Source organism: Tauraco erythrolophus, chromosome 27, assembly GCF_009769465.1.
Source record: "Tauraco erythrolophus isolate bTauEry1 chromosome 27, bTauEry1.pri, whole genome shotgun sequence".
Taxonomy (NCBI): Eukaryota; Metazoa; Chordata; class Aves; order Musophagiformes; family Musophagidae; genus Tauraco; species Tauraco erythrolophus.
Genome location: NC_141491.1, coordinates 6,193,435 through 6,265,523, shown reverse-complemented (window position 1 = coordinate 6,265,523; position 72,089 = coordinate 6,193,435). Strand labels below are relative to the sequence as shown.

The 72,089-nt window shown below is 47.2% G+C and overlaps 1 protein-coding gene across 1 annotated transcript; it reads right to left on the bottom strand.

The window, feature by feature from the left end:
* Positions 1-11,919: 11,919 nt before the first annotated feature.
* IGFN1 (immunoglobulin like and fibronectin type III domain containing 1) lies at positions 11,920-40,169 on the bottom strand. The gene is made up of 30 exons (XM_086627390.1): positions 40,151-40,169; positions 39,508-39,630; positions 35,382-35,521; positions 35,027-35,126; positions 34,121-34,168; positions 33,523-33,568; positions 32,561-32,735; positions 31,839-31,952; positions 31,262-31,433; positions 30,534-30,806; positions 28,140-29,162; positions 27,977-27,986; positions 27,231-27,463; positions 26,793-26,855; positions 26,115-26,420; positions 25,266-25,886; positions 24,918-25,187; positions 24,354-24,557; positions 23,328-24,113; positions 21,910-22,034; positions 20,967-21,108; positions 20,148-20,444; positions 19,220-19,519; positions 18,130-18,303; positions 17,108-17,236; positions 16,326-16,628; positions 14,778-14,866; positions 13,620-13,815; positions 12,769-13,068; positions 11,920-12,260 (listed from the first exon to the last, which is right to left on the bottom strand). Exons 1-30 carry the CDS (start codon positions 40,167-40,169, stop codon positions 11,920-11,922), a joined length of 7,122 nt encoding a protein of 2,373 aa, XP_086483516.1.
* Positions 40,170-72,089: the final 31,920 nt, after the last annotated feature.

The following is a 72,089-nucleotide window of genomic DNA, read 5'->3' as shown; positions in this document are numbered from 1 at the left end:
ACTCCCATCCACCCTATCAATGTCCCGAGGGCCTTCCCTGCGTGGTGATAGTGACGGTGTCATCACAGCTAATGCAAGAGGGACAGAGACTAGTCCCTGGTCCTGAGATGGGTGGCATGGATGGGCTCCCGGCCACCCTGCTCTGGGACATCCCTCTTCAGAGCAGGCTGCATCTACAGGCTATGCTCTTCGGACCCACGTAGTGGGTCGATGTAATTATTATTCTGAGGGGTATTTTTTTGGTCTGGCTCAAGTGTCAGAAATAATTGGAGGGCAGTGGTGGGGTGGGTTTTTATAGCGTGAAGCTGAGGGGTGTGCGAGGTGCTTTAGGGCATGGCACAAGGACGCAGAGCCTGTTGGGATAGTTTGGGAGGGCTGTGCAGGGTAGAGGCAGTCATGCTTGGAGCAGCCTTGTCCATCCTGCCTGTTAGGAGTGCTCCTGGAGTGGAATGCCCCCAGAAAGGCACCTGGGCTTTGTCCTGGAGACAGCTGAGTGGAACAACTCAAAATGAAGCTGAGGAGTGAGCTAAGGATGGAGGAGCCTGGCTCAGCACTGGAGCTGCTCCTTAGACTCCGCTCTTTGGGAGCACACGTATACCCAGACAGGCAGGTATGCCTACTTCATTCCTATGAAGTCCTATATAGGTATTCCTATGGCAGGACTTCAGCACACAGCAGACACAAGCAGATGATCCACATGTGGGTCCAGTTTTCTCTAAAGCCCCCGACAGCTATCCCAGCAACCCAAAAACCTCAATAGCCCCAACACAGTTGCTGGAACAACCTCTGCAGCATCACAGCATCTTCCCACAGTGCCTGGTCTTTCCCACAGAGGAAACACGAGTGTCCTAAAGGCTCAGTATCATCCCAGGTTTTCACAGCTGATTTCACACCAGGGGACAGGAGGCTGCACCCAAACTCTGACTTATTCTGGCTACTAGGAATGGTTGATGGAGAGGATGGTTCCTGGACTCTTCCTACCAGTAGACTGAAAAAGGGGTCTTGAGGGGAAAAAAAGAAGCTGCTGGTGATTTGGGGCAAGTGCTTTGTACCTCAGAAACATATGGAGCCTTTAGCATTGGAAGTCTTTAAGAAGAACCCCTTTTGAGCGAGGGTTTGTTGCACTGGGGCCTGCACTGGAGCAGGGGAAGGACCAGGAGACATTTTGAGCTTTCTCCTCACCCTGCAATGTTACAATCCTGCCATTCCTCGAGCACCACAACTACCTTCTCAGCAGAGGATCAGTGGCCAGGACAATGGCATCTCACGGCAGAGACAGCAGGGACCAGCAGGGACAGGGACACTCCAGGCACTTGCCATACGACTAGCGTGGAAGAGGCAAGCCGAGCTCCCGGGGTGTGTGTCCACATGGGCACATGCTCCTCGCACGCTGCCCGGGGCTCTGCCCTGGACCCACAGCAGTACAGGGCTTGCTCAGCAGAAGACAGCTGCTGCAGTGGCTGGTCGTTGCCATCTGCCCGATCGAGCCAAGGCTGCCACGCTCCTGACTCACGGCCGGGCTTTCCTGGTGTCTGGAGGTAACTGTGCAGTCAGCACGCATCCCTGCGGGGTGTGCCGGCACCGAATTCCTGCTGCCCAGAGATTTCAGGGTCATCAGCGCGAAGCTTGCTCACATATTTGATTGTATTAAAGGCAAGGAGTTCCTTCCCGGGCCAGTTTTCTAGGAGGGTGGGAAGGAGAGGTGGTGCAGCGCTGTGTAGGCATGTGCATGGGCACTCTCCTGCAGCCTTGGTCCAAAGGGCAGCCTTGCCGGACGAGTTTTCCAAAGCCGGCGATCAGCTCCTTGCTCCCAAACACGTGTCCCTGTAATAGAGGCCGTTTATCCTCTGCTGGAATTGAGCAACTCAGCCCTCCTCTTGCATTGCCGAGCCTTTCAAGCATCATTTGATAAGCAGTATGAGCGCAGCTCCTCGGGCGTTGCTACATCTTTTGGCGTGCTTTGCTCTGCCAAAACTGTGTTTCAAGCTAGCTATAAATTACGCTTCACGGTCGGCTTTCATCTGCTCGCCATGCAACGGGGGAGAACAAAGGCCACTACGTGCCACGCCAAGGCAGGAGAGCCAAGAGCCGGGTGTAGGCACCGGCGGGGCAGGCGGCCGCAGGAAGCAAAACAACCTCAGCCCGCTGCCGGCGGGGCAGCAGGGACGCGGAAAGCCGGGGTGGCTGCTGCTGCTGGCGAAGGGGCTGCGGTAGGGTGGGTGAGGGAGAGGAGGGGAAGGAGGGCAGAGAAGTCTGAGTCTGCCCGCACGGCACCGAACCGTTACGGCAGCAGAAGCAGCAGCGAGCGGTGGTGGAGACAGCCACGGTCCCAGCAAAGGGACCACGCAGAATGCAGGCGGCCGTGCAGGGACAAGGCAGGGGAGGAAGGCAGAGCTGTAGGCAGAGGAAAGGAAGAGCTGCACAAGCCAACACCTCTAGAAACTCCAGCTACTCCGAGGTCACACTGGGAGGAATGGGATTGCCCAGATGAGAGGTTCAGGACAGGTCAGAGAGCAGCTTTGCTTGCACAGGAGAGTGCAAATAAGAGGAAATGTGATTTGCAGGGTAACAGACCTTCATAGGTCAGCGCCTCTGGGTCTGTCACACAAACCTGCATCTCCTGGAGAAGTCTGCGCCAGCCGAGGGCGAGGAGGAGCCAGCGTCACCGGCGAGGCTGAGGGAAACACATCAGCCGGTACACGCACATTTCGGTTTGCTACTCTGGGCGATTTCACTCAAGTTTCATTTTGGCATGATCCTTTTTGGTCGAGCTCTCAGATAGCTCTGATCCCTTGTAGGACCACAGCCCACGGGGCAGACGCTCGGTCCTTCTGGTGGTGCCAGGGCTGGGCAGAGAGAAAGGAGAGAAGCTGGAGGCCTCGGAAGTCCCTTTTAAGAGCACGAGCCGCACAGATGTTCCAATGATTTCCTTATCTTTGTGCAAACGCCCCAGCGCGTTGTGGCTTACCGGGATCTTCTCCATGAATCAAGGTGCCTCCTGAGGCTGCTGTGAGAGTAACTGAGCGCACACAGCATCACGTTTCACTGAACTGATGCTGCCTGCTGCATCCTGGCTTAAAATAAAGCACCTTGAATAACAGTGAGCTCCATCGGATACAGCAGCGCTCAGCTGAATCTCACGCCTGTGGCCCATGGACCGCGTTCGGTGGTAACACTGGTGGAGATCCAGTCCATGCTGTATTCACCTGGCCTGGTTTTAGAAGTGAATAGCTCACAACCACCCTGCTGCGGTGTTTTTGGTTTGTTTTTCATGGTACCAGGCCCAGAAGTCAGATTAGGCAGGAAATTATGGTCTGGTCGACACCTCCACCCAGCTTTCCACTGCCAGCATCACTAACAGGTGCGTTTGGGTTGAGAAGCTCGTGCATCTCGATGTGCTGCCCCACAGGAAAGCTGCCTATGGACAGAAGCTGCCTTGGATGGTCCTGTTGTGAATCCAGCACACGGTAAGTGTGGCTGGGAAGTGCGGCGTGAGCCGCAGCTCTGCACCAACTGCCTAAATCCCACGAGAGGTTCAGCTGAGGTGGGCAGCTGCCGGACTCTCGTCAGATGCTGATTCACTGCTGAGACATGCTGCCGAGGGTTTAGAAATACTCCAGAATTGTCCAGTTGCACTTCTTCACCTTGCCAATCGCAGCGGAGCTCCAGCCAGGCGTCCCAGAGCATCCAAGGGTGACTAACCCAGACAGTGTCAGCTTTCAGTGCCTGCACCCCTAACTCACCAACAGGGCGCCTGTGCTAATGCAGCATCTTGGTTTCAGCTGGGACAGAATTAGTTCTTTTTAGCAGCCAGAAGAGCTCTGTGTTTGGTTTTAGTCTGAGACTTGCTCTGAGAAGAACACTGACAGCGCTCTGATGTTTATAGTTGGCACGGAGACATCAAGGACTTTTCAGCTTGTCACGTTCTTGCCAGTGAGCAGGAGCACAACAGGATAGCGGGGAGCATAGTCAGGACAGAGGGTCCACAACTGACCTTAGGATTTGAACTTAGACTTAGGCTTGAGGGCCAAACTGGCCAATGGAGTATTCCAGATCATGCAGCATCATGCCCAGTATAAAATGAGGATCAGCCGGAAAGAAGGGCCTTTGCTCTTCTAGGGCTCTCACTCTTGGACTCTCAGAGTTCTCTCCCCCTTTTCAGGTCTCTCACTTATCCAGGATTGCAGTGCTGGGACTTAGCTGTTTCGGGGTCACTAGTTCAGGACAGGACAGTCCTTGGTCAAGGGGTGGTGAGCAATTACACTGTGCATCTCTTGTTTGTATATATTATTATCATTATACATATATATATTCATATATTAGCAGTAGTATTAAATTGTTGTTATCTCGACCCACAGGTCTCTTTCCCTTTTCTCCTTTAATTCCCTTCCCCATCCTCTGGGGGTGGGGGAGGGTGAGCAAGTGGCTGTGTGGAGTTTAGTTGCCGGAAGAAAAGAGGTGACAACTTAACAGGTACTGACAGGGCACTCAAGGGAACTCCAGGGCCAGGGAGACATGATGAAGGCACCCATGCACCCATGGCATCCCACACCTGCAAGGACAAAGGGTAAGAACTGGGCACCTGGCAGAAGTGGAGCTTCCCCCCTTGGGAGCATCATGCCTGCACATAGAGTGTCCCAATTCTCCAGGGAGGGAAGCTGCAACTAGTGCAGATCCAGGACCAACGGAGTCAGAAAGTGAGTCCGTCTTGTCCTCCATCTAACCCCTTGTCTGTCCTTCCCCAGACAGGCACGATGGAGGAAGAGATCCAGTTCCTTTTACTTCTCTTGAACAAATCAATCAAAGCTGATCCCTGCAGAGTAGGTCCTCCATACCCCTGCCTCCAGCAAGCCATGGAGCAATCCAACATCCATGCCCATTCGCCTTCCCAGGAGGGCCACTACCCAAACCAGCATCCTCCAGCACAAAGCATCCTTCCCTGGCCAGTCTGTCCTGGTGTAGGTGTTACAGGACGCTCAGGAGTTGGGACTACCTCCTTCAAAAATGGGCAATGCTATGGTCAACGTCAAATTCATCCCTCCCACGTGGGCTAGCTGCTCCCCCAAGAATTCCAGTGCAATTGCACAGATTTGGATAGGCTGGGGATGGCTAATGTCAGTCCTTTCACACTTCACTTGCCGATTTGTAGCCCACTTGCTGCCTGGCTGACCAGCTCCCACAGGGAATGGGAGCCAGTAGAGAAGAAAAAAAGTCTTACCTGAGATTGAGAAAAGGAAGGGAGCCATGGGAGACTGAAAGCAGACCGGAGCAGTTTGCCCTTTGGTTCTCCCACCTAAAGCAGGAAACTGAGCTGGACCTAAGCGAAGCCACGGTCCCCATCCTGCCCCACCGCTCAGCGCTGCTCCAGGCTGCTGACTGCGGGGCCCGGTTCATGCAAACCAGAGCAGCTTGTGTGCAGGTGAGCTCTGCTCCCAGATCTCTCCGTCCTCCGGCCGTGCTGCCAGAGCTGAGCGCCTGGCACAGAGGGAACGCAGCAGGACACGCCACAGGGTGCCATGGCTGTGCCCTCCCGCACAGGCTGAAATCCTGCCTGGGTGCAGCCTGCAAACCCCTCTGCCTGGAGGGTATGTGCCTTTCTCACCTCGCTCTGGGAGCTCCAGCAGCAGCCGCTTCCTGGTCTGCATCTCCAGACGGAGGAGATGATGTCTGGATCTAAGCTACAGGAGCCTACAAAGAGCATCATCCTCAAAGATGTGGGAGTGACACTGCCAGGGCACCCTTAAGTGTACAGCTACTCCTATCCTAATGTCAGCACCCAGGAATTGCTCAGCTCTCTAGCTAAGAGGTAGGACACGCCAATGGCAGCTCTTAAAGCCTCATGGAGGATGTCAAGGCTCTGAAATCTCTCCAGCATCTGAAGGAGCCGGAATTGCAGAGCTTCCAACACTGTAAAACCCTCTCTGCATCTCCAGGGAGACCTGGAGGGCTCTGCAGTCCTGTAGCACCACCCCCTGGAGATGAAGGGATGGGACCGGCTGTGCAGCCAGGGACGAGCACAGACAGAGCCTCTTCCAAAGGCTGCCTCTCCCTGCTGAGCCCTGCCTCTGCCATCTCCAGAGGCAACCAGGTGCCTTTCTGCAGCAGCCAGGTCCAGGAGATGGGTGCAAAAGTCAGCAGCTCTTGCTCCAAACACTGCCTGGGGTCAGTCCATGATCATCTTGCCCTGTCAGATGGGCTGTGAACCCCTGTAGCTAGAAAGCCATTATCTTTCCCAAAGGGGAAATGACCTTGAGTCCCACTCACAGATTCACATCAACACAGCCAGACCCTTCCACGTGGAACGATACTGCACCGCTGGATGCATCAATGGTCTTCATGTTGAAAGGCCTCCCAAGGACACCAGCATAAGGCCCCACTCCACTTCCTTCATCCCAGCCAAAGCAGATCATCATCTAAACAGCCTCTAACTTCTTGGGTGAACACAGAGGCAGGACTGCAGCAGCATTTTCTTCTAGAGGACTTTAGGCAGAAGGCTGAGGCCTGTAGCTCCTGACCTGGAGAGAAGGGAGCTGGGACATACAGCTGTACTGGACAGACACATGGACATGGACATCCACAGCACACAGCAGGCTGGCAACCTGCAGAGGAAGAAGCGGGGGCCTTTTGCCACTTGGTCACTGACCATGATGGATGGAGAAAAGCCTTTGCTAAGCAGGGTCTAAGAAGGGAAAAATCAACAAGGAAGGAAAGGAAGTCCAGAGGGTTCCTAGTGCTGACATGAGCTCCCAGAAAACAGCATGGAAAAGCACTGCTGATTTATGAGCAAACCTGATCATGTTCTCCAAGCCAGCAAAGATTACAGAAAGTGGAGTCCTAACAAGGGAAACTTTATTTGCTGCAAATCAGCCGAACACACCAAGCACACCCAGTGCCAAGGAAGGCTCCTGTGCGAGGATGGGATCCATCATCACGTACTCAGGGGCTAAGAGGGGATTTTGCTCTTACGCTGTTGAAACCTGCTCTCCAGCTTGTTCATCCTAAGCTGACACAGCTGCTCACCCTCAGCAGTGATACAGTCATCAAAATTAGCCAGGCCCAGCCCTACCTGTGAAGAGAGGGGGAAAAAAAATCCAAGTGCTGGCAGAGGCATGGCTTAGCATATTCACCAACACGCCCTGCGTCCTCCTCCTGGGGTGGGAATTAGCAGGAGAGCTCACCTGACCCTCCCAGCTCAGGAGCATTGCTCTCCTCGGAGCTCATAACCTGATTTTAGAGACAAACTCCACTATTCTGGTATTGCTGCTCCCTCATCGGATGAGAATTTGGGGAGTGGCTCCGAGGGACTGCAGGCAAGTGCCAGCAGAGGCTGGGTGCTGCAGAGACGGGCTGCAGCACAGCAGTGCCACGCACCAGCGGCCCTTGGTGGCATGAATCCACAGGCTGGGTACCTGTACACCATCCTCTGATTGTTTTAAGCAGCTCCTGGAAGGAACAGCAGTCAGACTTACCCCAGCTCTCCCGTTACCACCTTCCAAAGTCAAACAGGAACTGCAGGGAGTCATAGCAAACCGTGAAAACACGATGCAGAACAGGTTACAGGCAATAATTCTCTAAATGTCACCAAGCTGGAGCATGAGTTCAGCCACCCCTGGGGTGCTGGGAGCGGTTGGCTCATGCCAGCCCACAGGGAGCATGGCACGAGGTCCTTTTGCTGAGCCAGTGGCAAGTGAGCAGCACCAGGGATGCGAGAGGGGTTTATCAGCGCTGCCCGAGCGGCACGATCCCTCCCTCTCGGCTGTGCCAGAACCGGGTGACCGCTGCTGGTGCCAGCATCCAGAGAGCTGGTTTGGGACCACCTAGACGAGAAGACTTTTGCTGCAAGAAAGGAGGGAAATAGAGCCCAGGACACCTCTGAAGATCCAGAGGCTTTTGTAGCCATGTTTGTGACTCCAGGAGGCCGCTCAATTTCACACCAGGGAAGTGTGGCCGGCAGCAATGTCGGGCCCCTGCTGCAGCTCCCCCGGGCCGTGCGCTCTCCCTTCGGCCTCTCCACCCAGCAACACCCGCTCTGCCACTCCAGAGGGTGATTCCCGATTCCCGGGGGGCGATGGCCGCTTTGCTGTAATCCAAGCACACAGGATAAACAAGCGGCGCCGCTGACTCCGACACGCTCACTCAGCTTCTCACGCTGACCGGCCGTTGCTGGTGCACTGGTCCTACCTGGTCCTTGCGGAATGACCGACACCACCAGTCAGGCTCTCGGTCTTTCAGTCCTGCTGACACGTCCGGCTCAGCACCGCTCCCTGGATGTTCAGCACCAGCACTTTAAGCACGTCGGGCTGGAATATTAAATATTCAAGAGAACAGCAGCAGAGGACTAGCTGGGATTGACACCGACATCTGTGCACAGGGATAAATCTGCAACTCCCAGCAAGACTTCCAGGAACCCCCCCGCTCCTGGTGTGCCAGGTCCTTCCAGAGATCGCTCAGGCTTCAATCTCAAATGTTCAGGTTCTTCCAAGAAGTTTGGCTCTTATGCTTATCAGTCAAGAAGAGAACAGCAAATGTAACCGTCCTGCTGCATGTTCACTGCACAGGAACTACCACAGACTCCGACAGCATCCCACAGTGTAAGTCAACCTGAACCTAGTGAAAACTTGGTGCTTGTCACCAAGAGCATCTCTCTCCTCTTAGCATGTTCAGAGTACGAACAGCAGCAAGTGCATCTCCAGGGATGAACTTCATTCAAGCCTGCTGGGATCCATAAACATGCAGATTACAGGGAAGACAGTCAGGTCATTGTCAACAGGGAAGCAAAAACGGAGATGGTCCTTGTCCAAGGGAAGGGAGCAGCGTGTCCTGCTCCTTGAAGGAATTAATTTTGCCTCTTTACATGGAGCAACAGGCCACCTCAAAAGAAACGTCTAAATCCCAATGGACCCTCCTCCAGGTGCAGCACTGCAGTTCCCAGCTGAGCACGGAGGAGTCCTTCAGCAGTAGCAAGAGGCACTCGCTTTCTTAACCATGGTGCCACGCTTCTGGTTCAGCACATACACCCATTTCACCCACTGAACGACAGCAGATGGCTCAGTGGACACTTACTCTCTACACCCAGCCTCCATGGTCTTTCAAAGGATGGACAAGTAGCAGGACATCAGTGACCCGACTGACCTGCCTACCAAAACTGCTCGAGATGTCAGCACATCAGGGACAAGTGGCCTCAGCATGGCAAAGAGCACAGGCCAGGCACTGGCACTGCCCTACCCATTTTTTTTAGGATAGCACATGCTGTGAGGGTGGAGCTGGCAGTCCTAGGAAGCCTCATTCTCCTGGGAGACAGTTTCTGTAACAAGCTTTGGGAGGTCTGGCAGCCCATAGACTGGGAGCACAAACCAGAGGTGCCCACATGTGTGGGAAAGGGCAGAACAGACAGCTGTGCCCTGATGGAAGATGACACTTAGAAGAGAGTAGCCCTGTGTTTCTCTCGCATGTAACAGGGGGAACGTACATAGGCTTCACCTGGTGGATCAAGGAGGGCTGAGACAGGAGTCACAATGCAGGAGTGAGGGTTATCATGGTACAGATAAAACAATCCTTGCTTGAGATGCAACGTAACTGTTCCCAGTAGCATCTGGTATCGATAGCTTCGAGGAAGGAGGTGTGAGATCACTTGCCACAGGTACACCCCATCAGTAAGTGGCTGGCTTATGCTGCCAGGCACATTATTATATTTTTTTGACCCTAATTTGCACGATTAGAGGCTGCACTACTTTGCCACTCCATCAGCATGCTCAGGTACTAGCAAGAATTAAACTTACAAGAGCCTTATAGCTGTTGTTTTTCTGTTCTTTCAAGATTAAACAGGAACCTACGTATGCAATACACAGTGAGGGGTGAACTTCTACAGCCATTACAAGTGAAAACTGCAACAGACAGGGATTGGCATTCAGGAACTGGCTGGGCTTCCATCTCCAAAATAAACACTTACTCACGGTAGATTTTACTGAATTCTGGTTTAATTTCATAATCTGTTGCTATGTCTGTACAACATCATACAAAATATAATCAAGAAGAACATTTCAGCCCCACATAAATGTTTGACTGGCTGTCTGAGGATCCAGTGGCTTTGAGCTTTTGATCTATACTCTCCTGTCTTCTAGATGCTGTCATCAAAGTACCTTTGGTGGTAAGGCTACAACGCTACACGTTTGTACAGTCATCATAACGTTTTTGCTTTCCAGTTTCCTTCTCTGCTCAGTGCTGGAATCCCCCAGCCACGGCAGAGGATCTCTGGTGGTACCTCATCTTTCTGGTCAAACATGAAAGACTTTTAACCTCTTTTTGCATTAGGCAAAAACATTCTAGCAATGTCATGAGGCAGGGGCTGTTATGTTTCAAAGGTGATACTAATGTGTTGGTTTAGGACTGATGCATCCTTTTTTACAGCACTTGCTATAGCAGGTTTTTGAAGTACAGCATTGATCTGCTCACACTATTACAACTGGTTCTAGATTTCCATTCATTCCCATCAACGCGTTTGCACTGTGAGTAGCACTACCACATGTTAGCCTAGTCTGAGAATTTATCTCTTGCCCAGATAAAACTAGCAGGCAGACACTCTTTTCAACTTAGAGGCTAAGGAAAATAACGTACTTAGCTGTTACTGGTAGTGGAATACATGCAGAAGTGTTTCTACCAGAATTAGGAAACCTGCTGAGAATTACGTGGAATTTAAAATGATTGCTTCGGAATAGAAAACCGCCGGCTAAAAGGCAAAACCTTCACAGATCTCCGGCGTCGAGAAAACATTCTGTTGCAGCCTGACAGCAGGTGAGTGGTGTGGCTGAATGATCTCTCACGCCTATGTTCTCCATGGAAAGTTTCATTTTGGCCATTTATTTTTCCTCTCATCTGTTCCTGAAGCTTCTCCTCTGTGTTTTAAAGGTCTAGTGGAAAGCCATGATCATTACAAAAAGATACAATTCTCTTAAAGCTTTTTTCCCCATTTTGACTACAATGCAGCATCATGTTCAAAATGCAACTACTGGATCTGAAAAACAAACCACTCAGACTATAATGCACATCTGACAATAAACACACAGCCTTCCTATAGAGCTAGTTCTCAGTGAAAACCTTCTCAGCCGCATGGTAGTGCAGAGATGTTCTCAGGAAGGTCATGCTACAGGGTGGAGTCTGAAAATAAGAGAAAGAGAGAAGTAGCTCAATATCGTAATGAGCGAGATACAATAGGTACACTGGAAGGGGGACCTGAAATGGTGCAGGGCCAAAAAGACCAATGTCTGCAAAAGGATTACAGGGATTTAACCGACTCATTTCTCCACTCATACAATCCCAACAAGGCATTCTGAATTGCATTGGAAGGAAAGTATTTGACTCAAAGGATATTTCATAATGAACTGAGTAAAATTGCCAACGACATTTATCCATAAGTACATCCACCATGTGTCTATCCTCAGCCAACTACACTGATTCTCTATTCACATCAGGATCCCCGTTGACCTTGCTTAACTCACACCACGTTCCTCTCTTTCCTCCCTTCTCATTGCCTTTGGCCACCTAACACCAGCTTTTTCCTCACTGCTTCACCTAACCTTGCAGATCTTGCAGGATCTTCTATTCTGCAGCTTCTGCACTGTGGAAAAATCTAACCTAGATATTATCTTATTAAATGAAGATGGGCTATTTCTTTCTAAAAGATTTCCTCAAGGTCAGCCAAAACCACTGGCTCATGTAGAAATCTAGTGTTTTTCTCATGTCTGCCTTTTCATTCCTATTTGTTTCATACCTGATCGCTAGTAGGTTAATTTAGAATTCAGTAAGGCAGTCTAAAGATAGGAGATTGCTCTCGTCAGTAAACAGACCTGTATGGCTACCATTTATAAGGCATCTTGACAGCAACGACATACCTCGACATCACACGACGAAGGACAAGGAGCATTAAAGATTGTTACCTTTAATAGTGAGGAAGGCTTTGCTGAATGCACGGCCCGATTCATTGGTGGCTTCTACCCTATATTCTCCTTCATCCTGTTTTGTGACACCTAGGACGACCAGGGAGCAGACACCAAAGTCATTTGTGCAAAAATAGGCAGGATCGTTGGAGAGGTCTCTACTGTCCTTGTACCAGGTGATCTTTGGAGGTGGACAGCCTCCAACCGCACAGCTCATACGGCACTCGCTCCCAGTAGTCACCACGTGAGGCTTCAACGGGACGAGGAATCTCGGGGGCTGGTTTTGATTAACTCCCCTGTATTTCTGTGGTCTGACTTGAAATTCAGCTGTAAAACAAACAAAAAAAACCCATCACAAAACAGCAACATACAAACACACACTCAGATACCGCTTCACAGCAATAGGAGGCAGGGTGCAAAGGACTGGTTTTCAACCATGACAACTGGTTGTGCAGAAGGTCTGGCATTCTGTGCTGCAAACTGCCAGCGATCTCATACACCTACGGATTGTAATCCGTGTTTCTTCTAATTCGCCAGAATTTAACTTGGAAGTCAGAAACTTTGGCTTCTGCAAAACTTAAGCCTTAGATTTTGCTGGGAATTAATTCTGTGGTGAATTACATGACATAATGGCTGGAAGTAAAGGATCTATCTGCACAACATCCATGCAGAAAGGACAAGCCTTCCCTGCCAAACTAGAATTTCTTAAGGCATCTCTACGCATTCTTGCTCTGGGCAACTAAATGTTCACAAGAGGAGAGCCCCATTCCAGGACGGTGTGTTAGAAACAAAGCATGACAACACACAGATAATTCTTTGTAAAAGCTGTTTTTACCCTTTGGTTTTTGAATTCTCCAAGGCTTCACAGTTTCAGACGGACCACTGGCTCCCAAGTTATTTTTTGCCACAACCCTAAAGTAGTAGTCCCGGCCTGGGATCAGTTTGGTGAATGTGAACTTGTTGGTGTAGATCAGGTCACCCACCACTTGCCACAAGCCCTTCTGTAATTCGCGTTTCAAGACTGTGTAGTAGAGGTTGTTTTCCCATTTCTCAGATGCCGATGGCTCCCAGGTTACTGTCACTGTATTTGGCACATTCTCTTCCAATCGAATCGGTCCAGGTGATTGTGGGACATCTGTCAGACGAAGGCAAATAATATCAAAGATATTATCAAAGTGGCACAATACAGAACTCTCAAAGCTTTCTATGTCTGGTCATTGGAAGGGACAAAATTCTTTCAATTACATTCTGCATTGCTGGGCCTCCTTCCCTTCTTGTCGGAAGGAAATGAGGGCTGGAACTGCTAAACTTTTTCACCTCTTGCAGAGACAGTATAGAGAGTTGTTGTAGCTATGACAAAATGCCCTACAGCCTGCTGCTGACTAACCTCAGACTGTTACAAAGAGCATGAACTCTCCTGCGGTTTGCACTATCCAGCCATGTGACCTTCCCTTTTTAAGCAGAGTCACTCTGGAAGACAGGTGGAATTTTGATCAGTTGACTGCTCTGTCCTGCAGACACAGCCCAGTGCCACCACAAAGTGACCAGGCTGAATCTCATGGAAATTTGTGCTCGAGTTCTCCCTGTGCCTGCACGGCGTAACTGCACCAGAGCTCACCGTGCCCAACTCGGTTCATCGCCTACTCGCAGTAAATCCGGGTGTATGTACGGCAGCGAGTGAGTTACCTGTAACTTGAACTTGGAAGCTGAATTTTTCTTTTTTCCCTAACCCGTTCTGGAGCTCAACAGTGTAGGTGCCGCTGTCAGTGAACTCGGCCGCTCCAATCAGCAGCTGAGTGGTACCATCTTTGGTGTTTATTGTAGCCCTGTTTGGAAGAGGAAGCCCATCTTTCAACCAGGTCACCACCGGATCTGGAGACGCCTGTAAAGAACAACACGAGTTACAGCCCACTTGTTTTGCCACCAGATTGCATCTTTACATCTTTAGCTTCATTGTCTTGTCCCAAATGTACACCTACATGACACAGTAAAGTAGGATTTAGAAACATGGATCCAAGATGGACCTAAGTGCCCTGGATGAAGGGCTGCTCTAAAGTGTCTCTGTAACTTTTCTCTTTCTCTGTGTCTTTCAAGAACGTTATTGTACTAAGGTGTTCGGGTATCACTATGTCAAACAAGGTGTGCTAGATCAAGAACAACAGATGACATCAGTAGTTATTATTTTCTACTTTTAAAAAGATCTGATGGTTTTGGAAAGAAAAAACATCCTCAAAGTCTTTATTTCCATTGTGCCATCTTTGGTCTCTATTCTCCAAGAAAGCAGGAGAAAGGCCAGCAAATACACACGCTTTGTCTTCATCAACCCCTTCTTGATAACTCAAACTCTACCTGTGTTGTTCCAAGCTTACATCCAAGCACACAGGATTTCTGTCAGTGCTTGCCTATTTCTCAAGTCATACAGCTTAGGTCCTGCTGCTTAGTAAGACAAACAGTCAAGAGGATGCTGCTAGAAACACTACCCCAAGGCCTCCTGAGGGAGTCAGAGGGAAATCAGGGACTGATTTTTAAACTTCAAGTATGAGAGATTAGTACGAGATGATGATAATATTGATATAGTTGGATGGACAGCATTGTGCCTTGTTTCCAGAGGTTAATGAATCACCACAATCTCATAAAACACTAATGCCAAGAGTGACAGCTGAATTCTTGTTCATGTTTTCTTCATGCAGAAAGTATACACAGCACAGGCAGGTTAAAAGATTTGCCCAGTGTCTAGTAAAGAAAATTCCATGCCAAGAAAAGAGTAGCTCAGTTTTCATGTCTGCTATTGGCTACAACATAAAAACAGATGGGGAATTCTTACAAACATATTTGAATACTTACTTCAAAGGGAATATTCACTCGGATGGTATTTCCTGCTTTTATAATCAGGAAGCTTTTCACTGTGTCATCTATTAGTAACCTGGGAGAAACTGGAAAAGACGGTGATTACAATAAAAAGTTGTACATTATTGCAGAGTCACTGGCTGACAAAGTCAGTCATACGCATGTGTTCAATACCCCTAATGGCCTTCCAACAGCTACACTGCAGGCTGCTGAGAAACTCACAGTGGTACTGGGGAAAAACAGCACCTTTCAAATTTTATTACTATTTATTTATCACGATGACCGAACAAGAGAGGATGATGCAAGAATATGTTCACAACAATGTCTGTATACATGTGACATCTCAGTCACGGAGAAATTGGCTCTTGACACCCTTTATCCCATCACATGGATGATCTTTTGTGTAAAAGGACACCTGGGGAAAAGGAAATTGCAACAGACGCTTGTGTAATATACGTTCATAAGGGCAATTGGACTAAAAGCATTTTTCGACGCTCTCAAAAATTCTTTGTGCATTTGAGAATTTCCCATGACCCAGGCTATGAGTACAGAGCACCCTCAGCAAATAGGCCTGAGTTTATTAAAAAGAATCTTCTTTAGTGTTTCCTTCTGTTTTCTTTTCATAAACATAATATACTATTGTATTTAACGTTTTTCTAAAAACACCAAATACAATAGCACTACATTGTATATGGCGTTTGCAGTTCAGAACTCAAAAAACTGCTTCCTGGGTGGACTTATATTCATCTGTTCACTGTCTGATAAGGAGTCTCCAGGCATAGGCCAAAAGTGGACATTTTCACTTAGGACACAAGTAAAGGCAGATGAATCCTTCACAGAATTATTTTTTACTTCTGTAGTTCTGCAACGCTCCCAAACATCAGGAAAAAAAGTTAGAGCTATAGATTGCAAATAAAGATGAAAAAGTGAAAAAAGAGTATTCAAACTAGAAAATCAAAAAGGAAAAGAAAGTTTACAAAAGCCAACATAACAATTGCCATTGAAGAGAACGAAACAAAATTTTTCATTCCAAAAGACTGTATAAAAATTGACTGAAAACTCTATTTTTCCATCAAAAAAGCATGGTAGGCGTAAGGTATGTGCGGTTTCTCTCTGCTGGTCATGGCTGTGGTATAGCACTCACAGGGGCAAAATGAAAATCTGAGGAGAAAACACAGTTTGTTTTTTTTTTTTAATAATAACATTTGATATAATGAAGTTTTCTATAATAAAAATATATTGGTAATAAATAAATAAATCTTATTTTATAATGCATCTTTACAATAAATAATATTGTAAAGACTCATAATGAGTCTTTAATATGAGCTCAACACCGTGCGTTGTATATTTATTATCAGTTAAATCTTCAAAATTTCCTGGTGAGGCGCCCAAGTAAGAGCATACTCCAGAGGAGCAATGCAGTACTTGTCCTTCTGCTACAGTGTGGGACTTTAAAGCAGCTCATCACAGTCACCTATAGATCTTGCCTGCATCCTGTTACCTACAGCATGATCTCAATCATTCTGAAAACCCACTTTGACTTACCTACAGGAGGAGCAGCTTCGATGCAAGCTTCAAGCTCTGCAGCTTCTCCTGGGCCACTGTCACTGAGGGCTCTCACGCGTAGGAAGTATGTCTCCTTGGCTTGGAGGCCTTTCACTGTGTAAGTGGTCATCTCTACAGGAAGAGCATTGCATTTAGTCCAGTTGAGGTTTTTAGAAGACCGCATCTCTACCTCATAGCCTTTCACATCACTCCCGTCTTTTTCTTCAGGTCTCTTCCATGTCAAGGTGACACTAGTGTGGTCACTGCTGCTCACTTTAAGGTCCTGCACTTGACCTGGAGATTCTGAAAAGAGAAATTTTATTTAAACTATTTTTCTAGGATTTCTGTCCTCAATTTCCAGTCACTTCCTGAGATCCTCAACATTCTTGCAGTGCACTGGATATCCATCCTGCTGTCTTGCCTCCACCTTGTCCCAGTTCTTCAAAGCTGGATCCAGGTGCCTGCTCCTGTCACCCATGCAGTACAACCTGCAACACTGTGGAAACAGTCTGCAATCCATCCTGAGTACTTCTCCACGTTGCACATAACTCTCACACAGGTTGTCTGTCATATCTTGACATAGACATCGCACAGGAAATCCTTCCATTCCTTCCTCATGCTGATAGAAGACTCTCAGCCATGAAACATTGCCCCATTATTTGATCTTTGTCTTCACATACTTTTAGAAAGCATTTAAAACCATTGCCTCTCCACTAACATCCCCAGTCTACCTCCAGCTTTACGTATCCCCAGGCCAGAAGGCCGGGGGGCAGTGCACTTACTCGTGGAATCCCGCGCAAAGACAGGCTGTGATGGTTCACTGGCATCTCCTGTGCCAGCAGCATTGACAGCTGCCACACGAAATTCATACTGCAGACCCTTCTTCAGATTGGTTATTTTCAGCTTCTTGTCTGCAGAAAGAAAAGGAGCGTCTTGGTTCAGGAGAGCTGTTCCCCAAGCAGGAAAGGGTGAGACAACAGTGTTGTCTCTTACTCCATGCAGAATTGTGGACTGAGTAATTCTCAGGAGCCACGTACAAATGCTGTCACTGATTCTCCTGTCATTCCCTATCCAAGTGCATGTGTACTTCTGGGACATGATCATTGTATTCCCTTTCAAATCAAACAGCACCTGAGAGCTATTAAGGCAGAGAAAGGGTAAATACTGCTTTCCTCATGGGATAATCCTCAACTTTTCTATACCAGATAAGAAGTCCTAGCTTGCACCTGATAGATGATGCTAGCTATAGTCAAAACACATTGTGGAGCTCATACACATCACTTGGGTTTCTTTATATTCCTGGCATTTATAAATTCCTGTCTGCCAAGTTCCTAGTGCGAGGAGTAAGGACAGTAGTTCCACACATGAAGTGAAGACTTTACTGCCAGAAATTGAAGACAACAGTTTCTCTATAGAGGAGCTACCTCCCAGGATGCAGCAGTGAGCTTCCCTGCACTCTTCTCCAGCCATATGCTTGCACACAATCCAGAAAAAAAGTCATAATCCTCCTCCCAGGCACTCAGCTGTATCAAACCAAGGCCTGGCTTTGCTATTGTGCAGCCATGTAACCCTCGTTGGGAGAAAACCGCAGTTGTGAGGACACACATACACTGGAGCTGTGAAAAACAACGTAAAACTTCAGACAGGGGTGAGATGGCTGCGATGGGGACAGTTGGAAGCTCCAGAATCCAAGAGGAGAAACACTGATGTGAAAAGGTATAAGAGCCTGAGCAGCTCCTGAACGCAGCTGACCTTTTTGCCTTTCTCAAGTCTTCCAATCTCTTCCAGGATTTAAGCGACCTACCTGCTATAGGCACATTGTTGACTGGCAGCCAGGTCATGGTACCCTTCTTGCGTTTTTGAACGATGTATCCCACAATTCGGGAACTGCCAGTTTTACGAGGTGCTTTCCAGGATATTGTGATGGTGTCTTTGCTGGCACTGACAATCTCAGGGGGATCTGGGGCACCAGGTGAAGCTGGAAAGAGATTAGTGCTTCATTATTAGCAGGTGTATTTTTATTGCAAGATAAGAGAGAGTTCTGTGTAATTTCTTCTTCCAGTTTCCCCAAAGTACTTACATGGATGTGTTTGGAAAACCTGACTGAGACCTGCAGCTGTGTATCCTATTCCCCACACAAACAGGATCCAGCATGGACCTCTGTTCCTGAATTTTGTTTTCATGAATGACCTGCTGTCATCATGACTGACAATTCCACCCTCAGCCTACAGAGTGAGTCACGGACATTCTTACATGGTAGGAAAAGTCAATATTATTCTCGCATTTAATGACAGAAACCAGAAAAAGAATGGATTTTCTTATCCCTCTGCACTCAAAATACAGGGCTTCTCATAATCATGAAAATGATTATGAGACAATGTAGAAAGAAGAAAATTAGAAATAGAACAGAGCATTGCTTTTTCTCTAGTACTACATTCGTGCTCATGGCAAAACTGTTCTAGTATTTAAGCTCATCAAAGGACAAAGAATAGAATTAGTTGTTTGGGAATGGGGGGAATTAAGTGGTCACACTGAAAAATGCTGCACATACGGAGATGCTCCTTTGCCTACGGAGTTAAGAAAAGGCCCCACATGTTCCCTTTGTAGCCACTCTGGGAAAAATTTTCTCTGATCTTTATGCATATTGCATTTCCCCATGAAACTTGCTTTCCAATTCAGAATGGAGCATAACTGAGAACACACCACCATCTCACTCAGAACCACCAAAGCCTACAATAAACTTCTAGTTTCACTGTGCAACCTCCACAGATTTGTGTGAAGACTTCACAGCCATGATTCACTTTTAGATCTACAGTGAGTTTTCTTTGATGTCAGCTTTGACGATGAATTTGCCAAACGGTTGTCGAACACGATCATGAAAAGTTTCTCCTTACCTTTACCAACAGCTTTCACTTCATCTGATTCCAGTGGGTCACTAGTTCCCTCGGCATTCACAGCTCTCACCCTGAAGTAGTAGCTCATGTCTTCCTCCACTTTGTTAGTAGTGAATGTAGAACAGCTCCTGGGGGTTTCTCCCAAAGTCGTCCAGTCGTTCTTGCCTACCTGCTGTCTCTCAACAATGTAGCTTTGCACTGGTTTGCCTCCATCATCCTTTGGGGGTTTCCACTGAATGGTGATGTCGTTTGCAGAGCTTTCTACAATTTTGACGGGTCCTTCAGGTGGCTGTGGCTTGTCTGAAAAGATGAACACAGAGAGACTATGAGTTGGCTCCAGACCCGGACGTGCTCCTGGGTTTGGATCAGACGCTGTTATCTTGCTCACCAGCTGGGAGGCTCAGTTTCTGATGGAATACATGCACAGTGGCAGAATGAGGCCTGGGCACTTGAATTGTCTCTTCAAAACTTCAACTTTTCTAACTTTTGATAAGGGGAGGGGAAGCCAGGCCACTGCTCTGTGGGCTAATTATTCCCAGAAGCACTGCACCAATTCAGCTCATTTATGAGGAAGAACACCATTTCTGGTCTTCCAAAAGAGCACAGACATTTCTGGTAGGGCTGAATTTGGCTCTGATGATCTATTTCAGATTTGTCTGTTGCGCGTAGTCCTATCTCCCACAATCACCCAACGTTCAAAACTCAGCTGCTGAGGCTGCGCCAAACCAAACTAGATTTGTGCCATCTTGTACTAAAGGGCAAGAAATATTTCAGCCACCTTTGCTTGTACTCTGATTTAGTGGAAAATTACATAGTCACGTCCATCTTGGAATACTCAGTAGCTCTAAATAAGATTGTCAGCAGTGTTGATGGCTCCCCTGCCTAAGCTTTACAATGAAAGTCACAGAGGATGTTATGGGGCTCTTACCTATTATCACAAGCTTTAAGTTGATCTCCAGGACCCCACTGTCATTCTTCAGCCTGACTTTGTAATCCCCACAGTCTTTTCTCTCACTGCTGGAGATGGACAGCATGGTAAAGGACTCTGCTTTATCAACACGAATCCTGGTGTCATTCACTAGCTCCATTCTGTCCTTTAGCCACATCGCTCTGACGGGCTGCCGGCCCTCGAAAGGGATCTTGATCTTGACGTTCTGCCCTGCCTTGGCCACAGTAGGAACACTTGTTAAGTTTTTGAGGAGAACTTTGTCAACCTGTGGAGGATCTAAGCAGAAGACATAAGGTCATTAAAAACTGCAATTCAAAGAGGATAAGGCTCACCTTGGAGGGAAGGGCTGCCCTCATGATGCTGCCAATAATGCTTAGAAGCTCACAACTTTTGGATGCTCACCTTTAGTTGCACGCTCAGAGCTTCACATGCATACATGTATTTTGCTACGGGATAATGAACACGAAGTATTTGTGGTATTACACTGTCCTTTTCACTGGAGCACATTTCTCACAGGCAATACACTACACATCAGACTCAAGAATCTGGTCTGATAACGTGTTATGTGCACCCCAAAATCTTTGAGTTCATAGAAGCTATTCAGGAAGGCTCCCTAGTTAAATTTGCAAATACAAAATGCACCAATCTGTACAAAACCATCTCTCATTTACATGGTAATTCTTTATGATAAAGTTGTCTCAATAATCAACTATAGGTCTCTGAGAAAATGTGTTACTTTTCAAGCACATCAAGGCTAGCATGCTGCACTAAGAGCTGTGGTACTTTGAACAGACTCACCTTCAACAAAAATTGAAGCTTCAGTTTTTATATCTCCACATTCAAACCTGTATTTCCCAGCATGAATATCTTCCACTTTGTTAAGAATTAGTTTGTGGACTAGACCTTCCTTTTCAAAAGAGATTCCATCCATGGTTGTTAACTACAAGGTAAAGCACAGAGACACATTCTTAGAACAAGAGAAAAAAAAAAAGGCAATCTAAATTTAAACTGGACAGACAAAAACTTGAAATGTAATTGAAAAGACCTATGAATGACACACATGTTTAATTACAATAATGTTCTGGGATTACTCATCTGGTAATGTTGCATGTAAGCATTATCAACATAGTCCCCACAAAGACTTGATTCAAAGTCCATTAAAATAAATTTTAGTAAAATCTCCAAGCTCTCTCTTTCTATTCTTAATGACGAAAACTTTGGCCCATGCTTGAGTATGACACCTCAAATCTCCTACAGTATCATCTGGATCCCACAACTGGAATTACTCTCCAGTGTTGATTTGGAGCGTAGAATATGATGCCTATGTGTGACCTTAAGCACTAATTTGAAAGAGCACTCTTCGTTAGCCCTGCCTGAAGGATCCTTTGAAGATTTTTCCCTTGCTTTTTGCATATTTCTCTCATTCACCAAGGAAAAGAAAAAGGATTGCATTGCAAAGAAGACACCCACACAATCTCCAGTCCACGAAAAGAATGGAAAACACAGTTTCCTGTTGTCAGTAAGAACAGAAATCTCTTGCAGCAGGAAGGGGGAGAAGTCTTGCTGGGTTTCTATCACGAATTCTATTATCAACAGGCTCCTGCAAAATCCTCCCAGGGCCATAGACAGGCTACAGTAAGACTGGCAGAGGGAAGGACACCTTGACACGACACTTGACATGAGGTAGAGCCAGAGAGCAGAGCATGTTAACTGAAGAAAACAGTAGCCAGAGCACACCCACCTTTAATCCATCTTTAAACCAGGTTCCTGTCACTTCATCTTTACTGACGGTGCAAGACAGCTCAGCTGGTTCCCCTTTCAGGACTCTGACATCAAGTAACTGTTTGTTGACACGACAGCGTGGTGCTGAATATTCAGAAAAGAAAATGCTGTTGAGAAGATGCTAACTCTGTGCTACGCTGACAGAGAGACATGTATAGGTGAAAATGCATGTGCATGTGAGGAGAAAAGAGAGCTTTTTACCAAAATATAGACCGTAGTCATGACGGGCGTTTGTACCACAGCACTGTGGGCCAGCTGGCATAAACTCACGGCACCGCAGGGCCATGCCAGCTGGCCTGCATGCAATGCAGTCCTAACATCAACCTAACGGGCAGTGGATTCATCACAAGCCACATTGCCCATCTACGGATTTGCTTATTTTAAGTCTCTGCTAATTGTCTTGGCTCCCTCTACAGCCAGTGGGAAAAAATAGGCTACTCCAGGATCCGGTTATACTACACATCACTCTTTTCCTCTGCATTGACCAGGCACAGGGCTACCCAGCCACTTCCCCTCAAACAGCCCCAAGTCACAATATTCTCCACCCCCTGTATTCCTCTTTCCCTTCCCAAGTTCTTCTCCATTAACATCTTTTCATCCCCTCTCTGATAAACACCCACCTCCTTCCCCATTAACTCCAATCTTGTTGATTTTACTCCCTTATTTATAGCTATGTTTTGGTTGCCTTGATAATTTCTAACTTGTCAGCAATTCCATTAGACGAATATTCCCCTTTGGTTATGTGTGTAGGGTTTCTCATTTCTACAATTTCCACGTTATCATCTTGCTCATGTAGCCACTGCTCTTAGTCAAATGGCTGCATACACATTACTCTCCTTTTGCTACATGCAAGACTTTATTACTTCTCATGTTACAAGAGAAAAGAGCTCTTTACACTAAGCCAAACATGCATATTAATCCAATATAATCAGGGACAGATTTGTTTCCAGAACTTGGAGAAACACAGATCTTTGCACTAGATGTTAGAACAAACAAAGTGGAACAATAAGTTTTAAATTGGAACAATATCAAAGAAACATGGCTGTATTCCTTGGAACGATACAGGAATGAGTATGTCTGTGAACTGAAGTCTGTTCCACGTGGATTTGAATCATTCATTTGAATGAAGAGACGATACGTGCTTTAGATATTTTAAATAGAGATCAGTCAGACACTTAAGGCAGTTTGATCTCAGCGAATCGTGTCAGGTCAAACAACAAATCAGTGGTAGAATCTGGAATGGGTCTCAGTATAATCAAATTTCTACATGGAGCCACATCCATCTAAACCATAAGATTCAACTTCTCTCCAGGATCAGGAATGTCAGTGTCAAAATACAAAGGCCAGCAATACAGAAGACATCAGTTAAACACATACCTGTCAGATCATCTAGGCAATAACGTCTTCTTTTTCCCATACTTTCCGTGTTCTTCAAGAAATTGTTTGCTTTTATATCAAGGCTGGGTTCCTGTCTTCTCTGGATTATTGAAGGAGGTCCACCATAAAGATCTGACATCTGACCATAACCCAATGAACCTTGACCAAAACCACCTGAATTCCTCCCATCAACAGATCTGTTGTGGGATTTACTCCCTGCCCCTCCAAAGGCAGAATTTTTGCCATAAAGGGAGCCTAACTGTCCTAAATCTCTGCCTTTGCCCCTGGCATCTCCTTGACTTGAAAGTGAATCTCTGTCATGAGATGAACCTTTGTTCCCTGATCCTCTGAAATCACTCGCAGTGCCCTCTCCAGTTCTACCTTCCCTAGAAGATTTGCCAGGACGTGAATCCAGCCCATATTCACCACCTTGTCCAACAGCACCTACCATACCTTCTTTACCATGAACTGAATGCAACTTCCCTTCATCACCTCCCAACCTGCCAACACCTCCCACAACAGCCCTGGCTCCAGTTGACCAACTGTCCTTGCCATAGGGAGACACAGCACCTCGTATTGCAGAGCCACCGACACCACCACCTTCTGAGGAAAAGTCATCTCCTCCTACACCACTTAAATATCCCTGAGCTCTGCTCAGCCTAGCATCCCTGCCATAGCGAGATCCCATTACTTCTTCACCTCCAAAAGGAAAATGAGCAGCTCCTGCCACAGCCCCAGTTGGGACACCATCCTTTCCATAGAAAGAGCCAACACCCCTTGCACCAGCTACACCAGCCCCAGCCCCAGGTCGGAGGGCACCCTTTCCATAGGGAGACCCAAAATCACCAAAACCAGGTACACCAGTACCAGCCCCAGTTCCCATTCCTACTGGAACACCATCTTTTCCATAAGGAGAACCAATTCTCCCTGCAGCAGTTCCACCAGTTCCACCAATGCCAGCACCAGCTGAGAGACCATCCTTTCCATACAGAGACCCTACTCCCCCTGCACCAGCTACACAAGCACCGCCAAGACCAACCCCAGCAGGGAGACCATCCTTTCCATATGGAGACCCTACTCCACCTGCACCAGTACCACCAAAACCAACCCCATCTGGGAGACCATCCTTTCCATATGGTGATCCTACTGCCCCTGCACCAGCAGCACCAAGACCAGCCCCACCTGGGAGACCATCCTTTCCGTATGGAGACCCTACTCCCCCTGCACCAGCTACACCAGCACCACCAACACCTACTCCAGCTATGAGACCATCCTTTCCATGTGGAGATCCTACTCCACCTGCACCAGTAACACCAAGACCAACCCCATCTGGGAGACCATCCTTTCTGTACGGAGACCCTACTCCACCTGCACCAGCAGCACCAAGACCAGCCCCACCTGGGAGACCATCCTTTCCATATGGAGACCCTACTCCACCTGCACCAGCACCACCAACACCTACTCCAGCTAGGAGACCATCCTTTCCATATGGAGACCCTACTCCACCTGCACCAGCAGCACCAACACCTACTCCAGCTAGGAGACCATCCTTTCCATATGGAGACCCTACTCCCCCTGCACCAGCTACACCAGCACCACCAACACCTACTCCAGCTAGGAGACCATCCTTTCCATATGGAGACCCTACTCCACCTGCACCAGCACCACCAAGACCAGCCCCAACTGGGAGACCATCCTTTCCATATGGAGACCCTACTCCACCTGCACCAGCACCACCAAGACCAGCCCCAGCTGGGAGACCATCCTTTCCATATGGAGACCCTACTCCACCTGCATCAGCACCACCAAGACCAGCCCCAGCAGGAAGACCGTCCTTTCCATATGGAGACCCTACTCCCCCTGCACCAGCTACACCAGCACCACCAACACCTACTCCAGCTAGGAGACCATCCTTTCCATATGGAGACCCTACTCCACCTGCACCAGCAGCACCAAGACCAGCCCCACCTGGGAGACCATCCTTTCCATATGGAGACCCTACTCCACCTGCACCAGCAGCACCAAGACCAGCCCCACCTGGGAGACCATCCTTTCCATATGGAGACCCTACTCCACCTGCACCACCAACACCAAGACCAGCCCCAGCAGGAAGACCATCCTTTCCATATGGAGACCCTATTCCACCTGCACCAGTACCACCAAAACCAACCCCATCTGGGAGACCATCCTTTCCATATGGAGACCCTATTCCACCTGCACCAGTACCACCAAAACCAACCCCATCTGGGAGACCATCCTTTCCATATGGAGACCCTACTCCACCTGCACCAGCTACACCAGCACCACCAACACCTACTCCAGCTAGGAGACCATCCTTTCCATATGGAGACCCTACTCCACCTGCACCAGCACCACCAAGACCAGCCCCAACTGGGAGACCATCCTTTCCATATGGAGACCCTACTCCACCTGCATCAGCACCACCAAGACCAGCCCCAGCAGGAAGACCGTCCTTTCCATATGGAGACCCTACTCCACCTGCACCAGCACCACCAAGACCAGCCCCAACTGGGAGACCATCCTTTCCATATGGAGACCCTACTCCACCTGCACCAGCACCACCAAGACCAGCCCCAGCTGGGAGACCATCCTTTCCAGAAGGATACCCAACACCCCCTGCACCAGCTACACCAGCACCACCACCAACTACTCCGGTTGGGAGGTCATCCTTTCCATAAGGAAATCCAACTGCCCCTGCACCAGAATGAAGAGCAGCCCCAGTAGGAAGGCTATTCTTTCCATAGGGAGATACAACTTCCCCTGCACGAGCTACACCAGTTCCAACAATGCCAGATCCAGCTGGAAGACCATCCTTTCCATATGGTGGTCCAAATCCCCCTGCACCAGCTACACCAGCACCACCCACACCTGCTCCAGTAGGAAGGCCATCCTTGCCATATGGATACCCAACTCCCCCTGCACCAGCTACACCAGCACCAGCCCCAGCTGGGAGACCATCCTTTCCATAGGGAGACCCAACTCCTACTGCACCAGCTACACCATCACCACCCACCCCTGCTCCAGTAGGAAGGCCATTCTTTCCATAGGGAGATCCAATTCCCCCTGCACCAGCTACAACAGCGCCAGCCCCAGCTGGGAGACCATCCTTTCCGTAGGAAGATCCAGCACCTCCAAAACCACCCACTACACCCCCAGTAATGCCTGCTCCAAAAGGGAGGCCATCCTTGCCATAGGGAGATCCAACTCCCCCTGCACCAGCAGCACCAGCACCACCCATGCCTGCTCCAGTAGGAAGACCATCCTTTCCATAGGGAGATCCAACTCCCCCTGCACCAGCGACACCAGCACCAGTTGGGAAACCATCCTTTCCATAGGGAGATCCAACACCTCCAAAACTACCAACTGCACCCCCATGAACGCCTGCTCCAGCAGGAAGGCCATCCTTTCCATATGGATACCCAACTGTCCCTGCACCAGTTACACCAGCACCACCCACACCTGCTCCAGTAGGAAGGCCATCCTTGCCATAAGGAGACCCAACTGCTTCTGCATCAGCTATAGCACCAGCACCACCAATGCCAGTCCCAGCTGGGAGACCATCCTTTCCATATGGAGACCCTAGTCCACCTGCACCAGCTACAGTAGCACCACCAAGACCAGCCCCAGCTAGAAGACCATCCTTTCCATAGGGAGATCCAGCAGCTCCAAAACCACCAACTGCACCCCCACCAACGCCTGCTCCAGCAGGGAAGCCATCCTTTCCACAAGGATACCCAACTCTCCCTACACCACCTGCATCGGATCCACCAAGACCAGCCCCAGCTGGGAGACCATCTTTTCCATAGGGAGAACCAACTGCCCCTGCAACAGCTACACCTGCTCCAGCTGGAAGACCATCCTTTCCATAGGGAGATCCAACACCTCCAAAACTACCAACTGCAGCCCCACCAATGCCTGCTCCAGCAGGGAGGCCATCTTTTCCATAAGGAGATCCAATTGCTCCTGCACCAGCAGCACCAAGACCGGCACCACCTGGGAGACCATCCTTTCCATACGGATATCCAACTCCCCCTACACCAGCTACACCAGCACCACCAATGCCAGCCCCAGCTGGGAGACCATCCTTTCCATAAGGAGATCCAATTGCCCCTGCACTAGCAGCACCAAGACCAGCCCCAGCAGGGAGACCATCCTTTCCATAGGGAGAACCAACTCTCCCTGCACCAGCTTCACCAGTTCTACCAACGCTAGCACCAGTTAGGAGACCATCCTTTCCATACGGAGATCCAACACCTCCAAAACCACCAACTGCAGCCCCACCAATGCTTGCTCCAGCAGGAAGACCATCCTTTCCATATGGATACTCAACTCTCCCTGCACCAGTTACACCAGCACCACCAACGCCAGCCCCATCTGGGAGACCATCCTTTCCATAGGGAGACCCAACTCTTCCTGCACCAGCTACACCAGTACCACCAACACCTACTCTAGCTGGGAGACCATCCTTTCCAAAAGGTTCCCCAAATCCTCCTGCACCAGCTATACCAAGACCAGCCCCAGATGGGAGACCATGCTTTCCATAGGGAGATCCAACTACCCCTGCACCAGCTACACCAGCAACACCAACACCTACTCCAGCTGGGAGACCATCCTTTCCAGAAGGATACCCAACTCCCCCTGCACCAGCTATAGCAGCTATACCAAGACCAGCCTCAGCAGGGAGACCATCCTTTCCATACGGAGACCCTGTACCAGCACCACCACTGTCTGCTCCAGCTAGAAGACCATCCTTTCCATAGCGAGATCTGGTTCCCCCTGCACCAGCTACACCAGCATTACCAACACCTGCTTCAACTGGCTTACCATCTGGACCATACAAAGCCTCCATTTTGCCTATAGAACTGTCACCTGCATCAGATATAGCCCCATCTCCAGTTTGAAGACCTCCTGGGCCATACAGCAAGCCAGACCTTCCTGCCTGACCTACATCACTGCTAGCATGAAGTGTCAGGCCATCCTTGCCATAGGGAGTCCCTATTTGTCCTTCTCTGTTTATACTTGCTCCATTGATACCAGCTACAGTCGGCCAACCATCCCTGCCATAGGGGGACCTCATTCCTCCTGCAATCTCAGTACCTGCAGCATTCTTTCTAGCTCCAGTCCTTGGACTAGTCTTACTGAACAGATCACCCTTACCATCTCCCACTCTAGCTGAATCGGAATCGAGTCCATCTAAATGAGAACTTCCATCAGTAGCACCTAATCTCCCAACACCCCCAAAGCCAGCTCTGTGACTAGTATCACCTAATTTACCATCCTTGTCATGCTGAGAGCCCACACCTTCTCCATCATCCATGTCAATGTTCACAGCATCCAGCATACCATCATCTCTGCAATCCACAGAATATCGTTCACCTGCTCCTCGTAATTCATCCTCCGTATCTGCTCTGCCTGTTGTAGAATCCTTGCCATGGAAAGGCCTTAATCCACTTTTGCCACCTAAACCTTTTAATCCAAAGCTACTACCATCATTTGTCATTGAGTCTCCACCTAAGTCTGCTCCAGAAAACTGCCCAAACCCCATCCTTCCATTTCTGTGGCCTCCGTGTAGCCTGTCTTTTCCCACAAATCTAGGGCTTCCGTCAACATCAATGGAGTGGCCTTGAGTGCCGCCTTGACCATTTCTGTACCAGCCATCTTTCTCCACAACGGTGTCCATAAGACGATCTTCATCACCACCATATTCTCTGTGTCGAAGTTTCTTAGCCCTGTCTTTATCTGGCAATGTTTCTTTCAGCCACTCAGATTTTTCTCTTTCACCTCCTTCACCCTGTCTCTTCTTTCCTTTGGCATCTGTATTGAAGACGCATTGTTTGATTGGAGGAGATGTAATTTATAGGAAAAGAGAGGGAAAAACAAACAACAGACAATCAATAGGTCATGTACTGCATCAACGACCAAAGAAAATTTGTTACAATTTGTTATTATATATTTGTCATAATTTCATTCTAGGACACAGAAACACAGTATATTTAAATAAATTTAAATTCAGTTCAAATCCTGCATTTTTTCAGTGTCAACATTCAGACAGAATCTTACATTTCTTAGTTAAAAAGACAATTATTTTTAGTGGAAACATACTTATTAAAAACAAGAAACACCAAACACAAACAAACAAAAAAAACCCAGAAAATCAATGCAAATTTCCAGCATGATGGGTCTAATTTGGAGGGGCTTAGACTGCATTTGGGACTCATTAGTTCCTTCTGCCTTCTCCCCCCCAGACCTGGAGGAGTCACAGAACATCCCACGCACAGAGTGGCCATCAGTTCCCGCCCCTGAACGAGGATCTCACTGCTTCTGAGACATCTTGCACATTTGGCATCCTGGCCATCTAGGGATGGCCGACCTGAAGACTAAAGATTCCAGTTCTGTGAAGAACTTTGTATTAATCCAAAATTCAGGCTCTTCCGAGATGAACAGTGGAACTAGCAGGTCACACACTGTTTTAATTTCCAGGCTAGATATCATTTCTGCAGAGCTCACTGAACCTAGTGGGCAGTTTCCTTCTACGCCATTCTCGACCTACGCTGTTTCTGAAAGGTCATCAAAAAGCCTTTCTGAGAGAAAACCTCTTTTGCTGCAGCAAGATCTCAAAAGAAACCAAAGCAACTGCCTTTCAGAAGCAAAAAAAGTATGAGTCAGCTAACTGTTCATCTGCTTGCACTGAAAGGAATGTTCCCAATCTTCCCAGCTTCCTTTGAGCTGCTTCTAACATGGTTGATCTCTAATTTGGAAAGAAAAATGCTATCTAGGATGACAGTATTGCAAAGTATTGATAGTATAGAACTGAGAGTTTTGAAAGCTCCTTGATCTCCTGTGTGCTGTGCTGTGTCACATAGTGATAGTTTCATCAGAAAAACATGTTGAGATATGGAGCATTTTTCCATAATTGATGGAGAACACGCTACTTCATAGTAGTTGTAGAGTAAATAAGCCAATAGGATTTGTCAGGACTAATAAAAAAGGAAAAATTTGTCTCATCTGAAGAGGAAAGAGGGTCTAACCAGACCTTCATTTTTTCCAAATATAATTTAGGAACTAGAGGCTCCACTATTCATTTCTCAGCATACAATCATCCCAGTGAGCAATCAGGCAGTGAGAGGACTATTATTTTGTTAATACACCTCAGGCCAACACCATGGGAATAACAGTGTCACTTACACTCTACAACGAGCCAGGCATTTGAGGAGCCGAGTCCAGTGTCGAGCGTGTACATGCCATTGTCAGAGGGCACAACATTTTTGACAATCAGCTGGTGGGTCAGGCCGTCAGGTGTCACAGAGATCTGGTGCTTCTTGCTTGCCTCGAGGAGGTGGGTTTTGTGTAGCCAGACAGCATCGTAGCAGGGCGTGCGCAGGACACACTCAAAGACAGCATTTTCTTCCTCGGGACAACGGACATCACTGAGAGGCTGCTGGAATCTCACAGGGATGGCTGCAATGGAAAAAGCAAACATCTTCACTATCTTCTGAGACATTTATACCACACATCACTGTGATACGCTGATCATTCGTAGTCATTAATGTCTTTCAGCAGCATGATACTTGCATCGAGTTGGTAGTTATTATTTTGAGCTTACAAAAGGAGACTATAGCATGGGGTAAGTGAAGGAATTTGCTCACTGTCATCCACAAGTCAGAGCCAAACTGGTATTTGAACCTAGCTAGTCCTTAGGACAAGAAATGCAACACCCATATCACATAATCACCCTGCTGCTCTTTTTCACCCGTGTCACACAAGAAGCCCTTATGTGGCAACACAAAACCAGTCTTCTGTAGTGATCAGGTTTTACTGCTGAGCTTTGCATACGCTCCTAGATAAAATTTTCCAGAAAAAAAATATTTTCTTATTACAGTTGCACATCACATACAACTAACTCAACTCCTTACATTCAGCTTCCAGTTCGGTTGAGAAAACAGGTACGTCCTCCACTCTGACTTGATACAAGCCTGCATCTTCCGGCTGCACATCGTTGATAATGAAATTATACCTTTTTCCAATTTGCCTCAGGCAGTGCTTTCTGTATTCATCTCCCGTTCCATATCTGAGCCTCTCGCCATCCTAGGAAGAGAAAGAATATACTCTTAAAGGCAGTGCACAAGTAGTGTAAGGCGTTTCAAAAAAATCAGGCCAAATTTGTGCTACGATCACTTTATAGATATCAATGAGTAACAACAGAGAAGTCTACACTCTGTAATTTCCTCTTACTGGAAGATCTCTTGAAGTCAAAAGGATGTTACTAAGCGACAGTTCCCCTGTACTTGGATCTACAAATCCACCTATTCACCACCAAAGACTACCTGGACCCCCACACCAACACTTCTCCGTAACCAATCAAGGGTTCCTCAATGGACAGACAACTTTTAAGAAGCTTATTTGCTCTCAGCCACTGCCCAGCAGATGAAGCATTTTATGTAGGAGACTTCAGTGGCTGCTATGAGCTGGCCAACTCATCTTGACCCTCACCTTCAGCAGATGAACTTTGCTGTTACTATTTTTCAGGTCCAACTCCAGACTGAATGTAGCTCTTCCCTCCCTGTTGACTTTGATGTGTTCTAAGTTTCTGATACCGTGTATTACCTGCAAAGAAAGACACAAGAACCTAGTAAATGATAAGGCTGCCATGACATTCTTCAGCTGTTCAACTAATGCGGAATCTACTTTTTATCTGCACAGAAAAGAGCTACCTCTAACTTTTTGTGTATAGAAGAAGCACCCGTTAGGTTCCACAGTTTCCTTCTGTAGGCAAATTATATTTTACATGCTACCTCCTGGTCATTCACATGCTATGCAACCACTATCCGTTCACGTTTCTACATACCCATGTATGTGAAGGCCAATTTTGACTCTCAGGCATATAACTTTTCAGTTTGGGGTCCAAATTCTCATCAGAGGCAACTGAATAGAGGTTTTAGCCATGTGGTTTAATAAGAGGATTACCCTAAGGTCAGTATCTCCTGAAATCTATGAAGTGAACTTCAAAAGAGTCAATAGCATTTTCACCTTCATGAGTACGGAAGTAGGACTTGTTGAAAACATTGTCATAAATCATTCTCTGTCATACAATAAAATATTCATCTATAAAGCAATTTAGGAAGGTTTGCCCTGTTTTTAGAAGCTACTGAGGAACTGCAGGACTCTGCAGTTTGTTAAAAATCAGTGCTCTCAGTGGTTTCAGTTTATTTTACCTTTCTTTGTTCACTCTCTGTGTCCTTCTTCATCTCTTGCAGCTTTCTTAGCATCCCACGGAAGTCAACAATTCCATATTTCATACAGATTTTCTCATAATCTTTCCTATCTGCATGCAGCAACAGTTGCCAGACTGCTTCTTTGTCCACGGGTTTTGGTTTTGGTGCTGGGGCCCTTAGAATCATCCAAAAAAAAAAAAAACTTGACATTTTGACAGACAACAAGATGTCTTGGTTTTCTATACTTAATCCTCTTTCATCTCTCTCTCCATCATTTTTGTAGTTCACTTGGCCCTATAGATGTACAAAAGAAAGAATGGGACTCTTCCAGAACAGGTTTTCTGCATCTGTACTACAAATTATAAGCTGCCAGGGAAGTCTTGCCCTGGGTTATAGAGGGCAAGACTGTAATGCAGTTGTCCACGCTGTTGAATTACCAGCAGAGTTAGTGGCATGGTTTGACCCAGGCCAACTTGCACTCTCTCACGCAATTTCTCAGCACAAGTCACGATTTTGCACAGGCCAGAGATCATTCTCATTAGGCAATCTTTGGAGGTTCCCACCTGGGAAGTGAAGGGATTTCTGCAATGTGCACATGGCAGTTTGTGCAGTTGGCCTGGGAGCCAGGGCTCAGTCCCTGATTAGCCAGAAAGATCATTACTTGAAGACTTGTCACTTAGCCAGGAAGTTACTTGCAAGCTGAAAACAGGAAAGCAAAGAAACAGATCTTTTAAGTCAAAATCTTGTGGTGCAGAGGAAGATACACCTCAAAATGAGGTTGGTACCTTGGTGTTTAACTCAGCCTCACAGACAGTGGCAAACTGTTCTGTTACGTCTTTCCATACTGAGTCTCACAACGACTTTGGAAACAAGAAGCGTAGCCTTGAAGATCTGTGAAGCTGTGCCCTATCATCAAGAAACATCTAGGAAGTGTAACAGTGGCCTTCACTACGGAGGCTTACCGCTTCTTCAGCAGCTTTCTGAAGTCCTGAAGATTCTTCTTTAACTCTAGGAAAGGTGAGAGAAACAACAAACATTCAGATAACCAACACTGTAAAACATATCCCCAGAAAGAAGATAAAGCAAAATAGCCACTGACAACAGGCCATTCTACTATGCTGTTTACCTCTGGTGGTTTTTTCACACTTTACAAAAAACTGTTATGAAATTTAGGGCCAGTTTTCTCTGCCATACTCATGTCCTTCGAGCGCCATTGCTTCCTAGGGGGGCTTTCATCTCCTTCTAGAGAGGACACCCTAGAAACCCACTATTTTCCAGCTGTGTTAACATGTTTGATCCAGCTGTGTTTGACATCATGCTTTTCTAGCACTAATGATTCCAGAATCCCTAGTTAGACAGCTCAAAGCCATGTCTAGGATCATCGCTTTACCCAAAGGTAAATAGCAAGCAGAAAGAGATGACAGAACATTAGAGATTCATTAACCTCTATCTTACCTTATTCTTTACAAGTTTGGAGTAGTAATAATGTGGTAGGCAGAGGAGTATTAACTATGTCCCCCCTGCCCCCAGAACAATAAAAAATCTCTCTAACTAACTTACCATCAGCAGGATGAACAGGAACATATTTCGCTTTCCTCTTAAAGCCAACTGAAAGTTTATAAGAGAAAACAGACGAAAAACAAGCCATAAGATGAACAAGATAACATCCAGATTAACACCAGTAAAACAACGAACTGTAAGATCTCTGTATCTGTTACAACACAAGAGGAAATCCCAGTTTGGATTTCCTTGTCAATCTGACATTGACTCCTAGTAATCTCCACCTACAAACGCAATATTTCCATTGCTATCAACTCTGTGCTTACTGGATACTCTACACAGTGGAGGAGACTTTGTGCCCTACGAAGCCCATGGTTTAAGCAACAGTAGGGAATATTAACGTCTTCTTTTAGAGGTGAGGTGCCAAGGTGCACAGATTACCTGGCCAAATGCAGATCGCTGCCTTCTAAACTTACTTTACAGCACACAGGTGAAACGCACGGTTCCAACACAGTCCACCTCCTGATCAAGTAGATTCCAAGAATAGGTCAGTTATGTTTTACCCACAAAGTGCCCATTTCTCTCCACTGACTACGAAGGGAAGCAGGGGACTAGGGCAGGTGGACACCATAGACATCTGAAGTGGGGTGGATCTCTCCCAAAAGACTGATTCATCCAACATCATAAAGGATCGAGCCAATTCAACACTAAATCCAGAGCGTCTGATTATGGTCTAGTGCAGCGGCCACAGTGCCACTTTCTTCTCCCTTGTCTTAAAGCTCATACTGTCATGGAGCCACTAAAGTGGAGGGAGTCACAGAAGACCTCCAGTTCTCAGTGAAGGGAAAAATAGTCCTTCACAGCAAGGATACTTAGACAATGCTTTGAGCACCCACCCCCAGAGGACAGCAAAGTTAACTACTTGGGACTACAGGACCTTTGGAGCACAGAACTTGTCAATCCTACCTTGTATGATCCTGAGGCCAGCAGAGCAGGCAGCTTCCCCATACTTGTTCACAGCAAAGCAATGGTACAGATCACTGTCATTCGCAGTGAGGTTGTTTATCTTAAAAAGAAGAACATGGAAAGAGCTCACAGCGATATGCTGTCGTTCAGCTCACACACCTTCAGCTTCTAACAAAACAGCTACTCAGTGACATCTCAGATCCTTCTTCTGTTTCCAGAATGACTCTAAAAAGCTTTCTTTGCTTATCTTTGCATTACCTCAGATCTGGTGACATCTATATCAGCCTACTGCAGGTTTTTCCTTTCCATTGCTCTCTCTGTTCCATGAGTCCTGTTTGAAATATTTGATCTTTACCTGCAGAATGAATTCATTTGTAGCATTATTGAAGAATGTTTTGTATTTGGCAGGATCATCCATTCGTCCTTGTACACGTGTCCATTTCACATCAGGGGTTGGGATGCCTTTGACCACAGCTCTGAAAATGGCATTTTTACCTTTGAAAAGAGGCAAGAAATTAGCTATTTAAAGCTTGAACATGAGGACTCCCATACCATGCCCCTTATGTTATCAATACAGCGATCCCCAGAGTGAGCCATGTCTGTTGTTTCTGACAGAAACATTCTTTAAAAACAATAATATCTTTTTGTTTTCTCTGTAAAAGATGCCTAAATTACCAGTTTAAATTGCATTAAATGCCCAAATTACTGCAAGGCATCTGCCATAATCTCCACTCCAACTCACTGGCTTTCAAAGAGATTACTTGAAAACTAACTTTAAAATTCACCACTGACACATACGGTCTCTGCTTGTTTTTTTATTGCACAGTCATGCAGGCAGAGAAATTACATACTCAAGAGAGCAATTTTTTTGTATCTTGGTCTGATTTTGAACTCCCTCTATATTTAGGCAGAGCCAAAGAGCCAGCAGTTATTAGGGATCCAGGCTGGGGTACCTTCCCCACATCAATAACGTCAGGGTTTGCCCGTATTCCTTCATAAAATGCCTTTAAACTGTGGTGTTAGTCTGCCAGATGTGACTGCTGATGTCCTCTGATCATCTCTGAAATCAACGGCACCAAAGCAAGTTCAGCCTCGACTTGCTTCTGGCAACTTGTATGCACTGCCTGTACCACGGCCAGGAAATGCCCAAGTCCATCAGCACACACACACTCCCCTACAAGTTCCCACTGCTTCTCCACTCTTTCAGACTCTTCCCTTTGTTGCGACCATGCTGGCCAGGATGTTGAATAACACAGGATTCACTGTGCTGGAGTCAGTAAAGTTCATCTGTGAATAGTTGCAGCTCCTGGTCTCTTTTTCATGTGGATAAATCTGGATTCGTTAGGAGGTGGAATCAAGAAAATATCCCCTCTGCACACTTACAAAAACACGTTCTTAACAGACAACACTGTACCACAACTGGGAGGACCCGTGCAGGGTAGGATGTTTCCCCACGTACTTCCTACATGTCATCACCAAGTTGTGTGGTGCTGTGGACACGCTGGAGGGAAGGGATGCCATCCAGAGGGACCTTGACAGGCTGCAGAGGTGGGCCTGTGAGAACCTCATGAAGTTCAACAAGGCCAAGTGCAAGGTCCTGCACGTGGGTCGGGGCAATGCCAAGCACAAGGACAGGCTGGGCGGAGAATGGATGGAGAGCAGTCCTGAGGAAAAGGACGTGGGAGTGCTGGTGGATGAGAAGCTCAACATGAGCCGGCACTGTGCACTGACAGCCCAGAAAGCCAACTGTGTCCTGGGCTGTATCAAAAGGAGCGTGGCCAGCAGGTCGAGGGAAGTGATTCTGCCCCTCTACTCAGCTCTCGTGAGACCCCACCTGGAATACTGTGTTCAGCTCTGGAGTCCCCAACACAAGAAGGACATGGAGCTGTTGGAGCAGGGCCAGAGGAGGCCACGAAGATGATGCGAGGGCTGGAGCACCTCTGCTATGGAGACAGGCTGAGAGAGTAGGGGCTGTTCAGCCTGGAGAAGAGAAGGCTCCGGGGTGACCTTATAGCAGCTTTCAGTACCTAAAGGGGGCCTACAGGAAAGCTGGAGAGGGGCTTTTTACAAGGGTGTGTAGTGACAGGACACGGGACAATGGCTTTAAACTGAAGGAGGGCAGATTTAGATTAGATATAAGGAAGAAGTTCTTCCCTCTGAAGGTGGTGAGGCACTGGCACAGGTTGCCCAGAGAAGTTGTGGCTGTCCCATCCCTGGAAGTGTTCCAGGCCAGGTTGGATGAGGCTTTGGGCAACCTGGTGTAGTGGAGGATTTCTCTGCCCATGGCAGGGGGGTTGGAACTAGATGATCTTTGAGGTCCCTTCCAATCCAAACCGTTCTATGATTCTATGATTCTACGATTCTATGATCTTTCTCCCATATTCTCCTTGTCTGCTAGCCTGGCACCACCTTCCCTCCAAACACACGAGGCTCTGCTACTCACAGAGGCAAGGAAGGAAGAAGAGGATGGGGTTTACCTGTGAGCTCTCTCCTTCATCTCTGCACCTCTAAGAATCTGAATATACTGCAACTGACCACAGAAATCTCCTAGTACAAACCTTTCCTTTTTCTTCCGAAAGGCTTCAGAGACACAGGAAACACTGTGGAACAACACATCAGAGAAGTGACTCACGCGTAGGTAGGTGGGAGTGCCACAGGGGAACAGAAATGGAGGGGAGTTATCCACGGATGTAGCTCAGGGCGGAAATGATTATTATCTTTCTTTTGCAATAGTTTTAGTCTCCAGGTGACCAACACTGTTAAAAATTCTCCCCAGAAAGTCTTGCAATATTTCCCTCACCCTGCTGCAGTCACCACCAAAAAACTTAGTTGATGCAGCAAGCTCCTGCCAACAGACTCTTATCAAAAGGCATCTTCCAACTTTTTCTGAAATTGCAGTACTACCTATTATTAAAGTCTGTTTCCAATTAATCCTACTTTTGTCAAATTGTAGCCATTCTGGTTGCAATTTCCCGTGCTTGCCATCTCTCATAGGACACAACCCCACAGCTGGGAGTAACGGCTAATCCAGGCGCTGAATGCAATGGGGCAATGTTGATATCATTAAAGACACTCATCGTGTATCTGCATAGACAACGAGATTCAGTTTACACAGTGACCCACCTGAATCATAGAATCATAGAATGGCATAGGCTGGAAGGGACCTAGAGATCATCTAATCCAACCTCCCTGTCATGGGCAGGGACGCCTCTCAACTAGATCAGGCTACTCAAGGCTCTGTCCAACTTGGCCTTGAACACCTCCAGGGAGGGGGCATCCACAACTTCTCTGGGCAATTTATTCCAAAATCTTACCACCCTCGTACCAAAGAATTTCTTCTTAAGATCTAATTTAAATCTGTTCTCCTTCAACTTAAACCCATTTCCCCTTGTCCTATCAGTGGACACTCTTGTAAAAAGTCCCTCCCCAGCCTTCCTGTAGGTTCCCTTCAGGTATTGGAAGGCAGCTATGAGGTCCCGCCGAAGTCTTCTCTTTTCAAGGCTGAACAATCCCAGCTCCCTCATAGCAGAGGTGCTCCAGCCCCTGGATCATCTTTGTGGCCCTCCTCTGAACACACTCCAACAGATCTATATCTCTCTTATGGTGGGGACACCAGAACTGGACGAAGTATTTGAGAATGCCCTAACAATTTGTGTATCAACTACAATGAACCTACTGTCAATGAAATAACTTGGAAAATTTAGACAGGGTGACTGACCACAGCCTTGGTTCATGCCTGAAACTTCCAGGAGGAAGGATGGTGGAGGAGGAGGGATGTACCACTAGAGGCCACTGTGCCTCTTCATAAAATCTCAATGTCTGGTGAACATCAACAGACGGGTGTGGCAACACTGAAGTCCAGGGTGCTAGAAACAGTTCAGTCTCACGAGGGAAAAGGAGCTACGTGACCTCCTCAGGCTATCCCACTCCAACAAAAAATAATATATGACTCTGCAAGTGCAGAGAGATTACTGGAAGGCTTTCCATTGATTTTAGGTCTCAGCTCATTAGCTGCCTTCTCTGTACTTTATGTAAGATCCATATTGCTTCTTGAAGGAGAAGTACAGCCTAAATAGCATCTGCAGTCAGTACAGCTTACTTTGAAAAGCAGTTAATTTTAGTGCTGAACACTCATAATGCAAGTTAGTTCAACAGGAAGAAAACAACTTTTTCAATGTGCTTAATCTGTTGCTGCAGAACACTTACTTTGAGAGCTTCCTGCAGAATTCACAGATCTGTTGTATACATTAGGAGCCAGATTTTGATCTTGCATACAATAGTGAAAACTCAGGAGACCTCTATCAGTACTGATGGAACTTTCATCAGTACAACAAAGACTTTGGCCACACAACACTTTTTTCTGCTCTAGTCAAATCTGTTTAGAAACCAGCTTGATTTAATTATGATACTTGTTTCATGTAGGTGAGACGTGGAGTCAAGTCTCCAGGTCTGTGGCTTTGACTATTTTTCAAGAATCTCACCTTCCTGCAATGTCAGAGTGACAGGTTTCCGCTCAAAGTCAGGTGTACTGCATCCTTTTGGAATATCATCCACAAACTGGGTGATAACAACTCCTGGGACAGACGATTTCTTGAAGGATTTTACTAGAAAGGCAAGGAAAAATACATTCAATTCAGATAACACGTCTGTCCTTTAGAAACAATCTCTCAATCTGCATTGCCTCTCTGCAGAGCAGTAACTATTCCTGCTCAGCTCCTCTTGGACTATAAAGGACCCATCCATTCTAGTACTACAGGCTGTAAGCACGTCCAAAGGCTGGAGGCATTAAGGTCTGTGATTTTGTGTTGACTTATTGCAAAACTCGGGCCCAAGTGGGAAAATCTGCAATCAAGTTCGCAAACGAGGGCCACATCGGCTCACAGGTGTAGCGATGATTTGAATAGAGAATGCTTTACATAAGTTATTGTTCCAAATAAAACTTCAAAATCTGGCATGAGCAGGACACTATTGCAAGGGTCAGCAGAACCTGATGGGCCAGTTACTGGTGTCTCTCCTTGTGGTGGTGAGAGACAGATACCTAATTGCCAAACACGAAGAAAAGCAAGTTGGGCTTATTCTCAGGGGCCCTCCAGATAGTTTTCATAGCTGTGTCTTTTCTCTTACCTGCCTGATGACTCGTCATGGTGCTTTGCTCAGCTGCCTGTGGTCAGCACAGACTACAGGTTCTCCTGTGAAAAGACAAGTAATTTCATTATTTACAGTTCACAGGGGAAATGACAGACCTTAATACTGCTCATTTTTATGATGCAGTTTGCCCTTCCTCGCTTGCCACATCCCAGCATCCAAGTTGAGAAAGGCCTGCCAATCAACACCTTATGACACGTCTTTCCAAAACACATCATGACACAGTTTTGAACCAACACAAACCAGGTACAAACATGGCTAGCAGGGCTAAACGGAAAATATACACATCTAACAGCATCCTCCTGTCCCCTCCTCCATTTCCGTGTCATCTGGCTTTCCCCCAAAGACCTCCTCTCGTGTTTCAGGCAAATATTACACCACATGGCACTCACGTGGTGAGTTCTGATGGATGGCAAGAGCAGTTGCTGAGAAGAAAGCCACAGAGATGGACGTCTAAACTGGGGCATGAAGCAGAAGCATATCCTGATCTAAATTAGCTTGTCTAAATTAGCAACAGGCCTGAGAGCAGACTATAAGCTACTACTTACTTTAGAAGGAAATGGCGAAGTGTGAACTTGGCATTAAGTGTTATTGTTATAGATCACTCATGTGACCTTCTGCCAAAGGTGTCTCTTTCCTTGTATTTATAAATTGGGCAACGTGTAATGTAACACACCACTATCTCGCAAGCAAACTGTGAAGGCAGATTCCTTGTCATATGAGAGATGCTCAGAAATGATAGAGTTACTGAAGCTCTGAAAGAGCAATTAGATTAGATTCCCATGTGGGATTAATGCTGTGTCTCTATTTACCCTCTGCACTCCTCAGTCAACACAGTCACAGAAGAACATGCAACTTTTAGCAGTTTTAAAAGGTAGATGGATTTGGTCAGCACACTATGATCTTAATTCTGTTCCCTATAGCAGACATTCATCCAGCTCAGTATTGCCACGCAACACCGGATGAAAACTCTGGGCAGGACCTCAACATCTCCTTGTTACACGTTTAGCTCGAAGTTGTGTTATCTGTGTGACACTTGGTTTCAGCTAAGGGTAAAAAAAAACTAAGCTAACAAAAGTTATTTGTGTTGCATGTCCCACAGATGGGCCAAAGGATGTGTAACTCACAGTACTTCCAGGTCAAATTCTGATCCAAAAGGATAAACTTTGTTTTTCCATTAACCAACAGCTGCAAACAGGAACGCAGACATCACAACAAATCACTGGCTCTACTCTTGTCTTTAACACAAATCTTATTTTAGGGCTCCACACACCACACAAATTTCCTAAATAATTGATGACTTGGAAAAGTCATTCTGTGAACCTCGCCGACTTCAGTGGAATGCAGGTGAAACAACAGAAATGGGAAATAACACGAGACTGTGGAAATGACAGCCAAGTCCTCTCTCTCTCTCACCTCCCCAGTCTGGCGGGGGTGACTTTTGTTGCTATTCACCACAAAAAGGGTTTCACATTTCAGCGTTGCAGATTTTGTGTGTTGATTTTTGGCACATCACATAGTTACTTCTGTAAACCATTGGTAGAGGCTTCTAAAATTGCAAATGAGAAGAACGAACAGCTTGTGGGAGGGAAAAGACACAAAACCGAAGTGAAAATCAGATGATTCCAGGGCACCCAGCCCTGCACCGTGCAAGGCACTGCACAGCAAATGGCAGAGATTTTCAGAGACTCTTGATCACCCTCTTCCGCTGCATTTAATTTGTCCTCCAAAGTGCCCAACTGTATTAATAGCAAACGTTATAATCCCCTATTGCCTTTTGCAGTCTTGTATCTTCCTAAACACATCACCGCTCCTGGAGCTGACATGTCCAGTGCTTACAACTTTCAACGAACAGGATTGCTTGACATCAGCTTGCAACAGCATCCCCCAAAGTTCTTTCTATGTCACACTCACATTTATTCTTTGCTACTCTCGACTTCTTCCCTCCACACTAGGCAATACTGACGAGCACCCACACTGAAACATGAACATGGTCCAAATTCTCAGGTCCAAAGCCATCAAAAAAATTATTATTTTCTTATGTTACCAAATGCATCATATCAGACAGTTGTGTCAGTCTGGTGTAACTGTGGATGTGTGTTAACATAATTATAACTTATTGAGAGATGGCTACGTTCAAATCTAGTTTTTAAAAAACAAATACTGACAGTATTTGTATTGGTAGTAATAGGCACCACATATGCATCCTCTCAACGTACAACATGCACTATGTGCACTATGCATAAACTGCAGAGTTTACAGGGCTTTAAATATTTCAGAAATTCACTTGGATTAAAGATAAGCTGCTGTGAGTCCTTAAACTCCCATGAATTCTTGCCTCCTGGAGAATGAGACAGAAGCATGTTAATGCCACACATTGATTGCACAGTTAAAATAACAGTGTCAGGATACGCAAGAGAACATTCCTTCAGCGTAATTAATCCAATCACATCACATTTTCTAGTGTCTTCTGTGCTAAATGAGGACCAGAAAATAACATATCGGCTGGCACAGAGTCATTCAGACCCTGCCCTGCTTACTTTTAAAATTTCTACTCCCCTGTTGATCAATAACCACGTTTTTGCTTTAACTTCAGTTCAATCCTAGAAAATGAAATCAGATCTTTCAAAAAAAATGAAAGACAGCAAAAGCCTTTCAAAAATTGTCATAGTGTAATTCATATGTCCAGTCACAGCTGGAGATAGGCGTCCACACTAAGATGATCACCAAGGTTGCTATTTATTCAACAGAAGCAGACAAATACTTCCAAAAGGAAATCTACCCCTCCGTAGATGAAATGCTGTTGACCAACATCCCCAGCACACCAGGGCTAACACTGGAAGTAGCTCAACACTCTCACTCCTCTGAAAAACACACCATCGTCATACATTAGCCTTGCTCAGGTAACCAAGACTTGGCTATTTCTCATCCCGGGCAGAAGTCTGTCTGCTTTTCAGCTCCAGAGACATCTCCTTTGGAGAGAGCAGCAAAGCTTCTGCAGCTTCAAATGCAGAGCATGAGCAAGCCCTTGACTACTGACAATATTTTTAATGTACCAAAATAAACCAGATAGCCTGACGGGAGGGGAGGTCTGCCCTTCACCTTGTCGATCCATCAATCTGTCTGGATGAGACACAGCAAGAGCCCATTCCCTTTTGCAGTCTGACTGGACACTAGTGATAGGGCCATAAATCAGCTAAGTGAATAAGCAGAACATTTGGGGGTCACAGGATTTGGAAGTACTAGTGGTGTCACAAGTAGTTATTTATGAGGTTCAGACAGCGGAACACAGACAAGATGTGACATAATTGCTGGCAGAGACCAGTGAGGAAAATTAGTCAAACTTGTAGAGAAGTGACAGGCAGTGAGTGGTTCTTACAGAGGTGATGGGTCCAGAGGCATGGGATGTACCACAGACATTGGCATGAGCACAGTAAATGTGGGGTACGAAACCATTAGCACAGACCACAGCAGAAGACTCGAATCATTATAATAAATTAATGAGAAACAGATGCAGCATTCTATTTGTCTTTGTAATTCATAAAAATCAGAACACAGTGAACGTTCTAAGCGAAATATCAAATTGTTGTGCACTCAGTCTCAAATTCTAGCTGTGCTTTACACCATAGGACCCAGATACTCACTGAGAAGAAGGATCTCTCACCTAAAATTTCTCTTTTAGCTTTGGGTGGCCTTTCTGTGTTTATTTGTTAACTTTAAGTAATATTTTGAGCGTGAGTCTTCCCACTTCACAAGACTTTTAAAGGAAAATCCCAAAGACCTTGGTTAGAACCACAGAACTGAAGGCCAACAACTGCAGAAGTGCAACTTCATGAAAACTTCAGAGCAGGTCACGGAGGGGGAACGTCACAGGCACTCCAGTGATGAATGGAGGTCTTGTGTAGAGTGGGAAGGAATGCCCAAGGATCAGATTTTGTGTGACTTATCCCTTCGGTAAACCTATACTTGACTTGATCTTCTCTTCTGCCTCATGGATTATGACTATAACATAAGTGATTGCTCACGCTGTCCACAATTTACGTACGCTTACACCAGATACTCTACAGTTATTTATTTATGACACAAAATGCCAAACGGAGACACACACCATCTACATTTTCTAAGTGAACGAAAGCAATTAAGCCCTAACAGCGGTGAACAGGACAGCACATTCCCGTCAGTTTGGTGGAGCAGGTACGGGATGACAACAGGAGAACAGGTCAGTCTCTTCCTTTCAACGTCCACAACATACCCACGAATTCATAGAATCATAGAATCATAGAATGGTTAGGGCTGGAAGGGACCTTCAAAGGTCATCTAGTCCAACCCCCCTGCAAGGAACAGGGATATCTCCAACTAGATCAGGTTGCTCAGGGCCTCGTCCAACCTGGCCTTGAACGTCTCCAGGGATGGAGCATCCACCACCTCTCTGGGCAGCCTGTTCCAGTGTTCTACAACTCTCATGGTAAAAAATTTTTTCCTAATATCCAACCTGAATCTACCTCCCTCTATTTTAAAACCATTACCCCTTGTCCTATCACAACTGGCCCTCCTGAACAGCCTCTCCCCATCTTTCCTGTAGGCCCCCTTGAGGTACTGGAAGAATTCTTTCAGAACACAGACATGCATTTTCATGCAGTCAATAAATGTAAAGCAAGTAACACAGAGCAAATACAACAGAGTTTTACTAAACATCCAGAAGCAAAAATAACATATCCCTACTTATGATCCCAAGAAACGTGTCCAAGATAAAAAATGTCAGAAACCATAGCGTACCTGTGCCACAAGTCCCACGTTAGCTCCATGGGACAGTTATGGCAGATCTTCAACAGCCTGCCATCTTACCATGGAAATCAGTGTACGCTATAGGAGACCACTCCTCCCAGAACATTTACAATAACTTTCAGACCTACAGCAACACAAAGCAATGTCTACCATGACAGTGAAGGTAACACTTCATACTCCCAGCTTGGTACCACTCCCACACAAATCTCAGTGGTGAGATGACTAAACTCACTACCTTATAGGTTGAGCTTCTGAGATGATCCTGCTGAAGTCAATACTGCGTCTCCTGGGACCACGGTGGCTTTGTCCAGTGACTCAGACCACAGAGCTCTTCATAGCTGTCCAACGGGCCTCTTGGTCACCAATATCAGTGATCTGCGTAAGAGAAGCCACACTTCTTATTATCTGTTGGAAATGTCACTAGTAGCAAAAGAAATGACAAATTCTTGTCCCACTCACACCTCCTCACTCCCCTAGAAGCTAAGCCTGTGCTTGGTAGCTGCCCAGCCAGGATGGTTCTATACTGTGCTGCATGCAGTTGTAGGGTGATCCATGCTTCCCATAGCACCCGAAGAGATGCAACTGAACCCAGCGTCTTTGGCAAGCCTCAAACAAGGCAGTGGGCCAACCTAGTCAGATGCGACCATCAGTCAAGGTAACTCTGGATTTCCAAGTGCAAGCTGGGTTAAGGCTTTGTACCTCAAAGAAGGACAAACATTTGTTCAGATCAATGGCTTATCCAAGGAAGGGACAAGCTGTACATCCAAGTTTTGTAGGACACATCAGTAGACTGGTTCTAGAGGCCATGAGTCCTTAGGAGATCTCATAATTCCTTAGCAGAGGAGCAAAACCAGTAGATTATTGCATTTGCGTATGGGGCAACCATGCCTGGGCTTGGCCTTCCTAAGTAGAGTCTTTCAGTCTGTGCTATTCTGAGAGGTCTGAAAGAAATCCAGTTCCTCCTAGAACAGCTTCACTGCTACAGCCAAGACAGACTTCTCAATTTGCAGTCTTTCCTTCCAGCACAGCCATGAGCTCACTCCTGTTCCCGTACGCAGCAACAGGCCACTTATTTCCATGGACAGATTTACCCTAGAAGTGTAAGTGCAGCATATCGTGCCCTAAAATCTTTTGCTTCCTGTCTGCCATTGCTTCCTCTACTCTGAAAGCTCACTTAGAAACAAAGGCATCTCTATAAACTCCTGATGTTCAGGGAGATGGCCAGTCTGTGGAGAATGCTATCTTCTCCCAGCAGCACGACATGCAGGCAACAAGGCCTGCTCAGCATGGGAGCCCACTTTCATTCACTTCTGGCTGAGAGCATATAATCTTTTTTTCCTTTGCATTGTGTGCCATATATTCATATTAAGTCCTCGCGTTCAACTCCGAGATGAAGGGCTGGCTCCAGGAGTTGGCAATGGCAGTATTTTTATCATGGTGACCATGGTTCACGTGATGTCTGGGCTGACAGAACTAGAATAAGGTTTTCCTCTGGTTTCCCACAAGGAGGTTAGACTTCTAAAATCTGTGGTTAACAGGAAAGGGAACATAGAGCAAAAACTTTCTCCTGGAGATAAGAGCCATGTCAGGCAGGATGAAGACAGAAGAACTATGAAGGGCACCATTTCCACTAGTCTTAGAAAGATGATCTTCCAGTGGAAGAGACGCCGGTGGTAGCAGTATGATCATCAGCTGTTCTCATCCAGATATAAAAAAACTTCTCCTTCGCAGAGCTGGGGATTACCATTTTAATCAACAATTTAAAAGATAAATGTGAAAATGAAATTCTGGAGTAATTTTCTTCACTCCTCCTTTCTTTTTGACAGTTACTGCTGGTGACAGCATTTGTATCTTCCCAGTTCATAAACAAACAATGTCAATAGAGGAAATTGTGAGTGTTCAAACTGATGCTTGGGCTAAGGCCATTCAGTTCTACATCCCGTGTTACATTTGCAGTGATGTAAAAGTAGAAACAATTCCAAAGTCAAATGTAAACAATTTGGAAGTTAGCAAGCCAAGAAAATAAGACAACAAGGATTTTCCGTGTGCTGCTGGAAAATCCTCTCACTTGGTAGCAGACACTCTTTTCTAGCAGTGTCCTAGATGGTTTCCCAGAGCCCCTTCCCCCACCAATGATCTTCCCAAGGATGCACTGCCGATGATATTTAGTCTCAAATCGCATTTAGCTGTTGGCATCTTCTTGAACAACTGAGGAACTCCTAATTAGATGACTCTTAATTAGATAGACAGTTGGGCCTAGCAAGTATCAGGAGAGCAACAATTCTGCCTGGTCTACTGAACCTGGACCTGATAGGGCTTTGCCTTATTTCCAGCCCTGGTTTTACAGCTTTCTTGAGGGGGAAGGAATGGAGACCTCTCCTACAGATAGACTGATAATTTAAAACCATCTGTGACAGAGCAAACCCCTCCAGGAGACTGACCTTCTTCCATTTCACAGCTTGTTTTCCACCCGCCCACCCAAAAGTCCTGTTAACCCCTGCTTGCCAGTTGATAAGCAAAATATCATAACGAAGCCTGCCACATTCAGCAGTGGTCACTGCTTTCACTGTAAAAGGGCCGCATTTTTCCCTGGAAGCAAGTTCATTCCCCTACTGAAGGGCAGTGAAGAAGTATCAAGAGGCAACAGCTGCAGGACAGTTATTTCGGGACTGAATTTAAAAGTACATTTTATCTGGAAATGAGATTCTTCCAATCTTCTGTTTTCTCTATAATTCCCTTCTTCTTTGGTATATCAGTATGAAGTCTACCCGTTCTGACCAGCGACAACTGGCACGACTCTTTCTGTAGACTGTTGGTGCCCACCACGTGGCTCAGACACAGCAAGAAGTGAAGAAACCAAGACCTGGTAGGTCCAAAAGGTTGACTGGATTTTCCAGTTCATGAATAGATGACCAAGGTCAAAAGCTAGTCTCATACTTGAGTCATTTGGCTAAGCCGCACTGTTCCCCTGCGGCATGGTTGTCCGGTCAATCACTGCGCTGAAGGTCAAAGTGATGTCAGGGAAGTTTTTGGGCAGAAACATTCAGAGATATGTAATGGGTCAAGATATGCAAAGCACAGTAGTCACATTCAAAGTCTGCTTAGACGTGAGAGCAGCGAGAACCCTATAAACACTATACAAGAAAAAAAAAAAAGTTGCATTCATTGGCAAAGGCATAGAAAATGAAATAAAAGTCCAAATTCAGTGAATACTACCAGTTACCTGCAGCCCTAAGCCACCCAACATACCATATCAAATCCAGAGATTCTGACAGTACTGGTCTTGCTGGTCATGTAAAGGGACATTCTTTTGGTTAGATCAGGCCATGGACCAGGTGAGTCACAGAACAGCGTTTTGTTTTTACCAGGAGAATGCCCTGCACCAGGATGAGGAATAGTCACACCACGCATGCCGGTGTGCCAGTCTTCTGGACTCATAATATTTGATTTTAAATAAATGTGATGTGCCGAGTATTGAGTACGTGCACGTCCCTCTGATTTCAGTGGAAGATTTCCATGCTCAGTCCAGTCCCTCAACACCAGATTATCCATGTTGTACACTCCAGAACAAATTTAAGAGATTATTTTAAGGGTCAAAGCCATGGCTATTTTACCTCCCGCACCCAAGGTGCCAGTCTGCCCCTTTGTCACTAACAAGCTGAGGTCTGTCATCACTGTTCGCACAGAGCCACGATTAGACTCCCTGGAGTTAGCAAGACTTTCATACGCTGAGATGCAACTCAATATAAGACAAATATTAGAATCAGGGTAACGAATTCAAGAAGCAGCAGCACTCTGCTCTTACACTGCGGATTAGCTCCCTCCTTCCCACGGTACAGAATTCCTTCTATTCCCTTGTTCAGGACTGATTTAATGTGTTTGCATCCATGACTGACCAGAGGGGTTTGCTAGCATGATCTATAATTTAGATGGAGCCTGGCTGCCCATAAACCTGACGTTCCTACCTTCCCCTTGTGATAGCTGCTGTCATGACTACTTTTCTTGTCTGTTCCAATGCCTGGGCTGGCCAGTGTTGGAATTGACTTACCTTTCTCCATCCAGAAAAACAAAACAGTGGGCAACAGATGTTTAATATAGACTCACCAAAGATGCGATTAAACATCAACGTATTCCCAGACATATCACCCCATCAGTACTTTTCGCCTCTCCTTGAGACACTGAAGAAAACAACATTTTAACCAATGATGTACTTTAATGAATGCAGAGAGTAAGGCACGACTGCACCACTTTCACTTCACCCTATATGGTCATCAGAATTTGCCAAATTTCTTCTGCTCCAGCTAAAATTAACTATATATGTTTGAAGCACTTTGCACATGTCACTCGTTGGGCACGCAGAGGGTTAATGCAGGCAGCAAAAAGAATAACTGTGCTATTTAGATACCACATGGGATTCCAGTTATAAGGCTTTTTCTCATTTCCCCCCACTCTTCAAACTGGAGCACACAACAAATACCTCCGTTCTGATTTATTTATTTGTTTCCCCAACTTGCCAGTGGCAACAGATGAAAAAAGCCCAGTCCTTCCATGACGAGCTATTTTAATGTTTCATGCCCTAATGTGCCAGGAAGTTTGATACTGAAACAAATGCTAAGAAAATCTCCCTGAGACTCCAAGAGGCCATAGCATACGCCACCTTCCCGCTTTCTTTGCGGCACGCCTCAACATTATTTTCACCATTGTCCTAGTATTGCCCTGTCTGCCCTTTGCCTGCACGAGTTAATGTCTGGCACGCACAAAGGTGCCAGAGGACTCCCGTTGCTGGGAATGCCGTCCCATTTCTTCTGAAGGTTGTCCTCTGTCAAACTCTCTCCTTATCCAGCACTAAAATATCGGAATAAAATGAGTGTCATTCAGAGCCAGAAAATTACGCCAGCATCCGATGGAGAAATAACCAAAATAGAAATAACCATGATGGAAAGAGAGGGCACCTTTCCCCTTTCACCCCCACTTGCTCCAGAAACCCCGCCGTTTCACGAAAGGGTTGTGGTGTTCCCCTTTCTGCAGGCATGAAACTAGCCGGGTCTGTCACTCCCCATCGGTCACCTTCTCTGCCCTGTGAAGGTGATCGCACGGAGCTCAAACCCACCTCGGCTCACAGCACACACAGCCACTTATCTCAAACAGGTACAGAGCGCTCACCTGCGCCTCCCACCCCAGAGCTTCTCTCCCGCTCCGAGTGCTGTCAAAGCCGCAGCTCACCCGAGTCCTTTCTGCAGTCGGTGCTCAGCTGTGGGATCAGTCCTGGGTCCCTGGGATCCTTCTCAGCTGCTCCCTCTGTCTCGCCTTCTGCCTCCCCTTCTCTCACACTTAATCTCTCTCTCGCCCTCTCCCTCTGGTCGGTGAAGCCTGTCACAGGGCACTTAGCCTGCGAGACATCCAGAGGATTTTTTTTTACGGGAACCCGATGCACCTGCCTCCTATTCATTATTATTTCAGTCCATACCAGTAATGGTGCTGGACAAATTTGAGATTAACATGATTCTTCCACGTTTCACAAGTCAGCTGGAGTGGTGCTTTTTCTGTAGATTGTGTTTCCTCTTCACAGCGACTCATTAAAAACTTTGATACAACCGAATGGCTCTGGATGTTTTAAAGGAAACTGGAGCTTAATTGGTTTGAAACCAATCTCAAGAATAACGAGGGTTACTAACCAATCAGATAAATAGAACTGCAGTTACAAGAGAGTGGCTAAGCACATTTAAAGATGAGGCTCCTCCAAATACGCTCCTTTTTTAAATAACTTTTTGAAGAGTTTCTATTAGGGATGTAAGAGATGGCCTCAGCACTTCACTGCACCAACTCATAGTGCTAAGAGAAATTTATTAGCATGGAATTTATTAACCTGAACTCCAGTTAGATGCCTGAGAGCAACCTCTGTTCCCTACACAGCTTAAAGGCTTCCTCTGCTAGGAGACATTTATCCAGACTCACCTGGAGCTGTTCTAGATAAATCTTGAGAGAAACAAGACAGAGTCCCAAAATAAAAGAGCCCAAGGCAGGTGATAGAGAGTCTTACAGAGACATTTCCCTCAGCTTGCAGAGGGTAGTGGGTGCCCATGGACCACCTAAAGCTCTCCTTGCTCTCACCCCTTCCCTGGTCTGCAAGTTACAGACATTTCTGGTATTTTATTGCCCGTGTTGCTCACTACTGGGATAGGCACACCTTGGGTGACAGTGTCAGTCATACTCAGTGATTTCTAAGGCAACCCCATGCAATACTGTGAGGGAGAGCAGACATCAGTACACTAATGCTTTTAAAAAGCACATGTTCAGCAACTTGTACTCTTCCAGGAAGAAAATGTGCTTGTGGGATAGGCTGTACATGAAGAACTTCAAGTGCCGACAGGCGGGCAAACTTCATAGCCCCAGCAATGCAACCTGGTCTGGAATCACACCGCCTAGTCCAGCGCCATCCGACAGGAAAGGCAAGAATCTAAAGCAAACATCAGTTTCAAAGGTTTTGCTTCTAACTACTTGAACGTAATCCTCCACGCAGCAGGCAAGGGGCCTATTGCCACCCTGCACAAAATGGTACCTCCAAGGCACCAAGCCTGGGTAAGCAATTAACTGTGAAGAAGGCGGAGCACGAGGTACGAAAATGAACTCGCAGGAGGACAACAGGTTTGCATGCACTTTTATGTACTTCCCAAGAAATTCGATAACAAAAACGGGGTTATTGTTCCCTAACTCTTTTGCTTTAGATTAACCATTTTTTTTGAGTTCACATTCTCAGCCACTTCAGCGGCCAAATCCTCTACTGAGGATTTCCCACCTTGCCCCTCACCTGCTAAGTATCTTTCCTGTTGAGAGAGCTTGAGCTGTCGCACCAACAGCTGAGGTTATACTGCAGCAGATTCAAGCCACAAAGTGCAGGTGATGCATCCCAAAGAATCACATTTACACACCTTTATGCACATTTGCAGCCAGCAAAACACAGAAGGTCCCATTTGATGTCACAGAAGATAAAAATGTCTTCTGCCTCAAAGAGCAGAGAAGTACTAACAACCCAGGAGATGCTAAAATCAGTCTGATCGATAGACCTGAACATGTCCCAGATACCAGACCCCAAAAACCCAAAGGGCAACCTTAAGTAATGTGCTTTCCTTAGCATTCCTCTGACACATCCCTTTCCAATAACCCACTTCATGATTTGTAAGCCTGGGCATTCCCTTCCCTTTGACAGCCCTCATAAAGATTATTTCCTCACAGACATGTGAGAGGGCTCTACTGGAAACCCACCAAATGCTACGTCTGAGCTGACCTGAGGATGTCAGATTCCAATTCTAATTTCATCCCACATTAGCAAGTGGTTATTGGTTGTCTCAAAATCACATTTGTCAGGAATGAAAATTCTTTGCCAAAATAAGCCATTCAGCTTTATTTACGACATAGACAGATTTTATTACTCTCCCACGGAGTATTATCCTAAGCCAGCAACCCAGCCCTCTCCCCTTTCATGTTCGCAACCCAGTCATTAAAATGTAAGTTAGGAGTTGTACTGGGGTCACAAAAACTTTCTCACTTCTACATCGAATGAGGATAAAACACAGAAACGATCTACTAGTGCATTAAGCCTGAGAACCCTGAACCTTACTTGTGAAAGAGTAAGAATACAATCCACTTGGTGCTCTTCTCAAGCTTTATGCTCAAGAACATGGAGTCTTAAGGAAGTGGACACGGACACTAGAGACAGTTGTACAAATGGCCACATCTCAGCCAGTTTTCAGACTCCCAGCACGTAGTCTTGATAAGAGTGTCCTACAGTAAAGCACTACAACACTGCTTCGGATCCAAAGCACAGGCTCCATACCAAACCAGGATGCAGCCTAGCAGCAGAGCATCTCTCTGAGGGGCTCTTGATCATGTTTGCCACCTCTCAAGCATCCAGAAAGAATGAGACATCACAATTCCTTTCAGGTACTCGAGCCTGTACAATTCACTATTGCCTTCAAAGGCCATGCTACTTCAGTAATACCTGCAAGTCTTGCCTGTGGTGAGGCTGATGTCGGGTAGCTAGATTCTGTGGACAGCCAACTCATTAGCTGAACGACCTACCCAACAGCCAGGAGCTCAGCGTATGCACCTGGACATGAAGCAGAGAGAAACTCTACCAGGGAGGTGCTGGGGACCCCTCCATTAGCCTCGCCCGGGGAGTAAAGCCAAACTTCCCTCTTAGTTGTCCTACAGTCTTCTGTAAAGTGGCTGTGAGCACCTGTGAGGCAGAGAAGACAAGTTATTGAAGCATCCAAAAGCACTCAGAGCCTTCCAGGGTGTTCAGCTACAAGATAAATTAAGGGCCATTGCCACCAGAGCTTCTTATTCAACTATTGCACATCCCTTTCCCCCACGCCTCAGCCACTCACATCCACCCGATCAATAACTGCATCTTCAGGACAGCAGCAGGAGGATGTGAGCATGCTCCAGGTATTCAGTCACATGAAAACAGAGGGGCAGAAACCTCAACAGCAGGGATAACCAAAGAGGGTTTCTGATTCACCTCTTCCAGCCTCCTTCAAATGGAATCAGTATGTGCCTAAGGAGATTCAGCGGACCTCACCTGACCCAGTACCACTGGCAGAGAGGAGCCTGCCCTTGCAAGCTCTGATTGCTCTCTGGGTAACCCGACCTCCCGCCTGTGAGCGTAAAACAGGCCAGATGACACAGGCGAGACGGTAAGTGCCCAGCCTACAACTGCCTTCCTGGGTGCAGGCCCAAAGCAGGTCTGATATCACCCTGTCACTCTGTCTTGGCTGACAGTTGCAGGGTTCTTGATGGTCTTGTGAGGGCTTTTACTGCGCCATGAAGGCGGCTGAGCTTTTTGCCCCCAAACACCCTGTGGCAGCCAGTTCCCTCACTCATTCACCCATGTGATAGTGACCCAACGTGTGACAGACACAAGGACAGGCCAGGAATCTCAGCAGGGAAATGCCTGTAAGAGCTGGATGTTGGGGAGCAGGAAGAGATGGGCTGTTCCCTGGTGGAAGAGGCAGCCTCAGCAAAGGCAAGGCTGGGACCAGGTGCACTCACCCAGCACCTGAGATGGGTGAGCAGAGAGGTGATGGCAACAAGGCCCAGTAACAGCCCTGTGATGGTCAAAGGCAAGGTAACAAGTCAGGTCCAAGGTCAACCTGGGAAATCCAAACAATTCAGGAACCAGCTTGAAAACAGGTGCAATTACAGCAAAGCGCAGGAAGGGGATGGAGTTTCAATAGAGCTCCTGGGCCATGGGCAGAGGATATGGCAAGGAGTCCCATGTGAGGTTGCCCAGGGCAATTAAGGCCTACTAGTGCTCTCACAGCCCTAGCCTGGATTTCAGGAGAACTTTATTTCTGTGATGCACCAGCTGATCCAAGCCTTGCACCCGACAGGTACATCATGCTTCAAATTCAGCTTCCCCTCTCACCCTGCCTTGCCTAAATCCTCTTGCTTCTGCAGGTGGTTCTTCTCTCCTGCTGACTTCCAGGTCTGGACGACCTCACTATTCCCTCTGCATGGACATGCCCTCAGGAGCACTCATCTGCCCCACACACCTTCCCTCTTCATGACTGAAGGGAATGGTGGGAGCAGAGCCATGGGAAGAGGCAGGCAGCAAGCAGAAAAGACACTGAGCAATGGATAAGCAAACAACCCAGTATAGAGAGGTTTACCTCCCTCTCCTCTCAATTCCCAGCATATGACAGGAAAAATTGTACCGTTTCATGGAGGAGTATTCGCTCTTTGGAACTGAAGAGGAAAGTCCATTTTTGTTGAGAGTTTCTGTTTCTCTGAGATTTCCAAACTGCGACGTTGCTCCCTTCCACCCTCCCTCAGTCTCTATTTCATAGATTTCATAGATTTTCTAGGTTGGAAAAGACGTTAGAGATCATCCAGTCCAACTGTCCCTAATCTCCCATTAAACCATATCCCTAAGTAGTTCATCCACCCTTTTCTTAAACACATCCAGGGATGGGGACTCAACCATCTCCCTGGGCAGCCTATTCCAGTGGCTGACAACCCTTTCAGAGAAGAAATTCTTTCTAGCATCCAACCTGTGCCTCCCCTGACTAAGCTTATACCCATTTCCTCTTGTCCTCACATAATTCCACTGTCTTAACATTTAAAAAATAGTGCAAGACTTTTCACAAGGAATTTAATTTGATTCCTGTGCCATTTCCTCCCTCGAGCATATGCAGTGGATTGATCAATGCTGTTTAGCACAACAGTCTTCCTCCAGGCTCATCCCTGGAGATGCAACCACTGCCTCGCTTTTCACACTAACTGACTTTCTAAAAACTGTCACAGACAGTAATCTTCTTGTTTAGGATCAAAACTGCAACTCGCTTTTGTGGGAAGATCTCAGCAGTCTTCAGCAAAGAAGCTCCTTGCTAGGACACGCTCAATTCATCATGCTGTGAAGCTGTACCAGCTGTGAACCCAACCACAGGAGTCTCCTTTGGCCAGATATTCACTGACCCAGGGATGAGACAAGCCCAGAACTGCAGATGCCCAGTAAAGAGCACCAAGGAATGACGGCCAGACTGCCATGTGGCCTAATCCTGGCAGTGTTAGATGATGAAGTCACTGCCAGTATTTCAAAACTCCTGAAAATGCAAAACTTCATTTTTTTAAGTCATGTCAGTTTGAAGCGTCCAGACCTGACTAATGGGGTAGTGAGTACCTGGAGCCTTCCCTGAATTCAGTGGGATCACTTGGATGCGCTTGTCTTGGAGTCCACATGCTGGGAAGACCACTGGGATATAAGCAACTTGGTCCTTGTGGGTACGTGCATATATGAGTCTGAGTGAACGACAACATTTTGTTTTAACATAAACCCACCTTCCCCTCCTTTAACACCTCACGCTGAGTCCTGTCACCTCGCGGCAGCATTAACCCCTGTAACACAGCTACGTTTGCAACCGCCGGGGAAAGGCAGAGCCTCTGAACACGAACTGGAGGACGACACGGTATCGTAGAATTGTAGAATCGTTAGGGCTGGAAGGGACCTTCAAAGGTCATCTAGTCCAACCCCCCTGCAAGGAACAGGGATATCTCCAACTAGATCAGGTTGCTCAGGGCCTCATCCAACCTGGCCTTGAACGTCTCCAGGGATGGAGCATCCACCACCTCTCTGGACGACCTGTTCCAGTGTTCTACAACTCTCATGGTAAAAAATTTTTTCCTAATATCCAACCTGAATCTACCTCCCTCTATTTTAAAACCATTACCCCTTGTCCTATCACAACTGGCCCTCCTGAACAGCCTCTCCCCATCTTTCTTGTAGGCCCCCTTGAGGTACTGGAAGACCGCTATAAGGTCACCCCGGAGCCTCCTCTTCTCCAGGCTGAACAGCCCCAACTCTTTCAGCCTGTCCTCATAGGAAAGGTGCTCCAGCCCTCTTATCATCTTCATGGCCCTCCTCTGGACCCTCTCCAACTGGTCCATGTCCTTCTTATGTTGGGGACTCCAGAACTGGACGCAATACTCCAAGTGAGGTCTCACGAGGGCAGAGTAGAGGGGGAGAATCACCTCCCTCGACCTGCTGGCCACGCTCCTCTTGATGCAGCCCAGGACGCGGTTGGCCTTCTGGGCCGCAAGAGCACATTGCCGGCTCATATTGAGCTTCTCGTCCACCAGTACTCCCAAGTCCTTCTCCTCAGGGCTGCTCTCGATCCATTCTCTGCCCAGTCTGTATTTGTGCCTGGGATTGCCATGACGCAGATGTAGGACCTTGCACTTGGCCTGGTTAAACTTCATGAGGTTGGTACGGGCCCACCTCTCCAGCCTGTCGAGGTCCCTCTGGATGGCATCTCTCCCTTCCAGTGTGTCGACGGCACCACACAGCTTGGTGTCATCGGCGAACTTGCTGAGGGTGCACTCCATGCCACTGTCCACGTCACCGACAAAGATGTTGAAGAGGGCCGGGCCCAACACGGACCCCTGCGGGACGCCACTCGTGACCGGTCTCCACTTGGACATTGAGCTGTTGACCACTACTCTCTGAGTGCGGCCATTGAGCCAATTCCTTATCCACTGAGTGGTCCATCCATCAAACCCATGCCTCTCTAGTTTAGAGAGAAGAATGTCGTGTGGGACAGTGTCAAAAGCTTTGCAGCCCAGTTTACAACTTGGTCTCCGAAAGTCTTCGAAGTCTCTTGTTACGTATTGCCTTTGCTGACACACAGTTGCATGCACCCTGTATTTGCCACCACCAAGTATGTTCTACCTGCTGGTGGTCAGGCAGGCTCCTGCCTGATTGAAGGGTGGAGAGTCAGAGTGAGCAGGTCACTTTTCGATGTAGACAGATGGATAGATGCATCATTGGAACGGGCAGGATAAGGTCAGGGGTGCTGACACATCATGGACAAACTAGAAGGGAGGAAAGGAGGAATGGGTGTCAAAGACAGATCCTGTGTCAGAACGGGTGACGGATGAGGGAGGACCATCTTCCGGGAAGGGCAGCTGGGGCAGACAATACCAGCGCCAGGAGCTGAGGAGGAGGAAACAAGACCCACACAAGGGCTCTGATTAACCCTGCATCCAGGAGGAACTGGTCTGCTACTCTGAGGCAAACTGAATGGGAGCAAATTGCTGGCAGTTTGGGCCTTTACAAAGCCCAGCGGGACTTTGTCAGCCTCTTTGACTGACAGACCGAGAGTCCCAGATGGCCCATGACCATGACAGTGAATGGCTCTTCTCAGCCATTCATCTGCTTTTTAGCTTCACTCAGATAATTTTTCAGGCACATCTCATTTTACACTCATGACTTACTCCTCTCTTTTCACCCAGTGAGTGTGTCTGCTTTCAAGGGGTTGTAACCAGAGCACAGGTAGGATTCCTTCCACAGTGACCATAGAGGGGCAGAGCTGTCTGTGCAGCACAGGGTGGAGGAAGAAGGGGAGAAACCTCACATGTTTATCATCTGAGAGGGCTGGCCTGTATTCCTCAGTGCCACTACAATTTTGGACTCCCTCGGGTTCCTCAGGGCCAGCTGGGTCATGCTGACAATTACCCAGTCCTCGTGGGGAGGAGGAATGCACTAGCAAGATGCTCCTCTTGGCCATCCTTACCATTCCTTTCATGGCAATATTAAGGAACTTGGGTCCCACCCCAAACTAGCAGCAGAGTGGGAGGCTGCTGACGCAGGAGAGTCAATCTAGCACAGAGAACAAGACTCTTGGCAGCCCAGGAAGATACAGAGAAAATCTCTAAAGAGCTCTAAGGAGTAGGGAGCGGTCAAGCAAACTGTTAACTGTTGCTGCTCATTTTTTGCAAGAATATGAAGACAAAATTTCTGAGCTTTGTGTTTATTAAGATTCCATGCCCATCTTTCAAAGTATAATTTCAGTTCTCTGTCCCATATATCTACACTAAAATTTCACCTTTTCCTTCCTGGTGTAGTATTTTCCTATCTATCCATCATCTTCTAAGCGGCTATCTCATCTTCCAGGCGCTTTTCTTTTCCCTGTCTTCTCTCTTTATTTATCCCATTGAAAAGTGTGTATCTTCTTTATAGCTTATGAACTTACACCTCATTGATAAGAACATTATGATCTGCAGTTTGTCTTCTCTGGAAGGGTTTTGGCCTCCTTCCTGACTCTCTAGGTATGCCTGCAAAAATAGAACATGTGCATTGCTGACTTATGACCACATCCTTGAGAAATAAACTTCCTTAAACAACAAGCCACAGCCGTCTGAGGCAGAAGCCAAGACACATTGGCCTTGCCACATGCCACAAAGGTCAACAGACCCAAACTGCCGGATCAGACAGGAGGACAGAATGCCAGAAGCAAAGGACATATAAATCTAATGACTGTCAGCTTAACTATGTCAGCTGATTTCTGAGCTCAACTAGAAGGTGAAAGGAGAAGGATGGTCCCAGTTTACCTTTACAAATCTCAATGAATTGAGGCTTCTTCCAAACGCAAGTAGTTACAGCAATTCCTTAAATGTTTCACCCAGGAAATGTTAACACTTAGTGAGACGACATACCAGGCAAAGCCATCCACGGGTCCCAGGCAGCCAGTCATGCTGACCTGGTCAGAAGGTGGCAGGAAAGCTGTGAGACTCTACAGAGCAGCTGAGGCCTGTGGTGCTCTCTGCTGTATTTATTAAAAAGGATTTATTATTTGCCACATTGCATTGTCCTAACCATTGTTTCCAGAGGTGCAAGGTCACAACACTCATACAAGACTCAGATATAAGCAAAGCTCTGGTGAACCAAAAGCAGTTGGCGGTTGAAGGAGAGCTGCAGCTGGGTCACTGATGGTCACTGAATCCCTAAGGTGTCAGCAGAAGAGGGATCTGGAGGTCTCCAGTCTAACCTCCTGCTCAGGGCAGGACTATCTTGAACACCAGATCGGAGCAGCCATGGCTTTTCCACCAAGGCTTAACAACCACCCTGTACGACTCAAGTACAGAGGTTCCCCTCTCTCTGATGACCTGTCCCAGGCCTGCATCAGCTTCCTGGAGAAATCCTTTTCTACTGCCCAACCCGAACCTTCTGAGCTGCAACTTGTGGCCATTGCCCATTATAGCTTGGCACCACCAAGAAGTGTTTGGCCCTGTCGCCTTTGTGGCCATCCCTTGTTCTGCTGGCCACAGGCTTTCCGATTTAGCCCAGGATGCAGCTAGCTTTATGAGGAGCACACACAGCTGGTTCATATTCAACTTGGCATCCACCATAACATTTGTGTCCTTTCCTAAAGGCCCCAGGTCCTTTTCCAGGCTGCTTGTTGTAGCAGCATGTTTTCTCTGCAGACACTCAACTACGTAATGCAAAACAGATCTGAGGAATGGCAAACTGGGGACCGGACAGAAAAGCCATTCATCCAGGAGGACATTGCCTCAGCCCTTTCCGCTTGGAGACATAAGGATTTTGCCCTGCAGAACAGCCCCACAGGACTCAGAATCTGCTGTGTTTGGGATGGAAGCAGAGGTTGGGGGCTGCAATCATGAAGACCCGTTGAAAAGGAGTTGTGATGGTGCTACCAAATGGCAGCCAAGACAGGAAGGAGCAATACAATATTGCAGAGGCTATGAAAATTGTAAGAGGTCTCAGGAAAGGCCTCACAGAGAAAGTCTCACAGTTCTCCTTGGGACAGCGTTCAGGATCCAAAAGCAGTGAAAAGAAAGGCGTAAGTAAAGGATCAGGCTTTCTAACCAAATTCAGATGGCAACATGGGACCCTGAGCTCAGATCTTGACAGCAGCTGCGGGAAGCGCGAGCTAAATGCAGTGACACAAATCTATGTGGGGACTTTCTTCTGTCTTCCTTTCACATAATCTGAACTCAAAATCCAGGCAGGGTACAGTCAATATGCTGAAGAGCAGAGCGTCCTGTTTAGAGGCACCTGGGCAGGCTGAAGAAATGGGCTGACAGAAACCTTCTGAAGTTCACTGAAGACAAATACAAAGTCCTGAACCTGGGCCAGAACAAGCCCATGGAGCAGGGCAGGCTGAGGGCCGTCTGGCTGGGAAGCAGCTTTGAAGAAAAGGATTTGATGGACAACAGATTGGGCAGGGGTCAGCAGTGAGCCCTTGCAGCAAAGAAGGCCAACAGCACCCTGGGCTGCATCAGCAAGAGCACAGCCAGCAGGTCGAGCGAGGCGATCCTTCCCCTCCATTTATCAGGCCACATCTGAAGTACTATGTACAGCTTTGGGCTTCCCAGTTACAAAAAAACGCCTGGACATATTGGAGTGAGTCCACTGGAGAGCTGACATAAGAGGTTCAGCAGGAGGTTAGAGCCCATGTAGTAGAGGTGACGCTGAATAAACTGGATTTGTTCAGCTTGGAGAAGAAAGGATGCAGGGAGACTGAGTTTCAATCTCCTGCTACCTAGGGTGACTTATGGAGAAGGCACAGCCGAACTCCTATCAGCAGTGCACAGCAACAGGACAAGAAACAACAGAGACAAGGTGCGACAAAAGCAGTTCCAATCAGATGTTAAGAAAAAAAAATCCTGTGAGAGCAGTCAAACACTGGAACAACAGCCCACAGAGATGATGCCTCCATCCTGGGGGATACTAAAAAATTTACTGGAAAAGGCGCTCATCAACCTGGTCTAGTTTTGAAGACCAATCTGCTCTCAAAACCGGTCGTTCTCTGAGCACGAGGTTTGACTCAGAATATGGAAAGTCTAGCACAAAAAGGACAAAGTGAAGGATAAAGGCATCAGTGGGCAAAAAATGTGGAAATGGATAAAGGGCGAAAGGAGGTAGCAATCACAGAGATCAAGATGAAAGTGGAGTGACTGTATACGAGCAAAGGCTGATAGCAAAGGCTTTCTTCTTTCCATGATGAAAGAAGGGCAAGCACTGCAGAAAAGGAAACTTCTGAGAGTCAAGAACTATCTCGACAAACCATCCCCCATAAGGAAGGTTGGGGTGGAAGCTTCCAAACCTCAGCATGCCAGGGTCAGGGATTTGGGATTCCTGGCAACATTCCTCTTCTAATGGTTTTGCTTGCCATGAAGTCTGTCATTAAGGCTCTGCGAATAACTGCTGACATGCTGCGGTCTGATATCAGTGATTATTAATAACTCGGAGGCCTTAGTTTATTAAAGGAGTAAACTTGAGCATGCTCAGAGAGGACACAAGTTGCTTTCATCTGCCTTCAGTGAGGAAGAGACCTCGAGTGATCAGCTTCCTTTGACCTTGCATGGGTGGTATGACAATGCTCCTCCTGCCAGGGCCATCATGGCCTGTTACTACACTCAGCAGGGCCTTGACTCGAATCCTCAAGTCCTTGTTCCGGTACAAAGCCAATTTTAAGTGTAAGACAGCAGTTCAGCTATCTCATCCCGACATTGGGGCAGACCTTTATCTTTCTGGTCCTTGAAATCCGTTGGTTTCATTTCATCTATATGTTCCCCAACTTTCTGAGATTTCAGTCTGAGACAGACTCCAGTGGAGACACACACAAGGACAGACCTAAATGTAGGGACCTCCACACTGAACATAGATGGAAACAAAATATTGGGGTTTGTGCTATGACCTGAATTTCCTGGTGTACTCTTTTTATACCTTCTCACACCTGCGGATTCTGTCAGGTTGTTTGTCTTGATGAGTTTGAGAAAGGACCTTTTACAGGGTTTTTCCAACCTGGTATGTTCCCAAAATCAAGAGGTGCTGTGATCAAGTAAGAATCAACAAATATCAGCCTAGGCAGGATTGAACAAATTCTTTAAAACAAACAGTGAAAAATTAGCCCAAAAAAAAGACGAAATGGGTTCATTCTGCAGTGTTGAGAAGATGAAAATATGGTGAAGCTTCAGTTTTAAATAACAATGATGGTGATAGTGATGAGGACAAAGCTGACTTGAGAACAGAGAGTACAGAAAAGGAAACTGCTGAGAGCAGTGGAAGGAAAACTCCACGTGCAATTCCAGCACAAGCTGATAAAAGTATTGCTGTTAGAAAAATATCGGCATCAGCTTTTGATCTCAACTTTTGAGGCCTCCACCAGAATACGGGGAACACAGCTGTTTGTCCGTATTCAAGAACAATTTGCTCAAGTAGGAAAACATATGAAGATGGCATTATGGTCTGCTCAAGGTAGTGGAGGGCAAGCTGTATTAAAAAGAGTGAATGAGGTTAGTTTGCTCAGCCCAACAAAAGAGAGATGGAGGAAAAAACCATTAAATACCTTAGAAAGGTAAGTAACAAAAAGGAAGAGAAGGTGACAGAAGAACAAATACAAATAACTGACCATAAAGAGGAATATCAGGAGATTTTTAACCATCACATCTGGCTAACACAGCCTCCTAGTTGGAATAATACGGCAAAATGTCTGACAGAGTCCACACAGATTTATTTATTTTATAATAGGAACTCTGTGATACAACTTTCTGCCACCCAAATTCAGAGGTGTGGGTGGCAGAAAGTTGCCAAATTTCAAATTTTCTTTCCTCTTCTAAGGTCAGGAAAGAAGTCTGGGAGGACAAATGGCCAGGAGACACTGAACTCAGAAACTCTTGGCTGCAGTAAATGCCAGTTGGGAGTGACTTGCTGTACAGTTGTTTTGGCAATTTGCTGTCCTTACCTTTGGCCATTGTCTTTCAATAGCCAAACTAAGGGAATTCAGTGCCCTGCATGATAAGAGCACCCTGTATCGGCCAGCAGTAGGGCAATTAAGAAAGCTTAAGTAAGACAGTGCACTCATGCGAAATAATGAGGCAGCATCACAAAAGCTTTAAGCCCTACCAACATCCCAGTCAGTGAAGCCCTTAGAATAGGAGGTCCTACATCCTACCTGCTAGCAAGATACCCACATCCTTTAGGTAGAAAACACAGACTAGTATTTCATCCAGACAGAAATACCACTTTTGTGCGTCTGTTTTCTCCTCTGCCAGTCATAGCGATGACTCTTCCATCATTTGGTGTGCACGTGTGTGTGTGTGTGTGTATTTGTGTACATGTCTGCGTGAGCGCAGAGCTCTGAGACCAAAGAATCACAACAGTTGTCTCAAGGTTCATGACTCTGCTGACTTGCCATCAAGAATGTGGAAAGCTATGACCCAAACAGCGTCCACTCCACCTCCTTCGGCACCCGGCTGACCATTGAGATGACAGCAGAGCTACTGCTCCAGCACGCTGTGTCTCGTGGGCTGAGTCCTCTGCTGCAGGCTATAAATGACACACGGCCAGTTTTAACACATCTTGATATAGTTATGCATAAAAGCTTTCAGTCCTAGCAGCTCTGTAAGTGGTCAGTGCATCTGCCTGTCCAAACAGGTGTCAATAATATGGAAATAACCCCCCTGGTGAGAGGAATTTTAGAAGCTGTGAGGAGATGTCACAGCTCCAGGGAGGACGGTGTGAACGTGGCTGTATGCACCTACTGACCCCCCTGGGCACTTGGCTTCAAGGGCAGCAGCTCTCTCTGCAAATAGATCTCCCTGGCAGAGGCCTGTGCCAAACACAACTGCTACAACAACAACAGTACTTGTACCGTCACTTTTGGTCGGGAAAATTTTGCTGGACGACAAATCCCCAGACTGTTTCCTGAGGAGCTGGGAAACACAGAGCTATTGCATGATTTGTTTAACATGAGAAATGAGCGTTCCTGAGGCAACTACTAGAAAAACGTTTCTCCAGGCTTTAGGATAAAACACGCCAGACCTCACACGACCATCCTCCAGTCCAAAGTCCCTTTCACAGCTACAGAGAGCATGCAGGGGCTTTCCGATTCATTCCTCCTTGTTTGGTGAGATGCACTGACTTGGTGGTGAATCAAAGGACTTTGTGTGTCACCAATTCAGAAAGGAAATTCATCACGGAAACAGTAGCCAGGAAGCAAAACCAAATAAAAGTCTCTTTGTGCTCATAAATCAGCCTTTCCTCACACTCCAGCAACCCCCAGAGGTGAAGAAGGGCCTTGCTTTGACTGATTTGGATGAAGTGGGAGAAGCAGACACAGGGCGGGGTACTGAGACCAGCGTCCTGCTATGCAGCTCTGTCAGCAACCTCATCACCAGCGCCCTGCTGTAACTTGGCCTTTTGCCTCCCCCATGTTACCCCGCAATTCCCAGCACACACGCTCCTAATTAAATGATCCAGCTGAGCATCCACTCAGCCAGTGCCAGCATCCACCTCCCTTTCACGCTGACCGTTGTTCTCTGCGCACTGCAGGAAGGTGAACTGGCTGGTGATCAGTGGTAGCACACGACCTTCAGCATGACCACTGGTAGTCCCAAGAAGCTGTCATTCCTGCTCCATGCTTTTTGTTGCCAGTGACACAGCCGTAGCATACTTTCCAGACCACCTATCGACAACAGCATAAGACAGCGCAAGTCTTATTTGCTAAGAGCTATTTATTTGGCACCGTAGAGGAGGAACCAGACCTGGGAAGTTGTGATCCCATCGCAGCCTTTCAGAATGTGCCATCAAAAGACGTTTCTGTTACTCTGATCTAATGTCTGTGTGGTGAATAGCTCCCTTGAACCATCAATTCCAACACACAATTAGCGACACTGAGCGAGAGTGCCACAGCACAGTCCTGGCAAACTGCCCTTCCTCCCACTCCTCCCTCATTAGGCTACTCCTCTCTTGCTGGATCTTTAATTAGCTTGTCATCAGCAACTTGGCCGGGATTGAATACCCTGCATTCTCCCAAATGAAACCATATAAGACAGATGGGACATCAAAAGTAGCAAGAGGGTAGAGTGAGAAGACACGCACAGCAATCAACATGTGCCTGTGACTTCGGGGACAGGCTTGCCAGGGGCAGTAGTAAGATTTCAGCGGGCCTGGACAACCTGGGAGTGTTCAAAATGTAAGTTGGCTGAGACCCAGCAGCCTCATTTCAGCAAACCCACCGTAGGGCCAGCAGAAGGGAGAGACAAAAGCCAGCAAAACCAGTAGCCTTGAGGAACAAAGCTATTTATTGTGCCATCAAAGTGAAAAGCCCAGCTGTGGTCAACCTACCTATTCACCTGGGAGCAGTTTCACAAGAAAGCTTTGTTTACATCTCACCTGACTCTCTTGCCTCCACTAATTCAGAAGCCAACACTTGGCCTCACATCACCTTTTCCCTGAATTCTGCAGCCAGGCTGTGTTCCTCCTGTCTGCCACCCACTGAGCTCAGCAGATGCTCCGCGGCGCCGCTGCGAAACATCCAGCCAACACATGGAAGGAGGGGAGGGCAGCAAAAATGCTGGGTGAGGAGGGCAGCCCATAAAATATACACCTGTTGTCAATCAGAAGCCAAGGCTTATGTCAGCCCGCTGCAAATATTTTCCCTTCCACCTCGGTGACCTTTTCAATCACACTTCATGAGGGAGACTGCTCCCATTAAGCGCCACCTGATCCTCTGCTAATGCAGCAGTTATGAAAGGACCACAGCACTTGTCAATAGGATAAACACCTTTGCGGTGGGAGAAGGGGCACACACCCGCTCTCCCCTCTGCTTCCTCAGGGCCCCTTCCCTCTGTCTGCCCATCATCACTGTTAACGGCCTCCCATTTGGACAAGGAAAGCTGAGCCTGGCTGAAGCGCTAACCACTGTCCCTGCATCTGCTGCTCTTGGTTTAGGCTGACCTGGCAGCTAAACCCCACACAGCCACTCTCTCACTCCTTCCCCAGTGAATTGGAGAGGAGAAAAATGTAATAAAAGGACTGAGGGTTGAGACAAGAACAGAGGGAGCACCTACCGACCATGGTCCCAGGCAAAACAGACTGGCTTGGGAATAAAGCAATTCATTTTATTAACAGCTACTTAAAAGAATAAAGAGAAACAAAACCAGTCACTTGAGAACAGAAACAAAACCAGTTACTTGAGAGGATAAAAAGAAACAAGGCCAGATCTCAAAAACAACACCTCCCCCTCTTTCCTTTTCTTCCCGGCTCTACCTCCTCCCCCAGCGGCGCAGGGGGCAGGGAATGGGGCAGTGCAGGTCAGTTCATCCCATGTTGTTACTGCTGCTCCTTTCTTAAAGGAGGAGGAGTCCTTACACCATTTTCCCTTGCTCCAGTGGATCCCCTACTCATGAGGAAAATCCACAAACTTCTCCAGAGTGAGTTCTACCCACAGGATGCAATCCTTCCCCATCGGATTGCTCCAGCACGGGATTTACTACAGTCTCGGATTCTTAGGGAGCTGTTGCTACTCGCTCCGGCGGGTCATCCCACAGACTCTGGATGCCTCTCTAGCTGTCATGCATCCCATGCTCCACGACAGCTGCCATGGGAGGCTTGGCTGCCAGGGCCTATACTAGCACACAAAGAAGAGGGTCTGATTTTCTGATCCGTGAAATGTTCCTCTGAAAGAGAGCAATGCAGGATAAAACGCTACCTGGGAGCACACTGTCCCTTCCACACTCTGGATGACGTAGGCTCAATTGACTTCTCTGAAGATGGCTCCTGCCGTAGCCATCCACTGACCAGTCAGGGCCAAGAGCCCGTTGGAGCTTTCAGCTTCATCGTGCTCAGAAAAAAAGGTCTTGGGGGAAGCATGAACCCACCTTCCCTGCTGTAGCACTTCTTGGCACTGCCCTCAATCTTCGTCCGTGCGACTGCAGCTTCTGGCAGCCTTTTTGGGTGGGACGCAGAGGGCGACCTGAACAGGATCTCCAAGGGGCTGGGACTAACGGGTGGGTGGGGACTACTGCCCTGCAGGACTTGCCCAAGAGAAAAGAAGAGCCTGGAGGTCAAGACAGCCTCTCCTCCAGGAGCAGGCAGAATGAGGGCCATGACTCTGGGTACTGGGAGAGGTGAGATGCTGGAGGACCTGGATCCCTGGGGCGATCTGATGCCATGTTTCTCTGGCCTCTTCAGAGTACAAACTAATGCTGCCATTAATATCCTGCCGGCTGGCTCCTTCCGGTCCTGGTCACGTTCAGATGAGTGACCAGCACCCAGGTACTTCACCAGCCCTTCGAGGAAGGAACATAAATTCATTTCTCTGCCCCAGAACAGGTCTGTACACACACAGAATCTAGCTCTTCAGCCCTGCAGAGGGACCTAAGAACCTCCAGAAAGGGACTGGCTTTGGAAGAAATGGTACACATGGGCAAATTATTGTGAATTAAAAGGCATTCAGCATCTGTGTTGAAATATTTGTCAAAGGAGAAGAAAAAGCAATGAAATTAAGTCCCTTTCATTTCCAGCTGCTTTGTTGCTCCAGCCCTGGCCATCTACATTGTGGTAGAAGCCTCCTGGGTCTTGGGGAGCAAGAGAACATCTTCAATCAGCAGAAGTGAAAAGAGGGTAGAGAGTTTAAACTGAAAGAGGGTAGATTTAGATTAAAGAAAGAAATTCTTCCCTCTGAGGGTGGTGAGGCACTGGAGCAGGTTGCCCAGAGAACTTGTGGCTGCCCCATCCTTGGAAGTATTCAAGGCCAGATTGGATGAGGCTTTGGGCAACCTGGTGTAGTGGTGTCCCTGCCCATGGCAGGGGGGTTGGAACAAGATGATCTTTGAGGTCCCTTCCAACCCCAACCATTCTGTTCTAAGTAGGTGGGCTGCCATCAGCAGCTGTGATGGACGGTGACGGTGGTAGCGCTGTTTGGGGCCACTTGGGCTGCAGGTTGCCCAGGCTGCGTGTGTTCCAGGTGTGCGTGCCTGCCTTACCACTATCTGTCTGCCATGACTGGTATGAGGTTGCTTTGGGGCAAACAGGAGACGAGTCTGCAGAAACACTTAAGTGCTAGCTGCCTTGGGTTTGAAACAAATCCCTTCTGGAAAAGACATCTACAGAATGGTGCTACGCTGGTCACTGGTCTCTGTGCAATGCCTCGAATCATGTCTGTGTCATAAAGCAGCTTTGGAAGTCTCTAGCCCAAGCCCAAACTTTTCTAGAGCTGTACCTGCTAAGGCATTTTTGGCAGGCTAGAGCTCTGTCACGGGAGCAAGCAGAAAAAATGGCAGTGGTTTTACAGGTTGGCAGCTCTCTGTACCAGTACAAGCTGGTTATCATGAACCCAATGGTAATCCCTGTGACTGGGATGCCCCGCAGACCTGGCCACCACTCCTGTGGACTACTTGGCCATCCCTGTATTACCAGTCGTGAGTATTCTCCAACAAGGAACGAGTCATCAAGACTGGGAAGGAACTGTGAAATCCACCCATCACAGCAAGAACAGTTTTCAGGAGAATTTTCCCCATTCCTGTTGCACTTGAGGTAGAAAACCTATGGAGATCTAAGGGGCTCTCACAGCATGCCGAGGGCCCTCCTCCAAGGGCCTGGAGGAACCAAACACTGAACAGCAAGCAGCTAAGGCTCCTGCTGAGCCACTGCACGTCACCAGCAGTAGTTTTCTGCAGATAAAACAAAAGAAGGAATAGGAGCAATAATGGAGACGCTCTCTGCTGGCTTTAGATCACCAGGGAGAGATTTCAGCCCATCTCACATGTGGCTGAGTGGGCTTCCCTGTCGTAGAAAAGACAAATGATACTGTGCTGAGAGATCAGATTGTTGAAATATAAAGGGGGAGATGTCATCTTAGCCTCCAGGAGAAATTTCCTGGCGTGTGACAGCCATCCAGGTGCTGATAACTGGGTATAATTTATTCAGGTAGAAATCCCTCTTCCCACTCTAACAATATTTTGTTTGCTCTGTCCTGAATAACAAACCCACCAATGCCCTGGAAACGATGATCCACAACACATGTGCAGAGTGCCTAATACTGTGCAATGACAAGAAGTTTCATCAACTCAAATAAATATCCCTGCCTTCTCGGTGACAGTCTCTCATTCTTCGGATGTCTCACTTCCCCTACCTGCCAACATTTGAAATCTATAAATAGGGCCAACTGGGAGAGGAACAGGGATGTACATGGCCACCCACTAGATATTTGTTAGACCAGGGCATACCTTTGGAGGGAGTTAGTGGCAAGTAAACAACACAGCAAGCAGTAGGGAGTAGAGGCCTGACCGTGCGAGGCTGGGGCAGTCTGGCAGATCACTAACCAACCCAGAGCTCCGTGCAGAGCTGGCTCTGGGCGTTTCTCCAGCTCTCCTGTCACCTCGGTTGCACTAAACACCTTCTGACACAGCAGCCCCCATCCCTGTCTCTGTGCACAAAGGCTGCTCTCAGTGGTTTGCAAGTCCCAGCAGTGCAGATCACCCATGTTTCCATGGCAAGAGCAAGTGCCTCCCTCCGCAGATGCTCCTTACTCCTCCAGCCAAAGGCTGAACCTTGCTCTGCATTACAAGCCTCTTTTTTGCCGAGCCCAAAAGAGCAATGGAGGGAATCAAGATTTTTGGCTCACTCTGACTGCTCATGGGACCATTTGTTAGACAGAGCCAGAAGCTCAGAACAATCCAGCACAGGTCTGTCAGTGATGTGGGAGTGTTCAGTGGCAGGGGGTTACATTTGCACAGGCCACTCTTGTCAAAAAATACCACCTGAAAAAATCCTGGCCAAGCAGAAGGCCACTGCAGCAGTAGGGCAGAGCAGCTTCTTTGCCCAGGCCCTCTTTTGTCTTCCCTTCCAAGCAGAAGGCTCTTCCAAGTACTGAATAACCTGCTTTCCAATCAGTGTCTACTTACTGGTAAAAGCCATTAATTGCCTCGTGCAGTCTTCTGTCAGCAACGTTATCCCCTCCTGTCCTGCCGAGATCGGAACGAGGGATTGTCCTGTTCAGTGGCTGCAGTGGGACACGGAGAGGGAGAAGGTGAAATATAATACCAGAAATAATATCTACAGCAGCAAGCAAGGCTAACCGAAAAGACGTAAGGAAAGCAGGATTCCAAGGGGAGAGGAATGCTGGGGGAGGAAAAGCACGGAGTTCTCTTGACAAAGGTCCAGGATCATTTCAAAAGGGCCCAAGAAATCATTTTTCTAAGTTTATTTTTAATACAACCTACACGTATAGTGAGAGCTCTGCCTGCCACACCGCTATCTTATCACCTCCAAGATTAGCAACAAAAAGATTAATTTAGACAGGATGGAATATTTTCTCCCAAAAGTGTCACTGCCTTCTGGGGAGCAAGTCTGTCCTCAAAAGATCACGTACAGGGAAATCCCACACCACAGGCAATCCCTCACAGACAGGAGTCTCCCAGCTGGAAATACAAGAGTTTGGGTTAATTTCAGCACAGCTGGGGTGACTGCTGATGACCTCACGTGTCTGTAATACGTCACTATAATTGGTCATAAATATATGTACTCTACTACAGCTGACAGCAAAAGAGACAATAGTGGATTAGTTCTACACTCCCATTCTCTGAGGAAAGTTCATCAAGCAGCTATGAAATACTAAAATGAGCCCATGGTCTTTAGTTCAGGATGTTCCTAAGGCACAGGCAGACGGACCTGCAAGGCAAACCGGGGAGCAGATCCTTGTACACCAGTACAGATCTCACCCCCTGCCCTGATGTAATGCCATAGAGATGTACTTATGCACTCGTATTGATGTGAGGGGTGCAGCATGGGGAGCCCTCAGGAGCTTCCCACCCGCATGTCGGTGCTTGCTTTTCTGGTTTACGTTTCAATTCCTCCAAGTAACACAGAAATAAAAGGCTTATGATCCCTCCCTGTCCCTTTTCCATGGAAAGAGCCCTCTCTAGCGCTGGTCCACGCAGAAAATGACAAGCTGGAGCCGCTGGTGCTCTCCTCTCTAAGCTCAGCCCTGAAGTGAGAGGCAAAACTCCCACCCACATCGTCAGACACAAAGAAATGGCCCCGCTGGGGTCTCCCAAACCAAAAGGTGCCGGCACAGCTGAGAAGGCACAGGGTACCCGTTGTACTGAGGGAACTTGCCCAATTATTAACATTTTTGCATTCTCTTCTTTGCCAGAGAAGCCGAGCACACGCTTTACTTACGCTGAAAATTACCTCCTCCAAATGCAACTGAATGATTTCTCCAAGTTGCTACCAACATTTCTGGACAGCACTCTGCTCCAAGGGAGCCAAACACAGATGGGATCCTTTAACCACAGCCCCCTCCCAGCCCCACCAGCCCTTTCACATACTGGCAATTCATCCGGCCTAGGGCTTTCCACAGAAATCACTTCACCCTTTCCAAACCAGAGCAGCTGCTTAGCAGCAGCTCAGCATGGCAGGTCAGAGATGAAGAATCCCACATTCAGTTGAGACTTCAGAATTTTTAGGGAAAAAAACTCCAGCTGTGTAAGTTGGAAGAGGGCTGAGATACTTGGTCCAATACTGCTGCTCCTAAAACAGCAACAAGCAACCCTCCAAGCCATGGGGACTTGGCTTTAAACTGCCCCAAGGCAGTGACCCCTGGCAGGAAAGACTTCCTTGGTCTCACCTGAAGTGCTTTCCTTTTCTCTGAGCTAGAAGGAGGGATTCCTAACCACCAGCCCAGCTCAACAGCTGACAAAGTTTACAGGAGTAGATCGCAGCTTGAGGTGGGCTGGGATGACTGCAGCCCAGCAGGAACATGACCTTAGAAGGTAAAACCGAGCCACAGCAGGCCTGGTGCCAACATACTCATGGCCTAAATGTTCCAGTGTTTCATGCCATTCCATCAAAAATCCCGGAGAAACTTATTTTTGGCTGAACCAGGTGTCACAGCAAAGAGTGTCAACTGCAGTGTTTCTCTGCCAAGTCAGGAAAAGACTTACAGGGAAGCCCATGCAGTGCAGAGATGGGTGCAAAGCAACCAAAGAGCAGAGGACTGTCACCAGAGCCTGCAGCCCCTCAGGCTCACAAACAGGACCTACCACA

Bases quoted from the DNA above. Each gene is read 5' to 3' on its own strand.
- IGFN1 (XM_086627390.1), bottom strand. The intron at 31,953-32,560 runs GTAAAATAAACT...CTTTCTTTGCAG, and splicing joins CAGAGAGTGAACAAAGAAAG to GTAATACACGGTATCAGAAA. The intron at 13,069-13,619 runs GTAACTCACTCG...TTCGTCTGACAG, and splicing joins CTTCCAAGTTCAAGTTACAG to ATGTCCCACAATCACCTGGA.